Source organism: Psammomys obesus, unplaced genomic scaffold (genome assembly GCF_907164565.1).
Source record: "Psammomys obesus unplaced genomic scaffold, mPsaObe1.curated_primary_1811, whole genome shotgun sequence".
NCBI classification, from domain to species: Eukaryota; Metazoa; Chordata; class Mammalia; order Rodentia; family Muridae; genus Psammomys; species Psammomys obesus.
In genome coordinates this window covers 10268752-10340840 of record NW_026596046.1, presented here as the reverse complement: position 1 = coordinate 10340840, position 72089 = coordinate 10268752, and positions in this window count along the sequence as shown.

Below are 72089 nucleotides of genomic sequence, written 5' to 3'. Positions count from 1 at the left end.
TTTATAAATATGCATTTGTTCCCTTGAAAATGCATTGTTTTCTTAGGTGATTTAGAACTTCGCTGTATAGAAATCATATATGCAATGAGTAATTAGATTTATTTCCTCACAATTAAAATATAAGGTCATTTCATGTTGCTCGCCATATACAGCTATGTAATCATGTTTTCACTATTGTGCTCTGACTGAATAACATATTTACTGATTGTTCTTTATTGTATACCTATGTGTATTAGTTTCTATTTATATTAATATGGGATAGAAAAGCAATAGGAAAACTTTGAAATATGCTCGTGTGGCTTTCTTCCATGATGCCTAATTATTCACCAAAAAGGACTCTTCACTATACAGTGAGGATTTTATTTTGGGCATGTGTGTGTGTGTGTGTGTGTGTGTGTGTATTATGTTCTAGATACTGTTTGGTTTATATTTTATGTTTTAATTTTTACTAATTTGGTGTAAAAATGATCTTGTTGTCATTAAAATTTGCACCATCTCATTTGCCCTTGAGCTGTAACTAGGTTCCATGTGTATATTGACAACTCCCTTTACCTGGTTTGTAAAATGGAGTTTATCTGCTGGGTGGTTGATATTCAACTTTTTAATTAGAAATGTGTGTGCATTTGTGTGTTTGTGTGATTTCCACTTTGACATTTTCATATCTTTTGATAGATCTATGATTTTAATGTTAATTAGATTAAACCTTTCATCTTTTCTTGTGCATTTGTAGTTCCAAGATGTTTTTTAATTTAATTTTATTCATTTTTTGATTATTCAAATTTATTCACTTTGTAGCCCAGCTGTAGCTCTCTCCATCATCCCCTCACAATCCCACCCTCCTTCCCTTGTCTCCTCCAATGTCCCTCCCTCAGTCCACTGATAGGGGAGGTCCAAGATAATGTTTAAGTGCTGTATTTTATCCTGTAAATCTAACATTTTAACTTTTTCTCTTACGTTTGTGAAATGTTGTTTTTCGCTTACAGACAAATCTCTGACTCCTGCCACCTACGACTTAAGGAAGCAGTCTATTTCACTCTTTATTTGGTTAATCAATTTCCCAGAATCAGGTTTCGGAAAGTTTCCTTTCATATATGTATATATGCTTTACTATCTATACGCCAGGACACATTTGTTACTCATCACACAAACACAAATACACATACACCTACATAGACATATACATGGATACATATACCCATTCACAAACATGTGCACATACGTGAACTTATATATATTCACATACACAAAATACACATAAACACACATACACACACCTTTTAAAGTTTTCTCAATATTTAGTTTTGTTTATATATTCATATTTTCTTATTACAGTAAACATTGATAAATAGTTACATGTGATTATTATTTTTTTGAATTTTATTTTTTTCTTATCAGTTACATTTTATTAACTCTTTATCCCAGCCGTGTCCTGACCCCTCATTCCCTCCCAGGCCCTCCCTCCCTCATCTCCACCATGCCCCTTGCCAAGTCCACTAATAGGGGAGACCTCCTCCCCATTTATCTGATCCTGTTTTATCAGGTAATGATAGACGTTAGTGGTTCTTTCACGAACAGACTATGTATACAAAGATGGTTATAAATAACTAAAGACAAATGAAATCTGCCCTCTACCTCACATTATGAAAAAATAAATAAACTAAAAGTAAATAAAGACTTTAATTTAAGGCCAAAAACTGTGAAATTCTAGAAGATAACACAAGAGCTCATAATATGCCCTTAGTCAAAGCTTTCTTTATGTTCCCATGAGACAAACAGTCAAAGAAAGGGCATACACATTAGCCTTCATGAAGAGTTTTTGTGGCTAACATACTACTAAGAATGTGAAATGACAAATTAAAAATAAAAGATTCTTCAAAATAATATTGAACAATAGTTTTAGAATATTTAATAAGAAGCACAAAGAGCCTGAAGGTGAATCCTTCCGAAGAAGATACACAAATGCATTTTAATCATAGAAAAATGCTTGGAATAAGCAAGAAGACATAGGATCACACTCCACTTCATGCCTGGTAGAAAGGCTAAGGCCCCAATCTTAGCAGGAACACATGCTGGGCTGAGGTGAGACCCCCCACAAGGGTCACAAAATCTACAGACACCCAAATTTCTTTACAAATGTGTAGTATTTGTGTAACACCTATGCACCTCCTGATATATGATCTGAATAACCTCTACATTGCTTCTATTACCTAATAGAGGATAAATTCTAGGTAGTCAATTGTTATTAGGTATTGTTTAAAGAATAGGGACAAATAAACCTAAAGGATGCCCTAGATCCAACAGAGTCTATAGAAGGATTTGAACACAGGAGTTCAGGGCCATTTTGGACACGACAGCAGTTCAAATCTCTTAAGATAAAAATAATCATGGTACCACAGAAATTGTGGTACATTTACACAATGGAATACACTCAGCTATTAAAAACAAGAAATCATGAAATTTGCAGGCAAATGGTGGGAACAAGAAAAGATCATCTTTTCTTGTTGATCTTGTTGAGTGAGGTAACCCAGAAGCAGAAAGACACACATGGTCTATACTCACTCATAAGTGGATATCAGACATATAATACAGTATAAACATGCCAAAATCTATACTCCTAAAAAGCATAAACAACAAGGAAGATCCTAGGGAAGATGCTCAATCCTAATTCAGAAGGACAAATTTAATAGAGATTGGAAGCAAGAGAAGACAGGGAACAAGACAGGAGCCTACTACCGAGGGCCTCTAACCAGAGGCTGAGACTCATAGCCAAACTTTGGGCAGAGTGCAGGTAATCTTATATAGAAAGATCTGGAGGGGGCAGGAGCTCCAAAAGAAGACCAACAGAGCCACAAAAAAAAAAAAAAAAAAAAAAAAAATGAGCCCTGGGCGTTCTGCAGATACTGATACCCCAACCAAAGACAATGCATGGAGAGGACCTAAAACCCCGGCTCAGATGTAGCCCATAGACTCAGTCTCCAAGTGGGTTCCCTAATAAGGGGAACAGGGGCTTTCTCTGTCATTAGCTCAGAGACAGACTCTCTGACAACCTCCTCCTGGGGGGGGGGGTGCCACCTTGCCAGGCCACAGAGGAAGACAATGCAACCAGTCCAGATGAGACCTGATAGAATAGAGAGAATCAAAGAGAAAGGGAGGAAGACCTCATGTATCAGTGGACTGGAGGAGGGGCATTGGAGGAAAAGAGGGAGAGAGGGTGGGATTGGGAGGAGATGAGGGAGGAACACACAGCCAGGATACAAACTGAATAAATTCTAATAAATGGTAATAATAAAAAATTAAAAAAATAATTATGGTGGGATCAACATGTCTGCACATGTACAGTACCTGTATGATTATTGAAAGTGTTTCCACCTGTATTTTGTTGCATCAATGAAGGTGGAATTACAGATAAAAAGGGCTGCTGCACAAGATGCAAACAGTAGCATTATCTATAACACCTAGACATTAGACACAACCAAAATGTCCATTTGCTGATTACAAGATTAAGAAAAATGTGATATTGCCACCCTATAGAATATTATCAAGCCATGAAGAATGATGAAAAACAGACAATGGTGCAGATGATTCTGACTAAGAGGGACAATGCACAAAATGTTGTACAGTGAGTCTCTTTTTGGGTGGAAATGCTCTGAGTTGACAAATCCATAGATACAGATGGCAGATGTGTGTGCTCTGTAAGAGGCAAAAGGGTAATGCATGGAAACTACTCATGGAGGAGAGGTCCTCTGTGGCCTGGGCCAATTACACAGTGGAGAGGAGGGCAAAGCGTGGACACTGCACCAAGCAACAGTCTGAAGTGGGAAGTTCGCCGGCAGCACTGGCTATCAATCAGTCAAAATTCAGGGGCCAAGCAAGAGCTGACCACGTGTTCCTTAGGTTCACATTGCTTCCCTCCCTCCCAGGATTCTCTAGGTAGTAGGTATGTGGCCTTTTCATGACCATTGCTGCATTTTGATTTTTTGATCCATTTAAAATCATTTGATTTTATTTTGCTATTGGAAGTTTCAGTTAGACCAACTTTATTTTTTGGTGAATGCGGGTAGAATAGATGTCTCCCTAAATAGTTTTTCTAACACGTGATCTCTCTTTTTCAACTTACAGTGTCTGTGTTATGGTCTCACATTCTATACATTTATTGATAAACACGTGTTCAATATTTCCAAGGTTCTCTGTATTTTTGTTTTCTTTTGGCTGGCTTTTCCACAATATAAAACTGAGCAAAGCACATTTGAAGTGTGTGTATTGGCCTAGTGATCATGGCTATCAATTGGTTTGTGATTCTCACCAACTCTTTGCAGACCCCGAGTAATTGCAAGTTTTCATATGATGAAAAATGAGCCCCCCATATTCTTGATTTCAATTTTCTTAAGGTCACACTTGGTGGTACTGTGTTTCAATGCTGATTAGAAAGAGCGGTAGTAGGCATCTGAATTATACTTCACATATGAAATAATTTGTGCTTTCCCACTATGTACTACATTATTGTTCATGTCGCAAGGTGTATCCGTAAATATAAGGTAATTTCACCTGTTTCATCAGTTACTAAAAGAATCACTGAGTTTCTTCCTCCGTGAACATGGTCCATTTCTTTGTATTCTCCAATCTCTAATTTCCAATCTCCAATTTCTGTTTGTATTTCCTGGAAATCTGCCATGATAATGAAGGCAGTATGGTGTGGGGAAACAAAAGGACATTCTAAGATAACAAAGACAGGTTTTAACTTCAGTTCTAGTTTGTCCTGTGTTTAACAAGCTTTTGGGCAGGTGCAGCCAAGAGGGTGTGATGAGGTCTGGATGAAGTTGCCGCCCTTGGAAGTCACTGAAATCATTCTCGTGAGACATGAGTTAGTAGCCAGAAGAGGTGTCTTATAAAAGAATCACCCTAGGGCTGCAGAGTGGACTTATGGTTAAGAGCACTTGTTCTTGCAAAGAACCCGGATTTGATTCTCAGCACTCACATGGAGGCCCAGCAGCACCAGGCTTGAATGTGGCACAATTATATGTGCAAGCAAAGTACCCAAATACACAAAATAAAACAAATCTAGAAAAGAATATTCAAGGAAAGAATAACCCTAGCTCCCCCTGACCATTCTTCCTGTAAAGAGACATGATCTCCTCACACATGCTCCTGCGGTTATGTTATCATCTGCCATGAGTGCCTCACCAGAGCCAAACTGTGCTAGATTCACATTCTGAACTTTAACAGTGAGTTAAATAAATCTTTCTTTGCTTTAGAGCACCAGCCTTCAGTATTCCGTTATACAAACAAATGAACCAAGTCACTGACTTTGTTTATTTTTTCATTGTTATGACCAAATACAGGGCAAAACAACTTGAGGGAAAATGAATTATTTTGGATCACATTTATTTCAAGGGAAGCATTTCAGCACAATGGAGAAAGTGTGATGAGAGGATCTTGCGCTCATGTCAGTAAATCAGGAAGCAGAGGAGAATGTCCCTTTTATCCTATTCATTTTGGGGGGACCCTAGTGATGAGGATTATGGCAGTAACAGAGGGTAGTCCTTCTCCCATCTGTTAATCCCTTCTGGTGGTACTCCCATAGATACACCCAAAGAACCCTCTACCCACTGATGCCCTAGGTGTTCTTTAAGACATTCTAGTACACAAATCAAAGTTAACACCACACACACTGACAGCAGTAATTGGCAGCTGTCCTCTTCATCACTGTCATGGGCACTTGCTGACTCATATCAGCTTACCAGCTCAAAACTGTGTTTTCTGGATTTCCAAGTTTAAACATCTAATGTACCTGTATGGAACATTCAGAGAGACACATTGTATTTCTCTTTGCTAAACAGGAGAGTGCATAGAATAGACTTGAAGTAACTCCACAGAAGGAAAACATGTCTCTAATGGGGACTGAGGGACCCGGGGTTAACACTAACTACGTCCTATGTTTTGCTGTCAACATGTGCTATTTTCCAGTGGAGTTTTATGGAGCAGAATTGCCGTTTAATAAGAGGCTCATTTGCAGGTACGCTTCCCACCCACTGGAAATCTGCCTTGGCTTTCTAAGAGTCTGATGGGAGTCCTGTGGAGGCACAGCCCTCTGTTAGCAGCTTACCTTAATGGAAATGAATTGCATCCATTGCCACCCTGTTACTAGGCATTACTGTGTTAGTGTAAGCTGGATAAAGACTTACCTTTCTCACTGCCAGAAGCCTGCTTAGTTTTCGTTCTTTGAGCTAACGTATAAATTGTGCATTTGGGATGTTCCCTCCACTTTTAGTAGATAGAGACTGGGATGGTGATGAACGATAACTTGAAATTAGCTGTTTATATTTTATTTGATGTGAAATAAACCTTAACACATTCTGCTGTACATCCTGTTTTTTTTTATCTGTTCTCTCTTCGCTTCATCTTATATGGATTATGAAGTAAATACACACCCAAATCCACCTTCACACAGACATACACAAATACACACAAACCTACACGCACACACGTACATACACAAATACACCCGTACAACCACACATAAAGACAAACTAGTTTCCACTGAATATTTACCTACCTCATAGTGAAAATAAGTACTGTTGTTTTTTGGGGGGGGGTGTTTTCTTTTGTTTGTTATCAGACAAGGTTGCTGCTTGGGGCTAGTTATGTTGCCATCAGTCTTGTTTCTACTTGCAGACAACCCCATTGTGACTTTCCTCCAGATCTGATGGTGCAGGTACTTAAATGGACAACTAGAGGCAGAGGGGGCTGAGTGTGGTGAGTCCACCTCTGTGCTTTTTCTCATATCACATATGTAAAGTTTAAACACCTTATTTGTGTGTGGATTCATGGATTATCCAATTTCTCTTTGTGACTTTCTGTGTTTACGTGCATTTTTGTTAATTATGAGTCATGTGAAGTTCATCTGAGTTGAAACTCACAATGGGAAAAATAGCCTGTGAATGGAGGCACCAAAAATCACATTAGTGGTTTTCGTATTCTAAGTTGTATTTTTATATATTCAGTAGCATATTGTTTCCTCATGACTACGATAATACTGTTATATCAAACACAATTATTGAGTTTAGGCATAAAAACAGAAGAATAATCTGTGTACTGCCTAGGAAGGGGAATGTAAAGTAGTACATGGGAAGTTCTGAGTGAGCCCAGAATTCATCTTCTCACCCTCCAGCCCCAGGTTCTTCTGCATCTCTCTTTGGTCTTCAGGGTTTTTGCTCTTTTGTTCCTCTTTGCTCCTATAATTCTTCCATATGGATTATGAACCACACACTGTCCTCCTGAAGGGAAGATCTGAAAGGATCCACATTGATAGGGTTCATCAATGGCACTTAGAACAAACTGAAAATCTAATGAGTCATCCAAGCTGGAATAATTCAAATATTAACACGAATAGCCATCAAAATGTCAAGGTCATTGACTTAGTTGCTTTTCCTGTTTCTGTGATAAGTAGCCTGGCAAAGCAACTCAGGGGAGGAAGAATTTGTTTTGGTTACCACTAGAGGCTACAGTCCCCTGGTGGGAAAGTCGCTGCATCCTGTGCGTGGGGAGGCTGGTCACACTGCATCAGCAGCAGGGAATGAGAAGCAGCTTGGCCTCCACTGCCTTTCTCTTTCATGTATATCCATGATTCCAGCTAAGGAGATGGCACTGCATACCATGGGTAAATCTTTGGGCTTCAACTAAGCTAACCAAGAAAATACTCTCCAAACAGACCCATTTCCAATCTTTCATATTTCATTCTAGATCTCATCAAGTTGACAAACAGAGATTAACCATCACAGTCTTCAAAGACAAGTTAACTCTGAGATATGTTGCTAGGAGTTTATGTGATCTTGACCAAGGAAAATGAAGAGGATGTAGATCAAACAGACAAACAAACAAATAAAAAATCCACACAAAAAACACAAACAAAAACAAAGCAGCAATAAAAACCAAGAACAACAAAAAATCCAAATCAAATAAGTGAACAAAAACCCATAAGTCATAACAAGATCTGAATGAGAATGATACCTGAACACAAGCTATTGTGGATGGGGGAAGAAAACATGTGGCCCATTCCTACACAAAGAACCACAGAAATACAGAAATGTCGAGAGGTGGGGAAAATTGTCTTTCCCTGGATGAGCTCCTAAGTGGTAATCTAGTTCCACATGATTAGTTTTGAATTCTTATAGTCACAAGTAACACTAATGGACTGTGCTAGTTTTATTTGTGACACACACATACACACATATATGACCTCCATATATATATATATATATATATATATATATATACACACACATATATACATATATACATACAATTATATGTTGTATAACAATTTTAAAAAAGAGACTATGAATTTGAAAGGAAGTAAGAGGATGATGTAAGAGAAAGAATTAAGGATTGATAGAAATTGAGAAATGTCCATCCCATTTGTCTTTTTAAGTTCAGATTGATCATCTTACCCCGGGTCCTCTTTCTTAGGAGAAAACAAGTAACAGGACAGGAGCCTACCACAGAGGGCCTCTGAAAGACTCTACCTAGCAGTGTATCAAAGCAGATGCTGAGACTCATAACCAAACCTTCTGCAAAGTGCAGGGAATCATATGAAAGAAGGGGGAGTTACTATGACTTGGAGAGGACAGGAGCTCCACAAGGACCTAATATATATGTACACAGGGCTCTTTTCTGAAACTGTATCTCCAACCAAGGACCAAGTATGGATATAACCTAGAACCCCTGCTTAGATGTAGCCCTTGGTAGCTCAGTATCCAAGCGGGGACCCTAGTAAGGGGAACAGGGACTATTTCTGACATGAACTCTTTGACACCTTCCCCTCCCCCCGAGGGAGGGGCAGCCATGCTAGGCCACAGAGGTGGACATTGCAGCCAGTCCTGAAGAAACCTGATAAGCTAAGGTCAGATGGAAGAGGAGACCTCCCCTATCAGTGGACTTGGAAAGGGGCAGGGAGGAGATGAGGGAGGGAGGGTGGGATTGGTAGGGAATGACAGAGGGGGCTACAGCTGGGATACAAAGTGAATAAACTGTAACTAGTATTTGAAAAAAAAAAAAGATAATAGTGACCAAAAAAAGGAAATTGAGAAATGATGTTCTGATTTTGAAAAAAAACCAGGAAAAAAGAAACAAAAAGCAGAATTCAACTTGCTATCATAAAGTTTATTTTTCCATTTCTCTTGGATAATATATGAAAAGAATGATGAAATACATGGCCAAATTTTCTTTAGCTGAGCACAGCGGCTGTGATGGCTAATCTTGGTTGTTAAATTCATTGGACCTGGAATTAATTATGCTTCATGCTGATGGGTAAGTCTTCAGTGGTATTTCCTAGATATACCAGATAAAAGAGCAAGGACTTTGCCTCAGAGAAAGGATGCCTTCCGGTGGTCTAGAGAGGCCTGAAGTTAAAGCTGCTGCCCTTTGCCTGCTCACCTACACCCCTTGCTACTGAGTACACTTCAGGCTCCTGCCCCTGCTGTTGTCCCTCTTCAATGGCATTAGAGCCATGCCTTCCAACATGGCTGCGGGTTAGTGGTTGTTCATGAGTCCACCAACCTTTCAGCACCAACAAGCCTCTTCACCTCTTCACTTGAGGAGGGATCCAGCCCTGTGGGTTGAGCAGCTGCCTGGTGGGTTGCTTCTCCAGTATCCAAATCGATATCACTGGACTAGCAAGTCCGTGTCCTCTGAGCCAAACTAATAGAATCTTATTTGTTGTATATGTTAATTCTATCCGTTCTGTTTCTGTAATGAACCTTGACTAACACAGTGAACCACACTCATAATCTCAACACTCAGAAGATTCAGACCGAAAGATAGCAACATCAGTTTATACAATATGCAATGAAACTGTCCCCCAAAGCCTAAGAACAAAGCAAGACAGTATGAACTAGGAAAATCACTTTTATCTATAAAACCACATGAAATTTTCATCTTAACATTTACACGTTTTAACCCTTCTGGGCATCCTTTAAGGTCGAAATGCTCTATACTCTGATTCTGTTGTCAGACATAGGTCTGATTAAAAAGCCAAGCCCACAGCCAAGCCTTCTCTTGAGAGGAGAAGGCTCAGGATATGAAATGACTACTTCAGAATCGTGGGGATCCGAGTTCTGGTTCCCAGCACCCATATAAAAACCCAGGACTGGTGATGTATGCTGGTAACCCAAGAACCAGGGCACAAAGACAACAGGATCATTAGGGCTCTGTCAGGTCAGACAAGACAGGAAACCCCGGGTTTAGTGAGAGACTGTCTCAAAACGTAAGGTGAAGTGAAGAATAAAGACATGAGACGGTTGCTTCTACATAGACCATGGGTGAGTTCTACTGCACACATACATAAACACACACACACACACACAGAGAGAGAGAGAGAGAGAGAGAGAGAGAGAGAGAGAGAGAGAGCTTAGAAAAAAATAAACAAATCATGCTTGCCTGGTTTAAGTTGTGCCATGGCAAGCCAGGAAGAGAACACACAACTCACTAAAAGCTTCGTTTTTCAGGAAATCAAGCAGGTGGCAATCTACCCCACAGATTCCACCACGGAATTTAAAACTTGACTGTGATCTGTGTTTACAGAGAAAGAAGGGCAGGGTACAAGGTCATGGGAAATCTCCCCCACTCTCCTCTGTGTGTGTGGATGTGTGTCACTCTGTCTCTCTGAGTGTGCCTCTTTCTCTCTCTCTCTCTCACTCTCTTTCTCTCTGTCTGTTTGTGTGTGTGTGTGTGTGTGTGTGTGTGTGTGTGTCTTTTTGGCCTTCATTCTAATTAACCCGACCCCCACCGTTCCCCCTTCCCTTCATTTCTGTCATCTTCATTTCACAGTATCACTTGCCCAGAGAAAAGAGGCTGCGACACATTCTATTTAGAAAGTGAGTGTCTCACTAGGGGTGACAAGTCTTTTTTTGAGGTCATTTATCTAATTGCTCTTTGCAGATAAGAATTAATTAGCCCGATGATTTTTCTTCGTTTTTGGATGGATTCCCTACCTGAAGAGAAGAAATTCCTTGGTGTCAGTGATTAATTGCTCAGCCAGAAGCACACTGCCTCGCATTTGTAATAAATGCCGGCTGACTCCTCAGGTCATATTAAGAAGCAGGCAGGTTGTTCTGTAATGTACAGCATTATAAAGCACTTGTATAAATAGGGGCAGAAACATGAGATTGTGATTAAATATTTTAATACATCACAGGGTGAAAGCATTTCGGGATGCTGAAAGCAAAAGCCCCCACTTAGGGTAGCCTTTCTCTTTCCATCAGGAGCCACAAAACATCTCAGAATCAATGACAGAAGGTAGCGTTTCAAGGTAGGATTTGTCTGAAATGACTACAGTGAACTGTGGGGTTTGGTTTCCCGTTTCTAGCTGTCTTTTTCACTTTCTGAGCAAAGACAACCTACAAGTCTGAGCATAATCGCTTCCCACATCACGTCTGCTTTGAGAAAGGAAAGCAATAAGTTGCCATTTGGTTTACTTTCAAATGAGTTTCTTAGCTCTTGAGTAGAGTGATGTTTTGCAGTCGTGTGTGTAAGAGGCCCCTGGACCTCAAAATGCAGCACCTGTGTTCAAAAATGAGCAAAGGGAACATGTTAAGTCTCTTGAAATATGAAACACATCTACAGAGAACAAGCCTGTGAGAGAATTCAGAGGGTCAGTGTTACTCTGCAGAATTTAGCTGAAGACTGGTCAGGATTTGGGGGACCCATCTGAGATATTCACTTTAGTTTTCATGTTTACCACAACATTCTATAGGGAAAGTTTCTTTACAATTACTTTAAGGATAAAGATAGAAATCCCAGGGCCAATCAGTGTTTATAAAAGATCACACTTGGGCTGGACAGATGGCTCTACTATTAAGAGCACTGACTCTTCTTCTAGAAGACACGGGTTTAAGTCCCAGCACCCACTTGGCAGCTCACAACTGTCTTTAACTCTAGTTCCTTCCGGGGATCCAACACCATCACACAAACATACATGCAGGCAAAACAACAATAAAATTAACATAAAATTTAAAAAAAAATCACACTGAGCGATGAGTGGAGTAGGCAAAGGCAGAAAGAATACTTCTGACTCCCAAGGCAAGTTTTCTTTGCATAAACATATATATGTGTACATATATTCATAAATAACTGTATATGATGGTAAATAAGATAGCTGACAAAAACTTGCTGGGGTTATAAAGACAGTACTTCTTGAATAAAAATGATTTTCACAAAAGACAGTATTTTTTTTACTGAAAGGCTGATCTGTGGACTGGATTAATAAAAAATATCATTTTATTTTAAAAAAGGTGAATGGTAGAAATTTATTCTTACTTATCTGTTATTGCTTTAAAAAGCAAAATCTAATGAGGTTCTTGCACCCCAGGCAAGGTGACCCAAACATGACACTGAATAATTTTTTCTTTTATTTATTTATTATGTTAATTACAGTTTATTTACTTTGTATCCCAGCTGTAGCCCCTCCCTCTCCCCTCCCAATCCCACCCTTCCTCCCTCTTCTTCTCCTATGCCCCTCCCCCAGTCCAATGATAGGGGAGGTCCTCCTCCCCTGCCATCTGACCCTAGTCTATCAAGTCTCATCAGGACTGGCTTCTTTGGCTTCCTTTGTGGACTGGTAAGGCTGCTCACTCCTCAGGTAGAGGTGATCAAAGAGCCAGCCCATGAATTCATGTCAGAGATGGTCCCTGGTCCTATTATTAGGGAACCCTCTTGGATACTGAGCTGCCGTGGGTGACTTCTGTGCAGGGGTTCTAGGTTATCTCCATGAATGGTCCTTGGCTGGAGTATCAGTCTCAGTAAAGACCCCTGTGCCCAGATTTTTTGGTTCTGTTGCTCCCCTTCTGGAGCTCCTGTTCCCTCTAGGTCTATCTCCCCCTTCTTTCATAAGATTCCTTTCACTCTTCCCAAAGTTTGTCTATGCATCTCAGCATATGTTTTGATACCCTGCTGGGTGGAGTCTTTCAGAGGATGTCTGTGAGAGGCTCCTGTCCTGTTCCCTGTTTTCTCCCTCTTCTGATATCTGTTTCGTTTGCCTTTCTGAACACAGTGCCTTAGACCGCTCAGTCATTTGCCTTTCTGAATGAATATTAAGCATCTTACCCGGGGTCCTAATTCTTGCTTACCTTCCTTAGGTGTGCAAATTTTATTATGTTTATCCTGAATTATATAAGCACTTATAAGTGAGTATATATCATGTGACACTGAATCATTTTATATTCCTTTCTATGGTTTTATTTTTCACTCCACTTTCCCATGTTCTAAGACAAAAGGACACACACATAGTATGTTCTCAATAAGCATCTATTTAGTAAACAACAAATGACATAGGAATGTGAGGACAAGGTACCATAATTTTCCAGGCAGCCCTTTAGTAACTTGTCACCGTATCCATTTCTTGACTTTGTTTCTCCTAAACTGTTTATAGAAGGCACCATTGCTCTCCAGAGCTTCTAGCTCACCAGTTTTACTGACCACTCTGTTAGGGGCAATTGTATTTGATACTTGATGTCTCTCTTGTTTGGGAAAACAAAGCAAGAGATTTCTTCTGTGTCACAAAGTCTTAGACATTCTTCTCCGTGTGGCTGTGGCTCACTTGTGTCCAGGTAATCCAGCCACAATAGGAAGAGTTTCCAAGCCACTTGCTGGATGTCCAGTCTTCAAGAGCCTATGTTTCCTGCTGTATGAGTCTCTCTCCAACCACTGAGCTTCTGGATAGCAGTAAATGAAGGCACTTTCTTCTTCAGCCCACCTTCAGTTCCAGAGATTGTGATGTAGTGATATTGAAAGGGTTAGGCTAACTTTGTAACCTATATGTCTTCTAAAGCCCATAGTTTATGAGTTTTAGGTCCAGGTTAAGCTAAAGCCTCTTAGTACCTTTCCAGAGAATGGAGGAATGTGACCCTATCTGTGAGGACAGATATAAAAAAAGGCAAGCAAGCAATGACCTTCACTCAGCAAAAGAAGGACCAGACCCTTGTCTTTGAGATAGCGTTTCTTAGAAACGAACCTAGACTTCTTCTGAGTAGCTTTTGACCTCCAGCCAAAAGTCTGTAGCCCCTAATCTTCAAGGATGAGCTAACCACCCCCACCTTCATTTGCAGCTGCATCCACACTTGGCAGGACTGGCCAAGCTTGAGCACCTAAGACTAACCAATTATCTTACTTTATAGCTTCCTCATCCAATCCTAAATTGCCAAGACTGCAACTTCAAATTTCCCGCAATTTTTCTTTTAAAAACCAAAAGGCCTTTATCTCCCGGTGCCACTCTTTGCTGACTGGCAGGGGTGACCCCATTGCACAATGGTTAATAAACCTCTTGCTTTTGCAACGAGTCTTGGTCTGGGGGAGTTTCTGGGAAGGGCGGGATCTTGAACTCCTGAGCTGTGAGACCCCAGGTCTTACAATATCTCACTCTCGCATTTTCAGGGGAAACTTTTTGCGTTTAGGCAGACTTTCAGGCCATTATTTTTTAAATAGAAAAATGTAGTCAATCAGCTATCAGATACTAAGAACAAGCCCTCTTAGTGGGTAGAATTATAAAAAATATATATTTATTGTGTTACATAGATAAAATTATGTTTGTTAATATTCGTGAAATACTAAGACATTATGCAACAAAGTATAATACAATGCATATCATAATGCAAAATAATATCTAAAGTGTACTAATTATGTGCAAAATTTTATTACATATAATAGTTAATGCATATTTTACATGATTAAATATCATTCATATATTTATTCTTATATTAGGTATGCATGCTATATTTGTATAAATATTTGTGTTATAAACAAATACGTTATTTTTGAATACATACTATGATAATCATGTATGTAATGCATTTATTATTATGCATAAACATGCTGATAAATGGTATACATATTCCATGCATGTAATATATGTATGCATACATATTTGTAACAATATGTATACGTTCACTATCTATAGATAAATCACAATTTCTTTTATCTGTGCATTTATTTGTCAGAAAGCTAAATTGATACTGGTGTCCTCAATTTCAACTTAATGTAATAGCTCTTTCCAGTCATAATGTAATAGTTCTTTCTAGTCTTCCTTCTTTTCCGTTGTCATAAATCTTTTCTGATAGTAAGGAACTCTACTCCAGTGCTCTCAATATATTTACTTATTCGCCTAATCAGTACAAGAGTACAAGCTCTCATTTAACCAAACCGGTCTCTCATCTATGCCGGCCATTAAGTCTTATGATCACTGCTGTCCCTTGCATGGTTCTGTTTTTCTTAGCCATTGCATGCAACTGTCCACCATGCTGAATACCAAACTGGAGAGCATGAAGGGAAAACAAGAAAGAGCAGGGGATGAAAGGGAGGAGAGCAACAACGAGAGAAATATGTGAAGGCAAGAGAAAATGGAAAGAAGAGAGCAGTAGGAAAGGAATTTTCGGTTTTGTAAGATATCTTAAACGTGAATCACTGAAAACAAAGGGGAATGGCTGAAACAAGCAGATTACTTGCTTTGCTTACTAAATTCCATGGATGTAAAAACTGTTCTTTCAAATCACTGTAAAGTTTGCTAAATGTTTCCTTTCTGTTTTGGTATTTATTCCACTACAAATAGGTACTGGAAACAACACAGGAAACAGAGAGCTAAAATTGTTAAAATTACTTGTGTATTTCTAGATCCAAACAAACCTTTGTCTTTGTTACATTATTTTTCTGCCAGTCAAATTCACTCATTTTCCATGTGGGTGGTATTTGCAAAAAGAAAGTCTGAGTTATCATAACAGGAAAAGCCTTGTTATAATTGCACAGGAGAAAATGATGTATCTAATTATTTTATTTTTAGAAACGTATAAATTCGTATTTTATATAGTTAACCATGAATACAATATAAAATTTAATGCCTTTTCAAAGTAAGTATTTCTCATCTAATAATTCACATTTGACTTACGTGTATTTATTCCCCCATGCAGGGCTGGCTCATAACCTTTGATAACCTTTTGATTCGGATTTACTGTTATTATATTTATTTATAAGAATGGGAATGTCTCTGTGAGTATATGCCATATGCATGGGGATGTTCTTGAAGGCCAGAAGAAAGTATCAGCTCCCCTGAAGCTGGAAGTATGGGTTTCTCTGTGACATCCTGTGTTGTTTCTGAAAACTGACCTCTAGTCCTCTGGAAGAGCATAGCCAAAAGCCACCTAAGCCATCTCACTGACCCTAGTTTTGCTCTCATTTTTTGAAAAAGCTTTAAAATGTGGAGATGAGGGAGGAAGGGACTGGGAGGGAATGAGGGATCGGGACATGGCTGGGATACAGAGTTAATAAAATGTAACTGATAAGAAAAAAATAAAATTAAAAAAAATGTGACTGTTGTGAGACATAATTTCTCACTTGCAAAATATTTTATTGTTTATCGTTTGTCTTAAAACAGTGGTAGTTTTCTTGGCTAGTTGCTAGTTTTCAGCTCCCCCGCCCCCAGCTGTGTTTTTACTTTCCTATCTGACCTTTCTACCTCCCAATTCTGAGGTTGTTCTCTAAGTGGCCCCTTCTATTCAACCATCTATTCCCATCAGAGTATTTTTGCAGCTATATTTTTTGATGTTACTTCAGAGGCTTCAGGCTGCTCTTAATTTCATTTCTAAATGCCAAATCAATTGTTGAATAATCTATCTTTCCCTCTTCCTAGAAATGCAAGCTGTGTGGAATATATAGTCCATATACATGTGGGCAGATCTTTGGAGTTTCTATTATTTTCTAATGTTAGTTAATCCTCCCAACCAAAACATATTTTAATTACTTAGGGACTTACATTCAATTTTTATTTCTTGCAAAGCAATCTTCCTCCATTATTCTTACTCATAGTGTTTCTGCCTTTTTTCATGAATGTGTTCTTTTAGGTAAAAGTTATTATCAGGTTGTCAAGGTTTTTAAGAAACACATTAGGATTTTGATCTGAGTGGTATGGCACATAGAAGATGACTTGCAGGAAATTGATATCTTTATCATGTTTGGTTATTTGGTTCAAGAAGTTTCTTGCCTGTAATTCAGGTCATATTTTATTTCTCATAGGAAAATCTTATTGTTTTCCTATGTTTCATCTATTGCTTATTGAGATCACTTCTGAGTATTTTGAAGATTCAGTTGCGACTATAAGTATTCTCAATGCTAAATCTTGTAAAGTGGTCATTGGTTTTAAAAGGAATTAATTTGTATCACACATGGTTACCATACTTTCATGAATAATACTTGCAATAGCTTCATTAATCACCTGACCAATTTCACGTATGTGAATATAATAGCTTAAAACTATAATCCCTTCATATTCGTTTTCCTGCCTTATTTTATGAGCATGTGTACATGCATATGTCTGTGGAAGCAGATGCAAATGTGTGTGCAGGTGGGTACGGATGAACACGCAGCATCTGCTACAAAGCCGTTACTTCGCCAGTGCTTGGCTTTAATAATCATTTATTAATAATTGATTAATCAATATTAATAACAACCACCCCCTTGATTTATTCTGACAGCATCAAACCTTCCTTGTAGTTTACAGATCATTATGGTTTCTCCCATTCAATGGTCCATTTATGTGTTGTTTCTCTCCTCTTTAAGAACTTGTTTCTTTCCCAAGAACCCATCCCATTTCCTCTAAGATCCACAACACTCTATCTGTTTATACCATTACCTGGCAGAGTTTAAGGAACCAACATAGCCCTGTTCTTTAAAGTTTGCAACACTAGATATAACCAAAAAGAAGAAACGGGGTGGGCCTGAATGGAGAGACACTTATCATAGCAGAAATCTGAACGTAGTAGTTTTCATTTGCATGTCACTTAGTCATTGCAGTGCATCACAAAGCTTTGTGGCTAAGTTGATAACCATTTGGTCTAGCTCCTACTGCTGTTAAACAGTTGGTCAGTGTATAATGCTGCTGTGTTATACAGACGGTTGATTATATGAGGCTGAGTTTGCCACAGCATAGTTGGGTGTCTTTCATACACTGGCACATTGGTCCCCAAATTACAAATAGCACAAGAGAAGGAGTTCTCATATTCAGGTAATTTTTAAGCTTCTACCATGTATGTTAATATCCCATTAAAATGGTAAAGTCACATATTTCACCCACAGTCAACAAACAAGGGTACATTTGACTCTTGAAAAATGATAGAAAGACATGTATTGTTTTAGGAAATTTTTATGATGCTCCACAATTACAACGTAAGTTTTCTGAGTGAGAATTGATCATCTTATCCTTCTTGCTTAGCTTCTTTAGGTATACAGATTTTAATATGTTTATCCTATATTGTATGTCTAATATCCACTTATAAGTGAGTATATACCATGTGTGTCTTTCTGCTTCTGTCAGAAAGGCAAGCAGGATGGACATCAGAAGAGGGAGAAAACAGGCAACAGTCAGGACCCTACCACAGAGGGCCGTTGAAAGACTCTACCCAGCAAGATATTGAAGGAGATGCTGAGACTCATAGCCAAACTTTGGGCAAAGTGCAGGGAATCTTATGAAAGAAGGGGGAGATAGGAAAACCTGGAGGGGACAGGAGCTCCACAAGGAGAGCAACAGATCCAAAAGTTCTGGATCCAGGGGTCTTTTCTGAGACTGATACTCCAACCAAGGACTATGCATTAAGATAACCTAGAACCCCTGCACAGATGTAGCCCATGGCAGCTCAGTCTCCAAGTGGGTTCCCTAGTAATGGGAACAGGGACTGTCTGTGACATGAACTCACTGGCTGGCACTTTGATCACTTTCCCCTGATGGGGGAGCAGCCTTGCCAGGTCACAGAGGAGGACAATGCAGCCAGTCCTGATGAGACCTGACAGGCTAGGATCAGAAAGAAGGGGAGGAGGACCTCCCATCAGTGGACCTGGGCAGGGGCATGGGAGGAGATAAGGGAGGGAGGGTGGGATTGGGAGAGGATGAGGGAGGGGGCTACTACTGGGATACAAAGTGAGTAAATTGTAATTTATATAAAAAATTTAAAAATAAAGTAACTTTTTGTTTATTTCCTTCTTTTTTTCTCAAAACTGAAAAGGATTGCACCTCACAGTTAGTAAATACCTACAGTGTAATGGGTACTTTTCAAGGCAATAGATTATACACTCCTATTTTCATTCTTACAATGTTAACAGCAAATGAGAAAACTGAAGCTTGCTGGTGGCTTGCCCCTCATAACACAATCAGTATGCAATCAGAGCTCAGATGTTGATCTTCCTGACTTCAAATTCCTGGCCTTTCCTAGGAAAAAAACAAAGCAAAACAATAAAACAATGTGTGATGCCAGGCAGGTGTGTTCTTCACCCTTCTCTCATGGACAAAATACAAGTGATTACCAGATTTTGAGATGAAAAGTTTATCATAGCTTCTGTGTTTGTATGAGACATCACAGAGAAAGCACATGGTAGAAGAGACTGCTCTCTTTGCCATTTTGTGATGCTAAGAAGCAGAGAGGGAAGGGAGGAGGTGGGAGAAGGAAAGAGAGATGGGGAGGAAGAGAGGGAAGGGGAAGGAGAGGGAGAAAAAGAGGGAGAGGAATAGGTATTCTTTCTATGAGGCCCTACCTTCTGCACTCTGGCACTGAGGTCAAGTCAAAGATAATCTTTTTGAGTATGTGCCACTGTTTTCCAATTGGACCAGACTCACTAAAAATTTAGAATTACCATATGGTTATTTCCTTCTTGTTTAGTTCCAGAGATGAAGACTGAGCTGAAAGTTCAGAAATGTCTACAGTGACTAGAAATACATTAAGAGTTTATTGTAAATCAGACTGAGCAGAGATAATTTTGACCCAAGTTATAGATATGTGTTCCTCGGACCCCAAATTACAGGCAATTTGCTTACATTATAGCAACAAAGCTATGTGGTTGGTGAGCATACATGTCACTGATCATGCTGAGTAGAGCATGGTGTCTCCAAATAAAAGGGTGTTCTTCCATGACAGGCCTGACATCTTTCTATTGTTCACTGATTGGCCACCATCTTCAGGCAAGGGGAAATGAGGAAGACACAAAAATGGCATATCACTGAGAAATGAGAAATCGTTGATTTAAGAGACCAAAACATGAGATTAGAGAACACATGACTTTCTCAGTACTGTAATGGAAGAGGATTTCTTTAAAGCAATTGTTATTGACTTAAATGGCTTTTGTTCTGAACAATCTCTTGTACAGTCTGGAATCTGTTTAAGCTACAGGAATTCCACTCTCAATTTGGGGAGTGGGATGGTTTGTGAACGGGAACTGTTATACCTGCATGACAAGTATTTGAGAGACCAACAAAGGATAATAAATTATGGCCTTAGATACATTTAGCCAAGAAAACCACAGGTCTACACAAAAGTAGAGAGGACGGTGAAGGATCACAGATGCAGATAGATGGTAAGCTGTATGGAAAATCGCTCTTGGATCAGGAAGCAACAGTACCACGAAGACAGTAAGTGAATACTCTATCAGCTTATGTGTGTTATCTCTATTTTCAGTCAATGTCTCTGATTGGCAAAACCCATTTCTGAGGGTGAGAAATGTAGGGATCCCACTTGTGCAGAGCCTGTCAATCCAAAGTTGTGTGTATATGTTGCTAGTTGGGTCTGGAAGACAGGCTCAAAGGAGTTAGCCATGGGATTTCACTGCGCAATGGCAGTCACCTCCCAAAGCAGCATATTCTGATTGTACCATGCATTAAGTCGTTCTCTACAACAGAAATAGAGAGAGCATTTCTGTACGTCTTCCACTTAATTTTTTCTCTCCCATGACTGCATTATAACACATTGCATGCCTCTACAGTCCACCTGGCTACCTGTTGTTTACTCGGAGAACCTAACTTGCGCAAAGTGGCACTTGTCTGTCTCTGATTTCAAGTGTCATTGGTCCGTGGTCCTAGAGGTTGATCCCTCAGCAATCCTATCTGCCAAATCCAGTGATCTGAGAATTGAGTGTTTGACAGTCGATCACCATGAACAGCCAACAAAGCCCAGAAACTGGAGACATGTTCAGGAGGCCCACTTTCTAGTTTCCATAGGTCTGTTATTAATTGCTTTATGATTGTTGGGCATTGTTTTTCACTGAGAATATTTCAATTTTTTGTTTTACCTTTTGTTAGTTTCTTATATAATATGAATATTTATTACTACCTTGTTCCCCTGTGCAGAAGAAATTAATGGTTAGGTGTAACAGTACTTTCTCAACTACAGAAAAATACTAAAAATACAATGTAAAGCACAGATAGGTACCTTTAATAATTTTCACTTTTAAATCAAATAGTAGGGTGGGAGAAGGCTTTGCAAGTAAACCGTGTGTGTGTGTGTGTGTGTGTGTGTGTGTGTGTGTGTGTATTCTGTTGCTGTGATAAAACACTCTGACTCAAAGCAATTTAGGAAAGGAGAGGCTGACATAATCTGTCATTGAAAAACATCAGGGCAGGGACCTGAAACAGGAACCGTGGAAGAATGCTACTTGCAGCCTACCTCACAGGTTCATGCTTACCTTGTGTTTCTGTACAGCATGGAACAACCTGCTTGGGTATGGCACCACCCACAGGAGGCTGGATCTCTCCTCAATCAATTCCCAATCAAGCATTCCTCCCCAGATGTTCCCACCAGAAGATCTCATCTAGGCAATTCTTCAGTCAAGACTTTCTTCTTCCTTGGCTCTAATCTGTATCAAGTTGACAGTTAAAGCTAACTGTGATACATGGGGACCAGAATTTGATCCCTTGGCCTGGTGGCTTGTGTATGCACTTATAGTACAGGAAGACAGAGAAATAGGAACCACCCAGGTTTACTGACCACTGTGGCTAGCCTAATGATGGGCACACCCAGGCCCCTGTGAAAAACCTTGTCTCTAAAAATAAAACAGAAAAGTAAAGTGGAGAGCTCCTGAAGAGTGACTGAAGGGTGACCTCTGGCCTGCAAATGCGGGCAACCTCCCCTCCTCCCCACCACACACACACATGCAATCATGGCAAACCAGTTAGCACAGCTAATTTTTAAGGAAATAAAAATCCCTCTGTGAGTCTCTCAGTAAGTGCACCCATCTGTTGGTAAGCTCTTCTGGCCAGACGGTTGGAGTAATTTTTCTCCCCAATCATTCAACACTTTCTACTTAATGTAGACACTTTAAATGCTTCAACAATCTAACCAAATCTGCAAAAGCAGCTACTCTTCTCACCTTTATTTCCTGTCAGCCACGCAGAACTCCATGATATACATTGAGACATCGAGACGATGAGTTAAGATTACATAAAAATGTCCAGAAGTTTGAGACGTTTGGAATTTACATTTTCCCAAATATGCATGTTATATTTATTATCTCATCCCCTTCCCCTGCAGCTGAGAACTCCTCATAGAGAGACTCCAGCCACGAGAAGAAATAAATATTATCTTACAACTCCGGGTGTTTTATGCTTAGCATGGAATCATATAGACTCTGACCTCTGCTCTTCACTGAACTTCCCAGTCAAAGGAGCAGAGCCATCTTTGTTCCATATACCAACCACTGGACGCCATGCGTGCTGGGCTTCATACCCAGACCATCTTCATTTACTTGGTTGCATCTCTGCATGGCCAGCTCTGTGGGTTTGCACACACTGTCCTCCCCATTTGGCACATGCCCACCTCTGCATTTCAGGCAAATGTCTGTTCCTCTTACCCTGGTACTTTTCCCTCCAACCTTATCTTACCCGAATTAAGAATTAACTACATCTTTATGTGCCCTCCCCACAGCTGACATGCTTATAGGAAAAAAAAAACCAACAAAACAAAACAAACAAACAAACACCGATTAGGTATATTTGTGTTGCTCTTCTAAATCAGAGCATTAGCAGTTTGAAGGCAGTATTTATCTTATTTACCCTTTATTGGACAACTGCATGGTTTTCCCATTGTGTTGCATAAATGAACAATCCCAATATAGACATGACCAACAGATTTACTAAAAATAAAATGTACTGCATAAGTTGACTTTAACTCATTCTTTCATGCATGTTAGGTATCCTTCCACTTTCCTGGACAGCACCTGTAAAGATGTTATCATGAACTGGCACACAGACTTGGTGGTTTTATTTCACAATAGTCTTTCAGCTGTGGAACTGTGGTAGGGAAGTACATTGGTAGATGTGGGGTATTTATTTTATGAGAAAGAGAGAGAGAGAAGAGAGAGATATGGAGATAGATAGAATGTTCACAGCTATTTTGCACACACACATGTGTGTGGAGGGTCGAGGCTGATTTGTGAAGCTGTGTTCCCCAGTTGCTCACCACATTATTTTTTTGAAGCAGAATATCTTAACTGAACCCACAGCTCTACCCAGGCCTAATGTACACAGAAAGCTCACTCTGGAGATCCTCTGTCTCTGCCTTCTCAGTGCCAGGTTTACAGGCAGCCTTAATGCTTCCCTGGCATTTGTGTGATTTCTGGGAATCTCACTTACGATCCTTAACATGTTTGAGGCAATGCTTTCTTCACTGAGCCAACGTTCAGCCCAGTGTTGGTTCTTTCCTTGGTAACAGTTGCCTTTGTTAGTCAACTACCTGTTCAACCATTGCTCCTTCCAGGGGAGGATTCTGCTTACTGACCTCGGAGGTTATTTAAGGGTGACATATACAGTACAAAAATAGTTTCTCTCAATCAATGGCTTGACTACATTTTCTTTTTCTCTTTTATTTTACCAATAAAGATATTTTTAGTTATTGTTATTTACAGTTGAAACTCTGGGGATTCAAAATTAACATCTGTGAGCTTCCTAGACACACCAGAAACAGTCGGGCCATAGGATCCACATGGTTCCACTGTGCTCTTTCTACATGAACCAGTTGATGTCCAGTTTTTCATGGATCTGGATCCTCTGCGCCATAATATCACCTGGGAACATCACGTCCTCAAGGACAGCATCAAACACAGCAGTCAGGGTACAGGTTCTGGGCCCCTTTTGCTTTTTTTTTTTTTCAAATGACTTTTTTGAATAAGCTTAGTCAGAATTTTCCTCTTACTTAGCGCAGAAGGCCATACACTTCCCATGGAACTTTTTCTCCAATTTCACAGTCTGACTGGTGTTGTGTTTTCTGGAAAGAGTTTTGTTGAGGAACTGGCACAGAACCTATGATAGCTTTCTGAGCACTTCTAAACTCGATTTTTCCAGCTGCTGTGATGCTGAGTTCACCCAAATGCACCCCAAAGTGCAAGTTCATTTTAATCTCCTGGTTGATGCCCAGCTTAACTTGCCTGGCTTCTCTTTGGGCTTCATAATCTTGGTGCCTAAGCAAAATGTGGCTTTTTCCTTACAGAGTGCAGACTTGGAGAAGCGTGCCTGCATTTTCTAGGTATATTGTACTAAACAGGAGAAACGTTTTCTTCCTTTCATCAATCCCTCTCTTCAACCTCAATTCTCCGCCCTGTCTCTTTTCCCTGTTGTCATTCCTTCCCGCTCTTTGAAATTATTCGAGAGTTAGAAATACAAAGTCATATCATTACCTGAAAATAGAGTTTCTTTCTGTGACTTACAGAATCAGCAAAGATGTCCAGCACAACTCTGAATATGAGTGATGGGGACAAACATCTTTGGTCTCAGCTGAAGGGGAGAATGTTGCATCTTTTATCAGCTGGAAGGCAAGTGTGAGCCTCTATATGTTTGATCTGTGTTAAGTGCAGGAAGTTCTCCTGCTTTCTCTAAGATAATTGTATTTTCTCCTTTATTCTACTCCTAAGGAGAATTACACAGATTTATATTTAGCTGCTACTCCAAATTTGTAGACTTGGAATAAACCTCATTTAGAGTACTGATGTTACCATTGATCTGTTACTGGATTTGCCTTGCAAATATTTTGTTAAAGATTTAAAACATGTATTAATGAGGGGTGTTGCTCTCTGGTTGTCTTGTCTGATAATGTCTGTCCTTGTTAGTGCTCTACTTCTGAGTCCCTCTCCCCTTTGCCTGGGTTCAGAACAAGAAGAGTGGTGACATCAAAGAAGAAGCTCATTTTTGACATTTTATTTTCCTTCTGGAATTTGACTAATGAGTCAAATCAGGATTTTTTTTTAAGTCTTTTGAAACATCTTATTCATTTGCACCCAAGAAAACACAAAGATTCCTTTTCTACTATACTGTAGGATGACATTTCTTCCCCTGTATAGAAGCAGGGAAGCATTCCATTGTTTAAAGTAAAAATATGAACACTATCCCACGTGAAATGTCTTTGATCACCAGTAAAGGTGAATGTTATTTTATTTATTAATTTTGACCATTTACATTCTTGTATGTTTTTCCCCATGGGAATTCTTTTTTTTAATTCTAACTTGGAGGACCTCTTTATGAGATCTGAATCATATGTTGTGGAAATTACCCTCCTGTGTTACTTTCTCAGCATCTTGCACAAGCACAGTCAAAAGCTGTATGAAAATATGTGAAATGGTGATAAATTGTTTTTACAGGTAGTTCTTTAAAATTTGTCTTGAGAACTCTAACATCAACATTTATGTTCCAGGATATGGTTATAAATTGGAGAGTAATTCATTATCTTCGACAAAAATAGAAAGTAATGGATATACTTTGAGAAATGAGCTATAATATCCCCTTGATGGCTGTAGCCAAAGAAAAGGTAGTAAGGAGCCGGCTTGCCCTTGACAGCTTCTAGCTCCCCTGTGTAGCCTAGTCCTTTCCTTATGTCTCATGTCACTAGTACTGTCCACTTGCACCTTACTCCCCTACAAAGCTCACATAGGTTTCTCTGTCCAAACTTAGTAAGTGTAGCAACTTTCTCATTCTACTCCCTATCTTTTACTTGGATTTGCTGAAATCCCAAAATCCCCCAAAAAATGGGATTTCAGAGTGCTACCCAAACAAACACGGAGTCCCTGGCTCAGTTGAAGTCAATGTTGGTGTTTGCATGTAATTCTTGATGTCGATATGTAATATCATGTATATATTATCAGCACAACCCTCATGCTTACACTTGATCTCAGCTCACAGCTTAAGAAGCATTAGCTCTAATGCATGATGAAATCCTTTTCTTCGAATCGTTTTTCTACCTTTAAATTCCCTTACACTGGCTGTATATTTTTTCTACCAGTCCTGGTGTACAGCTGCTTCTGAGTTTCTGTTCTGGATAACACCTAAATGGGAATAAGCCCATGTAGTCACAATTCTGGGGGACAATTTGGGATGAGAGAGGGGACAAGTGGGAAAAGGGGAAAGAGAAAATCATACAGGCAAAAGTAAGTTATATACACTTATGAAAATGTAATAAAACTCAATACTTTCTGTTTTCTACAATTAATTTGTGATGTGTTTGTATGAGATGAGGGAACAACAGCCCTTCCAATGGTGGTATTGCTGATAAAATAATATTGTCTTATTCTGTCTATTTTTAAATGAATTATATACAAACAGAATGATAAAAGACATTGTATTTAACATTACGTTATTAAAACTTTACCACTGTTATAATAGTTCCACCCTAACATTAAAATTTATTTCATTTTCTGCCAGTATTATTATTTATATCTGGTTTGTTTAAGTTTTTGCTTTCTTATTATGTAGATAGCCTGTGCCATGTGGGAAAATTTCTCTGTGGAATCTCCTTTGAAGATGAATGGTTGAGTCTACCGGAGCTTGCTTTCTAATGAACTCATAAATGTTATCGTTCCCATCGAGAGTGTATTAGAACACGCTTGGTATTGGTAAATATATTCTTCACTTACCTATGTGTTTCTTGAAGGTTTTACTTTTTATACTATTTTTTTTCTTGGTTTCTTAGCATTTTTTAAAGCCTCTGTTTCCTTTCTCCACCCAATCCCTTCCAACATCCCAATACCAAGTAGGACAGAAAGGAGTTAGTGGGGAGAGGGGACAGAGTTCTCTTTAGCTACTTCCTACCAGTTAGGGTCCTTGGGTTCTTTTTAGTGAAAGTCCAGTCTTCCTTTCAGGATATCTGCAACTTCTCATGCAACTGTATCCACAGCAACCAGGACCAGCACCACCAGCAGCCTTCTTTCTTGGAACTCCCCAACACTCTCTCTGGCCTTTACTCCCTCTCAGAGTCCTCAGAATTAAACTATCTTCAGCTGGGAAAGAACCCCCCGTAAGAGCCCTCATGAGGCTCATAGTTTACTGCTGTGGACAATCTGAATCATTCCCATACCCTACATCAGGGATCAAAACAAAAACATGTTTACATCCACAACAGTTTCTGGTCACATTTTCTTAGCAGGTGCCTGTGGTTTTAGCTTTTGCTTCTGTGACTGCTGCTGACATTGAGTATGTCCTTACTCTACTCACTGCTACCTTGGGTTTTCTTTTGTGAGAATATGCCTGCTTAAGTCATTTTTCTCATGAGCACTGGCTTATTTCATCTTATTCTGTTAGCCTAAGATATGGCACCCCGGTATATCGAGTGCTTTTAACCTTAAGGAAGAAAACTGAGAGCAGGAAGATTCCCTTAACCTTATCTGTCCTTCTCTACTAAAGGGAATCAGAGAAACCTGAAATTTTCCCCGTGTCCTTTCTCCTTTGAAGTGGATTGTAAAACTTAGATGATCTTCTGCAGTAGCTCAAGCTACTCACAAACACCCCTTCAGTAGCCATCCTCTCTATAACCCCAGGGAAGGAGTGACCTTCTCACTGGACAGCGATCAGGGAGGGATATCAGTACCTGATCTTCCTTACTTAATTTCTCTTGCTGCCACCCTCACTCCCCCATGATTCCCTAGTTATTCTCTTTGAATCACAACTCTGCTGCCAGTCCTATGTCTCCACCTCTACCCACCTCATCAAACTTAACACGCATATTCTCAGCGGCCCCTTTCTTTGAACCTTCACTTTCTTACTATGATTTCCATGACAACATGAAAAGTCCATGTGCACATCTTCAGCCAGCCCTCTTCAGTAGTTTGTTTTTGTTTGTTTCTTTGCTTTCTCAGATCCAGCCAGGGACCCTATGTTGGTTGAGAAAAAAAATTTCTCCTCTACAGAGTCTTTTGGTATTGTTTTAGAAACATCAAATGTATTCTAGACATCCACGCTTCTGGTTTTTGCACAGGTGTGAGAAGCTGCCTGTTTGTAGCTTGACTTTGTACTCTTCTAATGAATCAAAGTTTTCGCTTCTGACTTGGGGAAGAATCTATTAAAATTTCATTTTACTGCTTTCTGTCTTATTTGAAATTCAGGATAAATGAGTTTTGAAAGCACCTGCAGCTAAGGAGCCTGGTTACATGAGCCCTAGTAGGAGGAATGTCACGTGGTTGTGATTCTAGCAGTGGTTTCTCCTCAGCTTCTCACAGGAACGCTTGTGTATTCCAAGGTCTGATGGCCGAGACAGCACTAACTCAGCTCATCGATATGACTCTGACTGTCCCCCTTCTTGTCAGCCCTTCCTGATCAAGAGCATGTATGCTGGTTAGTGTCTGTCAATTTGATACAAACCAGAGTCATTTGGGAGGACAGCTCAACTGCAATAAGCCTCCATTGGACTGGCCTCTAGGCACCTGTATGGCACTTTCTTAATTGTTAGTTGGCATAAGGCAACCCATCAAACTCTGGGTGGAGCCACTCCTCTGCTGATGATCATGGGAGGTCTTGGAAAGGAAGTTAAACTTGAGCCAGGAAGCAAGACAGTAAGCAATATCCTGCCTTGCTCTCTGCTTCAGTTTCTGCCTTGACCAGCCTCAGTGATAGGCTGTGGCTTAGAAGTGTGAAGAGGAATAAGACAACCCCTTTTCTTTTCCAGTTCCTTTTTAAATCAGTGCTTTATTACAGCAACAGAAGCAAAGGGATACACTTTCTGATGGTCTTTCACACAAATCTTCACATTATACTCGAAGGGTTTCCCTGGAGCTGGAGGACTGGCTGACAGCATCCTCTCCATATCATTTGCATTTTCGTCTCTCAACCCAATGGACTGCTATTGTCTCTGAGTTTGATGATACTGCAAGTCAACACATCTTTTCCCTCTCCTGGACTCGAAGATGCCTGATTTTTCTCTTCTTTTCAGCTGTGTTTGTACCGAGCTTTCCCACTAACCTAACGTTTAGTGATCTTTACCTCTCAGGGTTCCTTAACTTCTTTGGGAAGCCATTAATTGTCTCTCCCTGAAGAATTACTATATGTAAACACATACAATTAATTTTACATAAAACTGTAGAACACATGACTTTGTTAGCTCCCTAGTGTCTTATGAGGATTTGTTAGGTTATGCAGTATCATTTCCATTTCGCAAAAAGAATTAAGACTAAGGGACTTTGAAAGTGACTGAGTAGGCAGTTGATCTAGACTGAGGCAAGAAGTGATGATTCAGTTGCTGAATCTTTTGACTCTGACTCTATTTACAAAAGTGTTCAGGTGGCAAATTGGTCGACGAGACTTTGTTGTGATGATCTGTCCTGTCAATAAAGTAATTTAAACTGTGCTTCCGGGAACGGTAACATCAGCTTAAATACTGTGTTTCAGCATTGATCAGATCATCCCGTTATGTTAGCCATCAAGACATCACATAGTTATATGAACACAACATTAGCTGTATAAATAATCTGTTTAACTTCACTCCAATTATTTTATTTTATTGCTAACATCAGAGAAAGGTATGTTAGGGGAAGAATTTAGTCATATGCAGCTCATTCCTTCATTTGGGCATTTATTCATTCACAGCAACTTGCTTGTCTGGCTTGTCTATAAACTATATGGCATGTCTATACACTCTGTGACAATCTTATTAATTGACCATAATTTTAAAAGCCACATAACACAGTCATGTTGAATGCATGCAAAAGGGGTAAAAGAAGATTAAAGCAACATGTTTAATAAATGTCCTGAGATCTTATCTGGAGAGCCTAAAAGTGGAATTTCCCTTGGAAATCTGTGTAACAGCTTATAAATTAGCACCCATCTGCTTACTTTTCCTGTTGCTTGAGGCTTTCAGTTGGGTTCTACTGTGGACTCTCTCTGGGGATTTTGATGGACCGGTGTGGACAGACAGGAGACGCCTCTGGCAGAGCTACAAGGTTTTGATGATCCAAGTGAAGAGGGCTGGGTGCTCTGTGCTGAAATAGACTGTTAAGAACTTTGTCAAAGAATGAACTCTTCCTGTAACCCACACCTCATTTGTCACCTTGATGGGCTGAGGAAAAGTGACATTTACAAACGGAGAATGAAAGCACATCTATTTCCCCAGCCTGACACCCTGATATAATAACTATTTACCTTGAGAAAGATGCGCTGCGAGTTCCGATTCTTGTGAATCTTCTCAGTTTGGCACTTATTTTCTCACTCTGTCAAACAGCCACAGATTAATGGAACAATTTGTTCAACAAATCATATTAGTCGAATGCACACAGGGTAAAGAGAGAGAGGTGGGGGAGTAGAATTTTTTTTTTTTTTTACTCATTCATGGCAGTGGAGTCTCTGCAAATAAAAATGTAGTTATGTCTGACATTTACAGAGGGACGATATGAAGGGGAAGGGTGTAATGACTTTGGGCAGAAGAGAGCGCATTGGGTAAGAATGGCAGTATTCAAAGGGGAATATGATAAAATTACACATAACATCTAGACAGAGCTTCCTTCTAGAGCATATTTGTCAAGGAACAAGATTTGCCAGTGTCCAAGAGGAAAAGAATGAGTTTTCTGTTAAAATTAAGCACCAGCTGCTTTCTATGTTAACTGGGTGCCTTCCTTCCCAGCCTGTACCTAGGAAGTCTAAGAGAATTCCAGAAACATCATTTGACAAGATGATTCAATGAGCAGATCATGGGCACTGGGTGGAGCTCTGCGGTCACACGTGATACGGACCCAGCTGCTTAATTCTGATGTCATCCTGTTCCCTCTCTGAAGACAGATATAACAAACCAAACAACAGTAACTGGCGGGGCTGCAGGGCTTCAGCATTTCTTGGTTCTTGCCTCCATGAAGGAGTCTGGATGAATATTTAGACCTAACAAATGTCCCTTACCAAAAAAACATGCTCATTTCATGTACCTCCTCCAGCTCCCTTACACACATAGGCAATCTCACCTTTTCCCCACTAACTTTCAAGGGAGTCTACAATTTAGCAGCGGGGGTCATTTTTGGTGTGTGTTAGGGATGTCACTTGGCTGTTATAGCTTGCATCCGCTGCAGAAAACGATCCTCACTTATCCAGTTTCCATTCAGTTTAGCCTGCAGTATCAAGGGGAAATATAGACTCAGATTCTTGAATGCTTTAGGTTTTTCTTAGTATTTTATTTTTGTTATTTTCATTTTCCTGTCCCTCCACATTTAAATTTCTCTCTCTTTCCCCCCCCCCCCCCCAAATATCAAACAGCTCTAGAAACAGATCTTGATCCTGGAAACTCTTAAATCCTCCATTGCTGTTGGGAATGTAAACTTGTACAACCACTTTGGAAATCAATCTGGCGTTTTCTCAGACAATTAGGAACAGTGCTTCCTCAAGATCCAGCTATACCATTCCTAGGCATGTATCCAAAATATACTCAAGTACACAACAAGGACATTTGTTCAACCATGTTTGTAGTAGTTTTATTCATAATAGCCAGAACCTGGAAACAGCCCAGATGTCCCTCAATTGAGGAATGGATATAGAAACTGTGGTACTTTTACACAATGGAATACTACTCAGCAATTAAAAACAAGAAAATCATGAAATTAGTAAGACCTAGGGAGGACAGGAGCACCATAAGGACCAAATATATCTGGGCACAAGAGTCTTTTCTGAAACTGATTCTCCAACAAAGGACCATACATGGATATAACCTAGAACCCCTGCTCAGACATAGCCCATGGCAGCTCAGCATCCAAGTGGGTACCCTAGTAAGGGGAACAGGAGCTGTCTCTGACATGAACTCAGTGGTGGGCTCTTTGATCCCTCCCTCCCCGAGGGAGAAGCAGCCTTGCTAGGGCACAGAGAAGGACATTACAGCCAGTCCTGATGAGAACTGATAAACTAGGGTCAGATGGAAGGGGAGGAGACCTCCTCTATCAGTGGATTTAGAGAGGGGTAGCAAGAGATGAGAGAGAGAGGGTGGGAGTGGGAAGAAATGATGGAGGGGGCTTGTGCTGGGATACAAAGTAAATAACCTGTAATTAAAAATAAAAATTATAAAAAAATAAAAAATAAAAAGAATTTGAATTTTTTTTTCTCTTTAGGGTACTAGTTAATGTTCATTTTTTTTTTTTAATAAAAGAAAAATCTCAGTTGGTGTTTATGTGAGTGTTACCATGTAAAGTGGCCGACCTGTTTGAGTCATTGGGGAATAATGAGAGCTCAGGAGAAGATTAACTTTTCATAGTGCTTCAACCAATCAGAACACAGGAAACTTTACTGAGTACCACTGCTGTGATAGCCTCCAGGGACAGTACAAACCCACTTTAAGCAATTATTCTGGGAGAAAATATTGTGTTCCGGAAAGTGTAGGTCACTCTAACTATTTGTTTGCCCCACTTTCATCCAGGAAATGTTTTATGAAGGAGGATCAAGAAACTGAATTTTTGGCCCAGTGAGGTTTCTTAGCAAATAAAAGTGCTTGCCACCAAGGCTATACATTAGAATTGGTTACATGACTGGAATCCTTACAGGACAAGGTGAGAACCAGCTCCCATGCACACCCCCACCCCCACACACGCTGAATACATTTAAATTTAAAAAAAAAACTGAAATTTTATTTTAGGAAAGCTTATAATCTAATCTAACTAGGAAAATAGCTGCTAAACCATGTCTGTGGTTATTGCTTTTGTGTATGTGTACAGGCATACATAAATTTATTACAAAGAAAATATATCTATGTTAGAAAAGTTGAAATGGAGCGGAGGAGATAGTTCGGTTAGTAAATGCAACTTGCCATGCAACTATGAGAACCCGAGTTCAATCTGCAGCACTTACAGAAAAGCCACATACAGGAGCCCACTGGGCTGAGGAGGTGGAAAAAGGTAGCTAGAGGGTTTTTTTGTTTGTTTGTTTTTGTTTTTGTTTTTGTCAGCTAGTCTAGCAGAATTGGCTCTCCAAATTCACTGAGAGACCCTCACTCAAAAACTAACAGGAGAGTTACTGGAGAATCCTTGTTAACACACACACACACACACACACACACACACACACACACACACTACCTGCAACCATTTTACAGTTGGTCAAATAAAGCACTGAGGTCTTCTATGTTTGAGCCTGAGTACAATCAGAAGGAAGGAATATGTAATCCCAACACTCAGGGAGACAAAGGCAGGCAGATCTCTGTGAGTTCCAGGCCAGCCTGGTCTACACAGAGAACAGAGAAACCCTCTCTTGGAAAAAAAAACCAAAACCAAAAAAAAAAAAAAAAAAAAAGGAAAAGAGTCTCCACCACCTTGAGCCTCTCAGCTTCTCAGCCAGAGAGAATCTACCCACAACTTCCTTATGCAAAGGACCAGGAAATGTCCGGCTGTCTAGGCAGCTGTACTCTGAGATAGGATGCCCCCTTGTGAAAAGGAGGAACAAGCCAGTAGTTCCTGACAATCATCCTGACAACTCCCCAGTGACTTGTGTTTCTGTTTTTTGTGTTTTTGTTTCTAATTTTCCTCTATTACCCCTTCTGCTAAGCCATGATGCTTGCTGCTTCCAAACCTGGGTGGCTTATTACTCTTTGAGAATTGTTCTTGCCTCCTTTTGCTTCTCTATTGTCTCCATACCTTCATACTACTCTGAATGACTGCGATGTTTCTTTGTTTCTCTATCTGAATTCTGAATTACAAAAAGAGAACTGAGCTGTTTATCCTTTTCTCTCTCTCTTTCTCTCTCTCTCTCTCTCTCTCTCTCTCTCTTTGGTAACAGTTCATTTCGGCTGCCCCTGTTGTCTAATTTTCTGCTATACACATTCAATTTATCCAACTAGGAGTTTTGTTATCTGTGGGCTGGGAATGAGGGTGGGGGATGGGAGGTGGGTAGGGTAGAGAGAAGTGGGTCAGACTTCAGCTTTTCCTAGAAAAAAAAAAAAAAACTGTAGCCATATTGACAGTAATTGTCTATCACATGCAAAAAAAAAGTCTTAGAAGGAGAAACTTTGGTTTATTTTTATTTCTTTAAAAAGAAAAAAAAAACATTTTTTTTTCTCTTTTGCTTGCCTATGAAACCTGTCACAGAAAATTAAGAAAGTTTAGTCAGAATTAAAATGCAGTGATGTTGGTCGGCTGTATTGATTGGTACAGTTTAAGAGTGTGTTCTCTTTGCTGTTACTGCTTCAAGATAAACTCCACACACAGTTTGCATTCCCTATACTTTCTTAGGCACATTATGTATCTCTTTGTAATGCTGCAGAGACATAGAGAGCTTTACTTGTTCAAGGTCACACCATGGCAAGAGGACCTGCCAGTTATATTTAGGTGTATGCTTACATCCTGTTTCCACTGAGAGTGGCCCCCTCGGTTTGAATATCCACTACATATTGCTATTTCCTGTATCTTAACCTCAAATAACAAACAGAATGGACCAAAAGTCAATCAACATTTCCTGGACAGCAGGTGAAGTAGCCACAGGTTCTCAGAGACTCATTTATTCCTTCAACAACACTAGGAGGCAGATATCAAGAGTCTAATTTTAAACATAAAGAAACAGACACAGAAAACAGACATGGTCTACAGCTATACCACCCTAACTGTAGCTGGTATTCTCAGATTTTTGAAATGGAAGCATTGTTGTCCAGTTAGTACTTAGATAAGAGATGACTGAATAATTTGCTTGGGACACGACCCAGAAGTGGCACCAATGAGGATTTGAACAAAGGCTTGTCCCCAGTTCTTGAACTCTTCCTACCTCCCGTCAAGCTAGTTGAAAACATCTCTGAAAGACTGTAATTCCTGCCCATCGCTGTCCTCATGGAAAGCCTCAGACACTACTCCAAGCATGCAAAGACCTTCTGCACCTGACAGTGAACTTGAACACCCCGGTCTCCATGCCCTTCCTCATGGCCTTCCTTTCCACTGCAATGCTTTTAATTGTCAGGATGAAAAAATAAAGATAGGCAAAATCTTCTTCCTCCAAGTGTCAAGAAATGATGATTTTTCTGGAATTGCCATAGGCTACTTCAATTTGCAGAGTTAACAAATAGTTTAAAGACAACAAAGAAGGCTACAACTGGCCAGGAAGGCTTGTCCCAGATGATGAATCTTTATGTGTTGGAATAGTTTTTGTTTTCTCTCTAGCTGGTCTTTGGTGTAGCTCAGAGTTGCTCATTAAGGGCATTTGTGCAGTTGAAGACAGAGAAGAAGCTTGAACTAAGATTGAACAGTGCAATGAATGAGTAGTCTTGCTTTACAACAGTGTTTCTGAATGGAATTCTTTTCTCTTGACTTCCAGTGCTGAATGGCCAGTGATAAACACCCTCTAGGCAAGAACAGAGATGTCGATGGAATTGTGAGACAGAGAAGTAGAAAGGCAAACAGTATCCGCAGCCCTGGTTCAGGCCTACCTAATCCAGGATGGGCTAGGAGCCTGGCATCCATAAAAGGCCAAAATGACATCAAATCACTTTAAAAGTGTATTCTATATTCAAATAGTCACAAATCGCATGAAAGCTAGTTATAGCGGTGCACAGTACTATAGGCAGAGACTTGTGATCTCTGTGAGTTTGAAACCAGCATAGTCTACGTTGAGAGTTTTAGGACAGCCAGGGCTATGGAGAGGGACCCTGTCTCAAAACACTAATCAGCCAACGAACCAGCCAACCAACCAACCAAATAAATGAATAAATAAATAAATACATACGTAAATAAATAGATAAATAAGTTAATGCTTATTGAATTTTTCCTGTGGAGTTTCTATTTTTTGAAATCTTGTAATTACCTTATAAATAGTAAAATTATAGTGACATGTGTCCCTTCCATGTATAGATAGTAAACACATCAATTTTTACGTATATGTTACTTTTTTCTTTCAAAGCTTCATTAAAATAATAAATGTACTTCATTAGCCAGAACATTCATGAATGCCTTTAGGGCTTCCAAATAGCTTGTGGCCCAATGTTCAAAGATGAGCCCATGGGAGGCCTTGATCTCCTAGTCTAGAAAGGGCACACCCTGGATGAAGCAAGCTTGAGGGAGGCGAACTGTTGATCATCCATGGTGTATCTCCCAAGAATGACACAAGATTCTAAGAGCCAGACAGAAGAGTGCTACGAAAAGCTACCTTCTTAGTATGACATGGCAATTTCAACCAGGAACAATGGCAACTGTGACTACCCACCCAAGGACAAACACTCAGACAGATGGACAGACAGGCACAACCACACTCACAGGAAGATATGAAAATAGGGGAGGGGGGCCTACATGAAAGTCGACAGGAGTGAGATTGAGAACAGGGGGAGAATGTACACTATTGCAGTACTTCATATAAATGCAGGCAATTATTTTTAAAACAATTTGCTCCAGCACTCAAATACGTTGGATTCTGGAGTGTGAGCAGACTGGGTCCCACGGGGGCATAGTCTGGCTGAAGACAGAGTGGTCAGTGTGGGGGTGACCAACCCAGACACCAGGTGTGTAGGGTAACAGAACCTGATTATGGGCAGCTGGGTGTGAGCAGGCATGGTTTGGGATGGATAAGGTGGAGGGCTGGGTGGGTCCGGGGTATGCAGAGGTGGGTGACCATTGTGGGCGGCGATGCCTGCTGTCCGGGCCTGCAAGGCTGCTCACAGACAATGGCCCCCCATCCTTATCGCTGCACGCAGGCCTCCCCTGAGCCCAGCGGGCGGCGGCTCTCCCTCCGTCCGGGCTGCCGCCCCGCCGCCCGGCCGCTTCCTCTCGGCGACCTCGCGGCCCCGGGCGCGGCGCGGCAGGGCGGAAACGCTTGGTGGGGCGGCGCGTCGGCGACACGCGCGGCCGGGCGGGGAAACAAAGGCGGGATGTGTGCGGCCGGGAGTCCGGAAACCGGGCGCCGGCGGCGCGGCCCCCGCTCCCCGCCCATTGTTCGCTGCGAGCGGCCACACGCGCCGAAGGCGAGCGCATCCTGTCCGGACCTTGCCCGAGAGGCCCGCCCGCGCTGGCGGCGCTGAGCAGGTGACATTCCGAAGCCATCGGGCGGGCCTTGTCGCTTTAGAGCTGTGGGTATCAGAGCGCTCCACATGGATGAGTTCTTCCGCCCACCGCACTGAGAACTGAGTGGTGCTTTCACTCACGTTTTCTACAGGAGAAGAAAAATAATCCAAGTGAGAAGAAACTCGGGTGGAAGTTAACAGGCTAGGTCTACACTTGCTAATACCACAGTTCCAGAAGAAACCAGCTCACAAATGACTCCGCCTCTGAGGTCCCATGCATTCGACTGTAGTTTTAAGTCAAGCGCTGACATAAAGGATGTATCTCTAGGCTGGATTTACAGGGAGGGTTATCTAGAAAGCCCAGTAGGGACCCAGTATTTCCGAGCTGGGATTTACTAATGACTTCCTGACGTTTTTCGGGATTGTGCTTTCCCTATTGTTTTGGTTTCTGGCTGACCCATTGAAGAAGAATGTGTCACTAATATGAAAACTAAGTGTTGTCTGTGGCAAGTGTTCAAGTAGAAGGTGGACCTGGACTTTCAGAGCCAACAGGTTACTCAATCTGCAGTTTCCGTGTTTCCACTCATCCAAGCTGGCATCTCCCTAGTTAATCCATGGATGCAAGTCTTTGTGTTGCTTTGTGTCAACCTGGGCTCCCTGGGCTCAATTCTGGAAGGTCATTAACCTGTTCTCCCTTTGTTGCTTAAGGCAGGCAGTCTTTCATAGCACCTGAGATGACCCTAACCTGGGCTGAGGTCGGTAAGGACCAGATTGCTTTCTTGTGGCAAAGGATATGTAAAGAAACGGGATTGTCTTCATGCGTGGCTAACCTGGAGAGGTTTTGAGGACCAGTGGTCAAAATTCTACTCGATGAGCCTCATAGAATATGATTTAAGAGCATGGACACAGAGGAGAGACTAGTACTTTCACTTGGGGTCAGACTGCTACAGAGAGGTACAAGTGCTTCTAAGCATCCTCTAGGAGGGGCTGAGAAGTCATTGGAAAAATACTTAGCAAGTCTTATTGTGGGAGATTCTGGCGGAAAAAAAAATAAACAGAAAAAAAAGTCTTAGATCTTAATTTCCTGAAGTTTGTAATTGATGTCTTTGATGCCATTATGCAAATAGTGTGATGGCTGGTATGCAAGACAGCACAAGCAAGATGGTGTTAAAGGTATATTGCAGAAAGAAGGTGTTAACTTGTCAAGGAAGTGGCTTTTAGAAGCGTGTTCTAGGCATGGGGAAGAGTATTTCAGAATCGGCTTTGTGGCGGTTGGAGCGTGGTTTGTTAGAAGGGGACAAAAAAAAAAAAGCCTAGTGTGCCTACAGCTTCTGGATCTTTCATTGAAATAGTACTCGGCTGGCTGAGAAGCTAGTGTGTCGATGCTGATCACAGAGAGCAACTTGACTGGAGGAGAGTAATGAGATGGCAAGGGAGAGAAGAGGCAGCTGGAAGAGATGGGTGTGAGGAAGGTTGGTTCGCAGAGTGTGATGAAAGGTAGGAGGGAAAGAGGTTCAACAAAATAATGGCCTGAATTTCTGGCTGAACCATGCCTTTGGTGCAGTAATATAAAAGAAAAGGTCAGGTGAGGTGGTTACCCATTATATCCTGGACATATAAGGTCTGAGGTGGTTTGGAGTTACTAAGATATTATCAGATAAACAAGAGTGAGCTGAGTGAGATTCAGGTAGATCTGTGTATTTGGTAACGAGGAGACATAGAAATGGGTGGCTGAAGGATAGAAGACCTGGAATAATTGATAAGGAATAAAGACCAGTACATATTAAAGGCTCATTTATTATGTTATTTTCATTTATTGACCTGAATGTCCATTGGTACAAAGAGAGTTTGGTGACAAAGGAAATGCTAGCAACCTAAGATAACCAGGAGGTAAAAAATGAAGAGGCAGCATCACAAAATAGAGGAAGACAAATGGAGGCCAAGACTAGAATGCAAGAGATGGCGAAAGAGAATAGGACTCGTGCATTGATGATGGGCTGAACAGTGGCGTGACCAGGATCAAGAGTGAATACGATGGAGTCATTGGAAGTATTAGAGATGGACTGATTAGAAAGTGAAGCACCTGAAGTTGTGAATATTCATCTTCACACAGATTAAAGTGCCTAAGGTGACAGTAGGGCTTGGGTTGTAAAGAAGGAGATTTCCAGCTGGGGCCTCTCATGTTTAATGACAGATGGGAGGGTAAGAGAGAAGCAGAGACAGAGAGAGGAAGAAAGGAGAGTCAGAAGCAGGAGCAAACAGGTGCTGAGGAAGCACTGTGAGCAGGCAGAACAGGCCAGGCAGGATGAAAGAGAAACTGGAAACCTCTTCACTCATCTGCCTGCTTCCTGCACCTACCAGTATCCCTTTCTAAGAACAATTAGAACTGAAAGCACTTGTATCTCTGAAGTGTCTCTGGAAAAAAACAACTTTCCCATGTTGCATTTTTGAAAACCACCAGAAGCCACTGAATAGGTTAGCTGTCAAGAGAATCTCATGGAACCTGTAAACCTCAGAGCCAGAGGAAGAGCACTTTGCACATCGCATGGCCTTTGGCTATTATGCTAAGCTAAAATTTGTAAGCAGACCATTTCACTCAGAATGCATCATGCTTCTGATTTGCACGTACAACTCTTTATTTTAATTTAAAATTGGCTGCAATTCTTTAGTGTTCTTATCTGGTTCTCAACTTCCTCGATTATCTGTGCATACACGGTCAGTCTCGTGACCCATGTTTTGCTCTTGTGTCTTACCTTTTATATAAACTTTTTAGGATAGGTTCAAGTGAAAAGAATGTGTTCACACTGCAGCAAAAGATTTGACCAACGATTAATAAACAAAGAGTAAAGTGGGCACTAATAGAGCAGTGACTGCTACAATCAGGAAGGCATCAAAACTCTGTCTCACAACAATAATCTTATGCCAAGCAAGGTCTCTGTCATGTCGGCATCTGAGATAAGAGTGGGTTGGTTGATATGATATGATAACATATCTCCAATATGCTATCTGCTCCTGTCTAGGTCATTAATTCATTCTTCATCTCTCCTACATACTGTGCTGTGTTGCTGAGAAATAGTGAACCACAGCCCTCACCAGGACCCAGACAAGTTTCTATGTGCATGCTCAGTGCTGGTACTTATTTTTGTGTTCTTTGTGTTTCTCTGTTTCGCTCTCCCTGTCTCCCCTTTTCTTCCCTGCCCTCCCCTGACTGTGCGTGGTGTGTACAGAAGGAACAGAAAGATCCTCCCCTTTTCTTGGAACATTCCTTCAGGTAAGGATACATACACTGGGAGGATAAAGCAGCTTCCTCCCGACCTTATTTTTGTGTCTGATTGTTCTTCTTCCTCAAGGGTTCATCTTTGACTAGACCTGCTGGGAACTAGAATCCTTCCTTGAGCTCTGCATTGCCTTTTGCAGGGCTTGAGGACTTCTATAGGAATTGTGGAAAATCAGGTTTTATTGTTTTCTCCTTTCCTACTCAACACCAGATCTTGATACCAAAAAAAAAAAAAAAAAAAAAAGCCATTTTCCATCATCTGTAGAATCAGTAGGAAACCTAAAAGTCATCTGCCCCAATTTCAAGCTTGAAAATATCCTAAGCAGAAGAGCTCAGTGCATCACAGGGCAGTCACAGCAGCAGCAGAGGCTCAGTTCTCATCTAATAATGGGAGGGATTAGAAGAAATGAAGAAATGTCACTGGTCTTCATTAGGACCAACACTTTTCACAAGATTGTTGACACTCATCATGAATTACATTTGAATTTTTTCAGTAACAGGACTCTTCCTAATGGTGAGATGAGCTTGTTTCCTTTACTGAGCCTCTCAGGGGCCTTGGCAAACTGTTCTTGGAAACTCCTGTTTCACATGGAAAATTAGAAGTCTCCTCAACACAGACTTCACGTTAAAAATCTCAGCAACCATCCTCTTGCAGTATAATGTTAGGGTTTCTCATTATTTAAATTGCCATTCTCTGAATAATTTGTGAAAGAAATAGGAAAATGAATCTGGTATAATTTCTCAGGTGTGATGGACAAATACCACATAAAGATGTAGAGTGGAGAGCCTTGGCTCGTCCACTTACCCGGTTTACTCTTTCCAAGCCATCTCACTTAAGTGCGAATTGCCTGAGTGTGGAGAAAAATACGTGTAGTGATTCAAAACTGAAACGTTTTACATCTCTGTTCAGCATCCTGATTTGCATAGTCAACTTTTTAAAAAGCACAGCCCAAATGCCTATCATTAATTTATTTACCTATTGCTGTTCTGTCTCTGTCTTCATTTTGTACCTATGAGAACTGTGCACCAACATGATGGTACTTCTTATTACAAGTTTTGGTGTGTGTGTGTGTGTGTGTGTGTGTGTGTGTGTGTGTGTGTGTGCGCAAAGGTGCATGTGCTCATGCATACATATCTGTATGGGGTCCACAGGCCAACCTCAGGTATCATTCCTCAGAAGAAGCCACCTACCTTGCTCTTTGAGGTAGGGTCTATCACTGGACCTGGAGTCTGCCCAGAAGGTTTGATTGATGCCCCAAGGATCTTCCTGTTTCTACCTCTTCAGTGTTGGGACCATGAGCAAGTACCACCAGGCTCATGTTTTGTATAGGGTACTGATGGTCAAAGCCAGGTCCTCACACGAGTACAGCAAGCGCTTTACCAACTGAGCTGTCTCAACAGCCTTGCATCTTTTAAAACATTACTTTTGCCGATTGACAAAATTTCACTGTTTCTGAGGAATAGTTTCATGCTTGTCACAGTTGTCTATAGTCATCTACAGACATAATGAAATACAGTATAATCAACACGTGAAACAGTAAATCATCATCAGTATTTCCCATTGCTACTTCAGAGTGAACGGTCAGGCTCCTAACCCCCAAGGAGTTCCTGGAAAACACTGATGTTTTCTTTTCCTAAAATTTGCTGTTTCCAAGAACATGCTATGAATAGAATCACACAGCATGCAGTTTATGTCCATTTCCTTGTAACTATAGATAAAGCTGCAATAAATATTATATATAGCAGTAGTGAAAGCATACATTTTTATTTCTCTAATGTAAATACCATAGGTCAGGGAGGGGTGGCTGGATTCTATGGTAAGCACAGGTTTCCCGGAAGAACAAACTGCCAAACCATTTTCTGCTGTGACAGAACCATTTTGCAATTCTGCCAGGCCATATGGAGATTTGTTTATACCTCTCGTTAGCTATTGTCTTCCTGACACCTGTGGGGTGAGGAGTTGCGCTTCACTTTTGGATGTCTCTAATTTCCAGGCTGTCTTCACTCTATTTGTTTGATTACATTGGCTAGAAGTTAGTACCTTTTCTTGACATTTCCAAGGAATTGCTTTGGAATTTGTTGGTCTCTATATATTCAATTTCATTTTCTTTTCTTTTCTTTCTTTCTTTTTTTTTTTTTACTTCTTTCCTTTTGTTTGCTTTCAATTTGACTAAATTTTCTTTTACTAATTTCCAAAAGTAAATGTTTATGTAACATACCTGGATATTTCATGCTGTGTGTTTCTAACCATTTCTGTCTCTGTATCCACTATTTTTAATGGGGTGTATTTTTGCTTTAAGATGTTTAGAAGTACCTTGCTGACCTTATTTGACTGACAGATTATTTAGATGTCTGACTAATATCCAAACATATTTTACAGACATCCTCTGTTACTAATAACTTGGTCTGAGGTGATGTCTTCTCCTTCCATTTTTAAAAATTTTGTTATTGTATGCTTTATGGCCAAGGGTGTGGTCTACGTTAGTAAATTGCCCATGTTCATTTTAGAGTACTATGTATGGTCTTGTCACAAAATGTAATATTCTATAACTTTTGAATAGATCAACTTGACTTATATTTCTTCTATATTCTTATTAATTTTCTACTTGGTTAATCTACTGATTACTGTGAGAGTTAAAGTCTCAAAAAAACAAATGTTGATTTTTCTGTTTTATTACTCTCCAAATAAAAATGTTGATTTCTCTATTTTATTTTTAAGTTATGCTATTTTTTTTTTTGCTTTTTGTATTTTGATGAAATATTGTAAAGTGCATGCATTTTTAAGGTTACTATAACTTCAAATAAAATTTACCATTTTATTATATAATTATATCTTTAACACTGATTATTTTGCTTGTTCTAACGTCATATTCATCTGGAATTAATACAACCTAGCTGTTTCTGTTTGCCTTTGGTTCGTGTTAACATGGCATTCTCTTTTATGTTCCTTTACTGTTAACCTGAGGCTTTTTATTAAGACTTCATTTCTTCCAGATATTACATTAGTTGGGTCTTGTTTGTCTTCTTTGTTTTGTTTGGCTCCAGCGGCATACTCTCTGTTGATTTGTTTCCATGCTTCTACACTGAAAATGATTATTGATAAATTTATGGGAAAGTTTGTCCTATTCTCATTGTATTCTTTTACTTTATTTTCTTTCTCATGCTTTCATCAGCTAATGTTTTATTATTTTAATCATGAATTAAATTAATTTATTATTCCAATTAATCTCATCTAATCATTTGTATTCATTTAAAATTTTTTTGAAGTTATTCTTCTATGGATTTTAATGCACATATTTGTGTAAGTACACTCTTTTCTTTTCAGTTCACATGTAGAGCAGGTTCATGCAGAAAAGGCCTGTGATAAATTTCTACACTCTTTCTTGATGACATTTGCTATTTCACTTGTAAGTATCTGAATGAATTGTTGCTATTATTGCTTTACGAAGTTGCCCTTTATTCCAAATAAGAAATAAAAACACAAATATGTTTACTTTGCCTTCATAATTTTTTTTCTAGAAAACCTTTATTTTTTGTGTAGATATTTTCTGATCAATATCATTATTTTGCTATCAGAACTATTATGTTTCTATTTTCTATAGGGTACATTTACTGCTCCCCCTCCCCCCTTAGTCAGAATGGTTTTATAATGAGCTGATGTCTTCTTTACCTTTGTTTGCAATTAATTTCTTAATTACACTCACAGTCTGACTTGATGAGGACAGCCTGACAGCAAACTACTTGAACAGCCTTGCCTAGAATTCATCCTTCCTTCTTTTTTCCTCAAGCTTAAGGACACAGGGGCGACTGATGTGAACTCCATACCAACTACCTTCTTCGTTGTTTAAGGGAATGTTGATGTACAGAGTTCTAAGTTTGGAAAAATAAAAAGCCCTAGCATAATGCTGGCAACACTATTTTACAAGCAATACAGGGTCAGAGGCAGGGCAGGACAGGTGTCCAACCACAAGGTATCTGCGGTTGGGCGCCTGAAACAATCGGGACACCTAAGATAAGAGCCGGGAGTCTTTCCCGCCTTCTCTAAACCGGCTACGTGACTTAGCCCACATCCGCTTTCCCGCCTTCCCTGCTCCAAATACGTAACCTAACTATGGCTTTGTTCAAATCCCCCAATCAGATCCCCGTAACTATGCTTCTCGCTTCTGTAAATGTGCTTCTTGCTCCCTAACCCTATAAAAACCCGTCACCCCAACCGAGGGGCGCGCAGGTCTTCCGAAAGGCTTTGTCGCCCCGGGTACCCGTGTATCGAAATAAACCTCTTGCGGCTTGCATCCGAAGGCTGGTCTCGCTGATTCTTGGGAAGTGGGGTCTCCCCGTCTAGAGAGGCTCTAGCCAGAGTCTTTCAAGTTGGTGATATTTTTGGTTTATATTTTCTGTCAATATTTTAGCAAATTGACTGTATTGTCTGTCTTTCTGCAAGGGAGGTCACTGGCCGTCAGCTGCTTCAGTTTTTTTTTTTTTTTTTATTCTGTTCTGTTTTGCTTGTTTGTTTCATTTTGTGTTTTTCTTTAATGTCGTATAGCTGGATTTGCAGTTTGGGAGTGATTTTGTATTCATTTGTCTTGTTACTTTTAAGAATATGTTTTTCTTGACATTCTCTGTGTTGGAGCTGCTTTTTGGTGTCTATCATTAGTTTCTTTTTTTTTTTTTTTGCAAAAAGTTCTTAGGTATTTTTTTAAAAACCCTTTTCTGCTCTCTCCCATGTTTTTTTGGGATCTTCAATTGTGTGTGTGTGTGTGTGTGTGTGTGTGTGTGCAATACCTCTTGCTGTTGTTCTAAGGCAGTCTGAGCTGCCTCTTCCATCCAACCCGGCCCATGCCCAAGTTTACATTTTAACTTAGGGAGTTTCTAACCTATATCCTATCTTTGCATCTCTGATCCTTCAATGAATAAGTCAATTGCACCAATGAACTGACTTATGACACTCCATGTTTCGGCATATCTTACTGTCTAGCATTCATTTTGATTCCATCTTACAGTTGTCATCTGATTTTTTTATTTTACTCATTCGAACCTAGTTTTTCCACTAGATATTTAAACACATCCTGAAATGTGAATGTTCATCTCCTCCAAAACTTTCTCAAGCTGAATTACATTTTAACAGCATAAAGTTCTCCCCGTGGTGACACACACCTGTAATCTCAGCAGAGGGAAGGCAGAGGCACAAGGATCTCTATGAGTTCAAGGCTAGAATGGTCTACATGGAGAGTACCAGGCCAGCCAGAAGTATAAAGGTGAGTCTCTGTCTCAAAAAAATGGGTAGGGGTGGATATAGGAAATAATTTTGGACACACGTTCTTCAGGCAAAGAGCTATTTTTGCCCCACCCCCACCCCCATCCCTTCATCTTCTGCTATGTGAGGAGGCTGTGTTCCAACTCTCAAAAGTGACAATATTGAGGCACTCAAAAGAAAATGGCTTTCCCAGACATGGCACCTACTATTAATTTGTCCTTGGGTTTCTGAGCTCCAGAACCAAACTAATTCAGTTCTGTTTATCCAGGTTTAGTCTTACCTTGTATTTACATTTGTTTTAGAACTTCTATTGGAGTCTGTGCTCGTTTGAATAAGAATGCCCCCCTCCCCCCACTGGCTCACCTATTTGAATGCTTAGTCAGGAGGAAGTAGCCCTCTTTGAAAGGATCAGAAGAATTACAAAGTGTGGCCTTGTTGGAGGAAGTATGCCACTGTGGATGGGCTTTGAGGCATTGAAAGCCTATGCCAGAAGCAGTCTCTTTGTCTTTTTGATGACTGTGCGTCAGAATGCAGAACTCTCAAGTGGTTCTCCAGCACCATGTCTGCCTGTGTGTGCTGCCATGCCCTCTCCCAGGATGATCTGAGCTAACTTCGGCAACTCTTAAGGAAACCACATTTAAGTGCTTTTAAATTTTTTTTTCGTTAATTTTGTTTTTTAATTAATTAATTAACTCTAGATTCCAATCTTAGCACCCTCATTCCTTTCTTTGGTTGAGGGACATCTAGGTTGTTTGCAGATTCTGGCTTGCTTTGATCATGGTGTCTCTTTGAAGCAATGGGACAGTGACTATGATAAGATCTAAAAATAATGGGTGCTCAGATCACTTCATAAAGTGCAATAGTAATGGCAAAAAAAATTGCAAATAATAATTGCAAAAATAACTCACATACTTTTTGATAGTTCACATCCAATTCTTTGTTACTTAAGTGCTTAACACAGTACAAAAGGGTGCTGGATTATGTTGTTCAGAGAGTGATGACAAGAAGAAAAGTCTGTTGAGACAGTTTTACGCTCATTGTACCAGTTAAAATGAAGGTGGAGGCAAGAGAAGGTAGGAACAGCCTGGGAAATATCTTGAATGAAACATTGTGTAAACTTTCTGTACAGAGGAGGTTTTCAAATATATTTTGATGTGCTGATATGCTATTATTTAACCCATGGATAAAGCTGGAACCTCCATACATGGAGCTCACATCCCCTGCTTTCTGTCATAAGAGTATGAAACAGAATGACACTACTACCTATTTTTCAGGGATATTTTAAATATTAAGTTGTTAATATTGAATATATATATGATATCTCAATCCTTTGCTGAAGATTACTTTATCTCAGTGAGGTATATTTATCATTTGTTTTTGCCACGACTTGTAAGTTTTCCTGTTGAAATTTATGGGGTGATAGTCCCTTAGTGTGATGTTTCAGTAGTCTGGCTATGTAGTGGGTTATGCTAAATGTTCGTTGTACCTTCATTCCCAAGTGCTTGGTGCCTCGCTATCATTGTCATCCTCTCCTTGTGGCTTTCTGACATCTTTTACTGTTCCCTAGGGAGGGTCTTCGTCTTGCAGCACTCTCTGTTAAAACATTCCTCTGCCACAACTGGCAATGTTTGGATGCAGTGTTTGTAGAGTGTAGAAAGGAAAGCCTGTTCTCCAATATTTGTGCTAAGCTAATATTCCAGGTAGGTGTGTTTCTAAGAAATGTTTTCTCTTCTGTTGGAGTAGAGGTTTTCCTCTTGTATTGCTTCCTTTCTCCTCACGGCTTCTCAGGTTATAGACTGCACACATTTTCCTTTGGTGATGCTATTCTGTATTTCTTTATTTTTAGGTGTTCCACCTCACAATCCTTGGTTCTGGGACCCTGACCAAAGTTATCATGGAATGAAGAAAGGGCAGAAATACACAAGAAAGCTGGGGTCAGGTGTGCTATGCACACTCTGTTGTAATTGTACAAACTAACTCAACAATCCGGAACTTCAGTGTGTTTATTATGTATAGCACAAGAGAAAGAGTTATCTTGGCTTGGTAGAAGGTGTCTGTAGGAGAGTATTCTCAGACATTAAATATCTGGAAGAAGAAAGTCTGCGAGTGTGTGTGTGTGTGTGTGTGTATATATATATGTACATACTATATATATAGTGTGTGTGCATGCATATCTATACATACACATATATATATACATATATACATACACAAATATACATGCATTAATATATACATACATATAGGCATATATTCATATATATATATATATAGTCATAAACAAACACTCATACTTGGACAGAGGAATTGTGGGGAAATACTTTGTCAATTATTTATGGGATTAATTTCTTTGTCCTTGACATGGCTGACTACTGTTAAACAATACACATCCATTCAGGACTTCACTTGCTTTTTACATTTAGGTGTAAGAAGGAATGTTGGTTTATGAGTTCTCCATATAGGAAGTTCTTAGACTATTACATGAAACTTCCTGATGAGTGTGAATGATCTTTTCATGGCAGAAGATTCCATGCTGAGGTTTGTGTGATAAAAGTATGTCTACCACTGTGATTTCTAAGAACCACACAAATACATACCCATCTTCAAACATCCAATAATACTTGGTCACTTAGTGTACCTATAAGTGTATGTTCTGCTCTGGGCAAGCTGAACACTCTGGATATTCAGTGTAGCAGCTTTCTTGTTGAGTCTGGAAGTTTTTCTATTGACCCTAGATATTTAAGTTCCCTGAGCATGTTAAGGACAGCCAATATTTGGATATGGTTTTTATATATCTCCTAAATTATTATCACTTTTAGACAAAAGTAATATTTCATAGTCTCCATGTAATTCTTCAACTTCACCCTCACTTTTTTGTGTGTGGTACTAAGGATTGAACATAAGGCCTTAAGGAAGCTAGATAAGTGTTTTATTAAACTGCATCCCTAGCATTTTACATTATTTTACCCAGCTTGCTCTTGAATTTGTGTGAGAGGGTCCCTGCCAGTGTCATACAGGGATGCAAACTGCTTGAAGATATAGTAAAAACCCAGTGTAGTTTGACTTTGTCAATCTGGGTCAGACTTCAGGGCTCTAATGCAGTTTCTTGTCGGCATATTTAAAACACAGTACAATATAGGGAAAGGTTTCCAGGGAACAATCTGTCCAACCATTCCAATTTGCCTGCAAACTTCATGATTTCCTTCTTTTTAATGGCTGAGTAATATTCTAGTGTGTAAATGTACCACAGTTCCATTCTTTAGTTGAAGGACATCTATGTTGTTTCCAGTTTCTGAGTATTTTGACTAAAGCTTCTATGAACATGGTTGAGCAAATGTCTTTGTTCTATGATTGAGCATCTTTCGGGTGTATATCCAGGAGAGGTATAGCTGGGTCTTGAGTAATGACTAGTCCTAGTTTTGTGAGAACATGCCAGATTGATTTCCAAAGTGGTTGTACAAGTTTGCACTCACCAGTACTGGAGGAGGGTTCTCTTTTTCCACATCCTCACTACCATGTGTTGTCACTTTAGTTTTGATCTTAGCCATTCTGATGGGTGTAAGATGGAATCTCAGAGTGGTTTTGATTTGCATTTCCCTGACTAAGGATGTTGGGCATTTCTTTAAGTGCTTCTCTACCATTTCAGATTCCATTGTTGAGAATTCTCTGTTTACCTCTGCATCCCATTTTTTAAATTGGATTATTTGGTTTGTTGGTGTTTAATTTCTTGAGTTCTTGCACAAAACTCAAGTCCAAGTGGATTAAAGTCCTCAACATAAAATCAGATACACTAAATCTGCTAGAGGAGAAAGTGGGTAAGAGCCTTGAACTTATTGGCACAGGAGACAACTTCCTGAACAGAACACCAACAGCTCAGGCTCTAAGATCTATAATTTATAAGTGGGACCTCTTGAAACATAAAAGCTTCTGTAAAGCAAAGGACACTATCAATAAAACGAAATGACAGTCCACAGATTGGGAAAAGATCTTTACCAATCCTACATCTGTCAAAGGGCCAATATCCAGAATATGTAGTTTAATTTCTAAGTACATTGTTAAAAAGCACTTTGAATCCCAGCAGACCTGTTCAATTATGTAATTTATATAACTACATCAATTCTATAATAACAAACATACAGTAACTTAGAATTTACAGGAAGTGAAAAGAACTTCGGGACATGAAATAATGAGGTTTCTTTCTTGACTTTGCAGATTTTGAATAATAAATATGTGCTTTTGAGGAGCTCCATTCTATATTTCTGAAATCACCAGAAATCCTTGGCTCAGAATCCTTGATAAATACCTCAGCTCATTGGATAACAGATCCAAAGACACGGTGAAGGCTTGGAAGCCCTCCAGAACCTCACGTGTTCTCAATGCCCAACACATCTTCCTTGTTATCCCTGGTTTGTTCTGATATAGAGAGACTTCTCTTGTTCCTTCCCCAACTCATTCTTTTTATGTTTTTTTTTCACAATTTATTCATTTTATAGCCCAATTGTAGGCTCCTCTCTCAACTCCTTCTGATCCCACCTTCCCTTCCCTTTTCCCGTATCCCTTTCCCCTAGTCCGCTGAAAGGGGGAGTTCTCCTCCCCTGCTATCTGCCCCTAGCTTATCAAGTCTCTTCAGGACTGCCTGGATCCTCTTCCTCTGTGGCCTTGCAAGGCCAAACCGCCAGGGGGAAGTAATCAAAAAGAAGGCAACCGAGTTCATGAGAGAGGCTGCCCCTGCTACCCTTAACTCGGGCACTCAGTAGAGACTCAGCTGCCAATCAGCTACATCTGAGCTGAGGGTCTAGGCCCTCTCCATCCATGTTCCTTGGTTGGTGCATCAGTTTCTGCAGGAGCCCTTGAAATTAGATTTTGTTTAGCTTTCTTGATTTCCTTGTCGATCTCCTGTCCCCTCCACGTACTTCTACCCCAGCCTTCTTCCATAAGACTCCCTGCTAAGGGTCTGACCTCCGGTTGCTCAGCTAACCCCCAGAAAAGTTCCCGGTTTCCTGCAGGCCCTCTAAGTCATTCTTTAAACGTTCTTTTTTTCTGGATTTTTTTCGCACCCATCCATATAACTGTTTTCACAATTTATACTGATAGTCAATGAATACCGTAACAGAGAACTTTCCTATTAAAAAAAATTAATATAAAATAAGTCTTATGCCCAACTACCATTCACCATTCCCATTATTAAAACGATTGTTTACAAAGGTTGAAATTTTCTGCAGTAAAAATCTTAGTTTATATTTTTATTTTGTAGGCTTTTTTTCTTAAACTAAAATTTAAATTTCTTAAGGTAATGCCCCTGTTCTCTTGCTCATTGATCTTTATCCAGTACCTAAATTATCGTATGGAGTATTGTGTCTTAGTAAGTATTTCTGTTAAAACAGTCTTTAATGCTATTAATAATATTGTAAATAATTAAGTTGCTTTTTCAGAGCTATGCTCATTATGCAAAAATAAATTGCTCACCGAAGCAAAATTAAAACTTTTGTCAAATTGCCCCCTTTTGTCCCTGTGAAATATGAGAAATGTAAAGGTAGAGAGCAAGTTAATGCAGGTTATAAACTCCCACAAGGCTGAGAGTGTGTCTTTTACATTTGGTATAGGAAATAGCCTATTATGAGCGCTGCATTAATATGCACCGGGACTGATTTAAAATGCATGGTGTTTTGCACTGGTATTCAGCCAACATCTATATTCAATTAAATAATCATTACAGTTGCCTGCGTTTGTGCATTACACTAATGGCGGGGGCGCTCCTACTTGTCAGGACTGGATTTTATTCTGGGAGATTATAGGTGACATCCCAAGTCTGTGTGAAATTGGAGAAATTTGAAATTCTGTCCTCATAGGGCAGTATGTTGAAAGGGTAAAGGCAACTCATTTGAGTACCCAATTTAAAAATCTTGTGCACACAAAAAGAAAACAAAGGAATCCATTGCTGCTATTGAGCTCTGGGGCTGAGCAGGAGAACAGGTTTGCATTGAGTCTAACTACAAAATGTGTCATTTTCCCCCATAGTTGAATCTTCTGGGAACATTTTATTCTGAAGCTAATTCACCTGCTCTGCCAGGTGTCCTCACCCACCATATGTATAAATATTTGTCTCAGTTCTTCCCTTTTTAACTCTCTGTTTTGGTGTATATTAGGAGAACCAGAGCCAGTTTGCCAAGGAACAATGAAATCTCTGGGTGTCTCTTGGCTGCTGATGACTTAAGTCTCTCTGAAAGGTCCCTCTTATACTTGGCTGGTGTAAGACAGATTTCCCTGCACTAAATACAGTCCCAATGCAGTAAACAGTAAAAGGAAATCTAACCTATTATCTTTCCAGGAGTCTCAAGTTGCATGTGTGTGTGAGCATCTTTTCCATATGCCTCCGCCTATGGGAATCACTTCATGCTCACATTAAAAAAAAAATGTTATGACAGGTTTATTAGCCTTACGGTCAGACAAACTTGGGCTTGAATTTCACCCTTTTCACTCCATACCCCTGCCACCTTGAGCAAATTTCTTGATCTTTTCAGACCTCTGCTGCTCCATGGAACATACGAAACTGCAGGGAATAGGCATCCTGAAATTCTTAGTCTGCCTTTCTTCTCCAAAAGACTTTCCCTGGCTACGTATCAAAAGTGATATGAGGTCCATAATGGCGGTTCAGTTGATAAATCTACTCTCACCTTGGCAAAGTTAGCAAAGTTAGTCCTGGGACTCCAGACCATGTAAGTCTGTTGCTTCTCTGTATGAATGAAATGTGCTCAGTGGATCCAATATAGACACATATGCTTTGGAAAATACAAGAGAGAGTTGCCCACTGTCCTGCAAGAGGACCCTCCAAAAAACTCCTTAAAAGAAAGCAAAGAAATAGTAAACAAACAAACAAAGAAAAAGTAAAGAAAATTAAAAAGTGTGGCCTCAATAAAAAACAGTACTTAGAGTACTGAAACTCATCAACCTATATTTGAATTAAATACTCCATGTTTACTGATTTGTTTTTATTTCATGGAAGAAAGCCTCTTCTGTACTCCATTACTGACCTTTTCTCATTTTATGCTTTTTATGTAAAGTTTATCTAGAAGCAGGTGGGCAGAATGGTACAAAACTCAAAACAAAACAAAACAAAACAAAAAAACACCAGGTCATTTTTTTTCTTGTATTGCTAATTAGTCAGCTGAAATTAGGAGATTTGATATGTAGTATCCTTTAAAAGTAATCTTGCTTCATTTCATTTGTAATCATTATTATCTGAAAACAATAGTGAGATGGTCAGGCTGTTGTATCATTTAGGGCCCTGGCAAAGTTTAACTTCCATGCTGATTTTCTTTTTTAAATTTTTATTTTAATTAATTACAGTTTATTCACTTTGTATCCCCCTGTAGCTCTGTCCCTCCTCCCCTCCCAACCTCACCCTCCCTCCCCCTTCTCCACCCATGTCCCTCCCCCAGTCCACTGATGGGGGAGGTCTTCCTCTCCTTCCTTCTAATCCTAGTCTATCAGGTCTCATCAGGACTGGCTGCATTGTCTTCCTCTGTGGCCTGGTGAGGCTGTTCCTCCCTCAGGGGGAGGTGATCAAAGAGCAGGTCAATCATATTATGTCAGAAACAGTCCCTGTTCCCATTACTATGGAACCCACTTGGACACTGAACTACCATGGGCTATATCTTTGCAGGGGGTCTAGGTTATCTCCATGAATGGACCTTGGTTGGAGTATCAGTCTCAGAAAAGACCCCTGTGCCCAGATTCTTTTAGTTGTGTTACTCTCTTTGTGAAACTCCTGTCCTCTCCAGGTCTTACTATATCCCCCTTCTTTTATAAGATTCCCTGCACTGTGCCCAAAGTTTGGCTATAAATCTCAGCATCTGCTCTGGCACCCTGCAGAATAGAGCCTTTCAGAGGCCCTCTGTGGCAGGCTCCTGTCCTGTTTCCTGTGTTCTCCCTCTTCTGATGTCCATCCTCTTTGCCTTTCTGAATGGGGGTTGAGCAACTTAGCCAGAGTCCTCCTTCTTGATTTGGGTGTACAGATTTTAGTATGATTATCCTATATTATATGTCTAATATCCACTTACGAGTGAGTATGTACCCTTTGTGTCTTTCTGCCTCTGGGATACCTCACTCAGGATGATCTTTTCCAGTTCCCACCATTTGCCTGCAAATTTCATGATTTCCTAGGTTTTTTTATTTTATTTTATTTTATTTTTTTATTGCTGAATAGTATTCCATTGTGTAGATGTACCGTAATATCTGTATCCATTCCTCAACTGAGGGGCATCTGGGTTGCTTCTAGCTTCTGGCTATTACAAATAAAGCTGCTACAAACATGATTGAGCAAATGTCCTTGTTGCGTACTTGAGCATCTTTTGGACATATGCCTAGGAGTGGTATAGCTGGATCTTGAGGAAGTGCTATTGCTAATTGTCAGAGAAAGCACCAGATTGATTTCCAGAGTGGTTGTACAAGTTTACATTCCCACTAGCAATGTAGTAGGGTTCCCCTTTCTCCACATCCTCTCCAGCATGTGTTGTCACTTGAAATTTTCATCTTAGCCATTCTGATGGGTGGAAATCTCAGGGTTACTTTGATTTGCATTTTCCTGATAACTAAGGACGTGGAAGATTTCTTTAAGTGTTTCTCTGCCATTCAATATTCCTCTATTGAGAATTCTGTTTAGCTAGCTCTGTACCCGATTTTTAAATTAGATTACTTGATTTTTTGCTGTTTAACTTCTTGAGTTCTTTATATAAACTGGATATTAGCTCTCTGTCAGATATAGGGTTGGTGAAGATCCTTTCCCAATCTGTAGGCAGTCTTTTTGTTCTGAGGACAGGGTCCTTTGCTTTAAAGAAGCTTTTCAGTTTCATGAGGTCCCATATATTGACTGTTGCTCTTAGAGCCTGTGCTGTTGTTGTTCTGTTCAGGAAGTTGTCTCCTGTGCCAATGAGTTCCAGGCTCTTCCCCACTTTTTCTTCTAACAGGTTTAATGTGTCTTTTTTATATTGAAGTCTTTGATCCTCTTGGATTTTTTTTAGTTTTGTTCAGGGTGATAAGTATGGATCTATTTGCATTTTTCTACATGTAGACATCCAGTTAGACCAGGACCAGTTGTTGAAGACACTATCTTTTTCGATTGAATGCTTTTGACATATTTGTCAAAAACCAGGTTTCCATAAGTGTGTGGATTTATGTCAGGGTCTTCTATTCGTTCCATTGATCCACCAGTTGGTTTCTATGCCAGTACCATGCAGTTTTTATAGTACAGCTTGAGATCAGGGAGGGAGATACCTCCAGAAGATCTTTTGTTGTAGAGGATTGTTTTGGCAATTCTGGGTTTTTGTTATTCATATGAAGTGAGAATTTTTCTTTCAAGGTCTGTAAAGAATTGTGTTGGTAATTTGATGGGAATTGCATTGAATCTGTAGATTGCTTTTGGTAAAGTGGCCATTTTTACTATGTTAATTCTGCTGATTTTCATTCCAAAACACTGGAAAGAATTCAGAAGAGGGTGTGTGGATGACCATAGGCCAGCCTGGCTCAACCCGTGTGCGCATGGCAGACATGTTCAGAGGTATTTACATTTACAGCCTAGTGCTAAGTCATTATGAATATTTTAAAAATACTATTTTAAAAACTATTGACTTTGAAGCATACTCACAAGTAAAATGAAAGTAAAGGGATGCAGAGATATTTTTGTTTAAATGATGGCTATGCTTTTCATCATTTTATGAATTTGGGAATGATTTAACATTTCTATGTCTTAATGGTTTCACCTGTAAAATAGGCACAATAATATGTACCTTTCAGAGATACAGCTGAAATAATATTAACTAGTATCTCAATATAGCCCCAAGATATGTGGGTTGCTTTGTATTAGAACTATAAGAAATATCATAGGTTTTCTGTAGAATTTAGGTACTTGCTCTCATGCAAGATCCAACTTTTTTACGTTATTGTACTCTTATACCAAAGCATAACTTCTTGTGTCCTTAAGTCCTAAAAGTTTTATACTAAATGAAAGTAACAAAGCTACGGGCCAGCTCAGACACTACAATAAAGCTTTTTCACCACCTACTGTCTAAGGCTATCAGCTTATTGTTTTGTAAGGAGAATTACTTAAACATGCTAATACTTATATGTAGAATTTCCTTTCATTTCTTTATTCTAGTGTTCTCTAGCTCAGCATGCATGAGGATTTCTCTGTATAAAATTTGGAGGTCTTTTTCTGCTATGGTGTTTATAATAGCTGTTTTTCAATCTCTGTAGGTTGTGGAGTTTGATGCTTTTGTGAGATGCAAAGAATCACAGCAGATGATTTGAGGTACATGAACACCATTGTTACACAGTGAGGCATTTAGCAATCTCTTAAAGAGCACTCATTTTGCCTCTGCCTTTTTTGAATGAATGGAAGCCCTTTTGACTTTCTGTTTTCCCGACTGACTATTTCTGATTTTAACTCATTCATAAATGTTTTCCAGCATTAGATCACAGTTCTAATATACAGTTCCCTTTCCTTTCTTCATCCTGCTTAGCTATGTTCACAACTTTTCCAGAGTAGTAAACTCTTTTTGATTATCTTTCCACTCAGCCATCTAAAGATCACTTCAGCAGCTTCTTCCCATGAACCCTGCGTTTCCCATTTGGTTGTAAGCCTTTCTGGGACTCTGCACCTTCCTGCCTTTATATTCCCATTTGCCTCTGTTAGTTTTGCTGATATATCTGTGAGGCCATGTCAATGTTCTGTGGTCCCACATATACTCATCTTATTCCAGAAAGGGAGGGAAAGGGAGAGCTGTAGAGTGTGTTTTAATTCCAACAATAGGTTCACCTTTTAGGTACTTCTCCTTGTAAGTGAACAAGAAAGCCCTTGTGCAGAGCTATGCAAAAGAATAAGCATCTGGAAGCTACAGTAATTCAACGCTCCCTGTGATGGTAACAAACGTTACTTATATAGCCACATTCTGAAAGGGAATCTATTTGAGTCTTGTAAACCCATCTGTTCAAACTGGCTGGAATACAGCTAACTCCACGCCTTTTTACATTGGTGAACATTAGGACATATAGGCTTTATGGATAGAATTCAGGATGTAATTAATGAAAGAAATTATTCAATTCTCCGATTTCCTCTGTGATACAGCACTTCGGGATTAGTGGCAAATTAAATTTTGGGCTAGAAATCAAACACTCATCCACTTCCAGTTGTCAAAACTTTTTAACAGAAAATGTGCCGGCCTTTACTTTTACTCTGACTTACTAAGATGCATTAACTTCAAGTGTTTCCTTTCTGTTTTCAGATTTAGATGTCCTCCACTGCCACTTTTAAAATGGAGGAATAGTAAATCAGTCCTCTGGCACCGAAACAGAAACATTTGGTCTTCTGTAATGCTCAGTTCATAACCTAATGTGGCAGCTCCCAGAGAAGCTGTCAGATCTGCAATCCTAATTGCTCCAAGTTGCCTCCCGTGTGTCCAGATGAAATGGTCAGGATTCGGAGCATCGACAACTCATCCTCCCTGTTCTGTGATTCCGCACAGACTCAACATGTGCAGGATTTATACCTCCGACTCTAGGATAGGTTATATAGCGGGATCTATTAGTTCTGGTCAGAATAGAAGCTGATCTAATCTGAGGATATCCCAATGGATATAGAGATAAGCATGAAATTATGTCTGGCATTAGTGTTTATTGAACCACGTGGTGGCATGAATTCAAAAAATATTGCTCACAAATGCCAAATTCACTGAGAATGCCAATCACAAAAAAAGAGGACCCCACTACACATCTTATGTATAAAGATGAGCTGAAAGACAAAGAAAAAGAACAACAAGGGATATTCTCACTAAAAATTACCCCAATGCTTGTTAAGTATGGAATCTTATTCTGCTTTGTAAAATTTTTAATGTGTTTGTATATGTCTATATATACATGTATGCACACACATGCATGTAGAGCTATTGTTAAATACAGATATGCAGATTGAAACTATCAAAACAGGCTTGATGAGTTGAAATTGTTCCACTTGCAACAGGTCTTCTGTAATAAATATTTTATAACTTTATTTAGCCATAATCAGTAAATTTTCATATAATTGGTATGAGTACTGAGAGAAGAAAAATTCTCAAATCTATTTGTAATTGATTACACATTTAAAATTTACTGCCAAAAGTTAGGGTTTAATAAAAAATTATACCTTTAAAAAATCTGCTCAGATGTCAGTCACATTTCATTTTCTAGCCAGTGGCTGATCATTTCTTGACACAAACAGAGTTAGTGGCTATACTTCATAAGAGGATAAGGGGTTAATAGACTCACCATTTTTTGCTGTTTTTTATTGTCAAGTAGAATAGACAGTACCTTGACAACACTGTCATCTCCTCCCAAGCTGTCTCCTATTTTTGGATATTATGCTTACCAAATAAAGTGAATTTGTTCTCAGAAGGAAGAATTTTAATCAATTTCTTGTTCAAGAAATTGAGGACAGGGAAAATCAAGAGCAATCAAAACTAAGTCTGTGGCTCATGTACTGGGATCTCATCACAGCATAGGTACATGATGGAACATCGTTGTCTTCCACACCAGCCATAAGTTTCCTCCTCATAACCTCAGTAAACTCCATTTCTTGAGGTGAACCCCTCTATTCCAGTGGCACAAAATGGTACAAATCATATTGTAACTCTGGAGATTAATCATTAAGAATTCTGTATCCCATAAGAAGAAAGGTGCACACTTGTCTTTTATCGCTGCCTTCCAGAATCTGGCCTTAGTGGATGTTCAATAGCCATTTGTAGTTAAGTGGATCAATGGAGTAACATTTTTGGCTGCTTTTCATATATACAGGTGCAAGAATCCAGCTCAAAAGTCTGGGAGTACTAAAGATTCCATGACTCTAACTTAGCTTACCACTATCCTTCTGCAGGGTAGAGAGAAGCTGATCTATAGTATCATATACATTGTAGGTGTTTACTGAGAACAGGTACGTGGGTACTGTGGCTTCTCTGACCTTGGTGGAAAGAGAAGAACCTGAGATGGTTGAGGGTACATATTTATTATCATCATTATTATCAAAACTCAGCATCAATTTATAGCGGATTAACTAGATCTTCTAAGCGCCAAGAAACAGACAACCCTGACTAGGAAAGAGATGGGTATCTAAAAACATTTCAAGGATCTGCTGTCATACATAGACTTTAGACTTATCTAAGATCTGTGAGGAACATCAGACATCATACGTGGCCTCTGAAAAAAGTCTTAAATGCTGTGACATTAGCCACTTGCTTATAATTAGAGTATGTTGCCATTTCGCCAAGCTTTCATTTACAGGAGAAAGTGCAAATTCCATTTCCCTTGAACTTTAGCTACTTCCAACTTTTTTCTTTGTTCTTTTCTTTAAAGCTTTGCTACAAATGCATCCCCATATGCTTATATTAGTTAATCTAGTATTAAACATATTGGCTGTGCAAAACGTTGGCACCCACTAATAAATGTTTTCATTTTTTCATTCTCCCCCTCTCTCTTTTTAACTTTCGATTCTTCCTTTGACTACACAAGCAACAGCTGTCTCGCTGCCTGCAGAAGACTGGATCTACTGCCTCTACAGAAATCTAGGTCAAAACACTTGGAATGCATGAATATCAAACAGAGTTTTCAAAACAGCAAATGAATACATCTTTAACTGGTGACATTTTCCTGGAGCATATGGCTGAAGCTCGGGGGACCGAATGCTTTTTTGATGAATATGTTCCATCAGAAACTAAGGGACGGCAGTAGGCTCCCGCCACCTTCTGTTTTGCCTTATGAAATGATAATGCAAGCTCATGGATAGATACAGCGATCACAGGGCTTTTACCTCCAACAGCCGAAAGAAGTCTTTTCCCTTTTGAACGAGTTTCTTTGTCTTTAGTAGGATTTATTTGTGTACGTAGCTATCAAGTCAATGGGACAGAACATTTTTCCCCCTAGGGTTAAATGTGATTGGTTGAAAACCTAAAAGTATTGAACTGAAAAGGAAGCAGTAAGTATCTGAGATTGATACCTGAGTGAGTGAGTTATGCCACAGCTTTGAAATGCTGTTCTAAATCCTTTCTCAGTGTCAGTATCGAGGGACTAGATAATCATTTACCAAGGTGTAGCAGCAACAACAGCCTTGAGACAATTGGAGGCTGCCTCCTGAATCACAGACCCACCACCAATGATTCCAATGTGCCTCTGACATGTTCTGCTACCACTGTGACGTCATTGTCAAATGAGACCACAGGTTGCAATTATTTTAAGGCCATTTCCTGGTTCTGAAGTTCCAGGTTTGCATGAGCTCATGAAGCCAGTTTATTCTCAGTTGTACCCATGATGCTTAGAATCACACAACTGGGAACGAAAAGAGTGCATTGTTGGATGGCTTGAGTGGCTTCATGTTCATCCATTTCTTTAAACAAAAATTCTGGAGTATTTGTTCTTTCACACTTTAGAAAGCAAAGAACTAGTGGGTGGGACGGCTCTTTTCCATTAGAGGGAAGAAGGTAGGTCATCTCTTCGGCTTCTCCTGCAAGCTCAGTCTAGTAATCACTGGCTTAGGGGACAGTCACACACCACTAGGCTGGGTTATGGTAGACAGAAGCCTTGAAAACTAACTACATTTCTGTTCATATCCAGCTAACGAACTCTATCAAACTGAGGGCATTTCAGTGCCAGGCTGCTCTTCACACCTGCCTTTCTGTGTTTGCATGTTGTTTGGAAAGTAACTAGTAGAATTTGTGACAGTCACAGTCATCCACCAACACAACATTTTGACAGGAACTTGCGGTCCTCTGCCTTGACTTAAATAGTTCCTCGAAATTATGTCTAGAAAATGCATCCACTTTTGTTGGAAATGCTCCTTCCTAACAGTGTTGTTCTCTTCTGTAGATTTTTCTCCTCAGAAGCCACCGTTGTTACCAGGTGCGTGAGGAGCCTGAAAAGTACCGTGATCAGAAATGTGGACATGAATTACTGTTGGTATGTAGATGTGTGCCCATTCTTTCCCATTCCAGGGAGGTGGCTGAGTACAGTACACCCACATCATGTTTGCTTTTTCAATATACTAAGTCTCCTATAACTTTATGGGTATGAGAAATGTAGAAAGTTATGTTTCTTGTGCTGTGAATTGAATCTAGAACCTTGTACATGCTAAGCATGTGGTCTACTCTATTACTCATGATTTTTCCTTTTATTTTTGAGATTATAATTACCTAATCCTACTTCCCCCCCCCCAAAAAAAAACCCCACCCTTTCCAATGGAGTCATCTTGCTCACTTTCAAATTTATGAACTCTTTTTTGGTAAATGTTATTACACTTATTGTCAACCTTTGAAAGAAGACTCACGGTATCTTATGCAACTACCTGGGAATCTAGTCATCTGAAAAGACATTTATTTGTATTTACTTTTTCTGCCCCTTTTTACAGACCAGTTAGAAATGAACGTTCATATATCTATGCATTGATGAACATATAAAGACATAGAAATGTAAATATCCTACACAAAAAAATTGATAGATATATATTTAATTTGATCCTTTAAAAATAATGTTTAACTATAGTTACTATTTGAAGTTTTAAAAAAGTATAACTGTAGTTGAACATCATTTCATATATTTAAAAAATGTCTTTTATGCATAAATTCTGTTCATATCCTTTGTCCATAAATAGAGCTGGGACAACTTAGTAGCCATCTGGAAAATAAAACAAAATTATATTTTACTTTATTTCCAACACCAAAATAAACTCCAGATGGACTAAAGATTTTGTGCTAAAAATAAGTATATTTGAGTACTATTAGAAAACATGAGCAGAAATTATTTTTGTAAGGAATCCAGAACCAAAGAGGATCTCGGTAAACAAAATACAAAACTTAGGTTGTGAGATGTTCAAGGTGCATATGTGAACAGCCCAGGGTATAATTAAAGTGAGTGATACATCTAGAGGAATGAAAATGACACATTTGAAGAGAGTTGATTGCTTTGACTGCTTTATGGCAGATGCTGATTCATGCTCAGTCTGTTGAAATTTAACGGGCTAGCTACTGATCTCACCCCAGCTACCATAATCCCCCAAAGCCACACACAAAGAAGCTGAATGAAATCAATTCTACGAAGAGAAGATCCTGTCTCTGGTCAGAGTGGGAGCAGAGATGCTAGGAAGGAGAACACAGATGACAAATGGGAATGAAGAGAATCCTGCTTAACTTTTCCCGATCTGCTGCAGACTCCGTGTATTAGCATGACCCAGCAGAAGTCCACAGTAGTCAATTGGTCCATGTTCCTTATCATCCCCATGTCTCTACTGTCTGGCTGCTTGGCTGCTTAGGGGTGGTTACTGATAACAATGTAACTCTGATGATCAGAACAGAAATCTATAGTTCACTTACATGCAACCCTTCCCCAAAGAAGGCATCCACGGCACAAAGAGAGACACAAAACTGTCTCAGGGAATAATGTTCCTAGCACCGTCCTTGTTCTGAACTTTATATAGGGTTTATCTTTCTGCATGTAGTCTTCTAAACCTTCATTTTTCATCTGAATTATATTGATAATCATTCATAGTGATAAGTGTGACTGTGTTTCATTTTTTTTCTTTTCATTTTTTTCTCACTTCAATTCTTTGTCTGACTGTAACTCAATTCTCTTTTCCTCTGGTGTAAGAATGCTTGTACCATTTTCAAGTGACTAAAGACCTAACATGTGAATTTTTGTGCACGTCTTCTGAGAAGTAGGTGTAAAGTTTCCATTGTACATTTGTGTACATTGAAGAGATGTTTCAAGGTGTTCAAAAATTTTAATTTACAAGATGATGCAGAATGATATATTACATGATACATAGATAGATGATAGATAGGTAGGTAGGTAGGTAGGTAGATAGATAGATAGATAGATAGATAGATAGATAGATAGATGATACCAAAGTGGAAAAATGGGTTCTGGCAATTTACACTAGCAACATCAAAGGGAAACAGCTCTTGTAAAGCCCTGATCTTTTTTAACTCTTTATCAAAACCCTCAAACTTTTAAGGAATTAATAATTTTTAGGAGGTGTCTCGATGTTGTCTGGATTTTCAGTTTTATAGTGACCAATGACGTGTAGTGGATGAATATGACTCTGTAGTCAGTGAACTGGGAAAACAACTCAGTCCTGAGTGAGGGAACTTAGGTTAGCTCACTTCTGTAGGAGAAGGAGCAGAGAATGAAATAAAAGGCCAACTAAGTCCTTAACCAGGTGAACACACAACAAAAATACTCCGGATGTGGAAAGACAGAACACTGTGTGAGGACCTTGATCTTCAACTTCATTTGACTTGGACTTCCATTTACTGAAAATTAAGGTAGCACCATGGTGGTAGAAAGCACGATACTTTTGGAGTGACCAACTTGCTGAGGATTTCTAGGTCCTTTGCAGGTAAATCATTGTGATGAGCATAGTGGGTTTTCTGTGTTCTCTTTTGTATACACGGATTGACTACCACTTAGGGAAGGTCATTTAGTACTCTTAAGCACTAAACAGGTAGAATCAGAGTATGTGTCTGCGTAGGTAGAAAAAGCCAACCACACGTTATTACACTTGATTGCTCATTGGCTATGTGGTTGATGATCATCTTCCCAGGGCCTTCCATTATAAGGATTTCCTAGTAAAAATGCATACACTTCCTGACCTCATTTTTGAACTTTCTTTTGACTCTTGACATTTCCTCTTCAATGAGTTGTTTAGGTCTTATTCCAATGAGGTCTTATTCTAAAACTTGCTTTTCTTTATTCTTTCCCCTTATTGCAGCTTCTTTTTCCAGTATCCACACAAATATTTATTATGCAAAGAATGTCTACAGAATATAATTTTCTGTTTTATTTTGATGGTCCACTTCCCTTCCTACTAAGACCATAGTGTATAAATTACTAGAACTCTAGCCTATGTCTTCTTATCTTTTCTAGGAGGGATTTTCATCCTTTCCTCATCAGAAGTATGTAACAGCGAACAATTCTTTGTTTACTTTTCTTATATAGACTATTGAAACCCTTGTGCAATTAGCTTTTGAGGGAGATTTGATCTCTGCAAGGTTTATTTATTTTCATGAATATGTATCATTCCTGTATTTATAGCTTTAATAACCACTAATAAAATATAAACGAAAAAATTTCAAATACACCTTTTTCACACATTGGTTAGATTTATGATAGTAGTTACGGGTTGCAGCCATAAATAGTGTTGTTGTTTTTTAATACTTCCTGATTGTTCCAGTCAACACTCAACTGGCTATTGAAATACAGACATTTTGTCTGGTTCTTCATAATTTGGTGATAGTTTAAAATAACAATAGAGACTATCACATGAACTGCAAAGTACCCTGTCTTAGGCCTCATTTCTTCTATCAGTGTAGATAAGGTGAAAGTATTAAGATGATGCAAATCTAACTTGAAAGGGCAAGAGGATGGAAGAGAGGAAAGATTTGGAGAGGCTAATTAGTATCAAGCACATGACCATTTTACATTATTGAATCTGTGTCAAACCTTAATCCCATCTTAGCTTCCTGAATGTCATCCCATTCTTTCTGCATCTCTGGCCCATCCAGGGATAGCCAACAATTGCTTCTATTTGTGGACCACTCTCCATTCCCTGGGCTTTCCTGGAGCCCTGAAATGTTACCTATCTCATGTCTTTCTCAGATTTTCGTTCCAAAGTCTCTTTCCTTTAAGTACCCAAACTGTCCCAGCATTTAGCATTGCTGAAATTTTCCCTACAGATACCTAGCAACACTGAACACTGGGAGGGTTTGGGTATTTCTCCAGGATGTGCTCTTTATAGCTAGTGATACCAGCTAAGACTCCACACATGGATATTAATCAATAAGGTATTCTAAAGTTGATTTTCAGGAAAGATCTCAAAAATCTAATCAAGGACACCATATTGATTACTTGTCTTGTTGTTTCAACAAAATAGCTCACAAAAGCAAATTAAAGAAGGAGGGCTTGTTAGGGACTATAGTCTGTATAGGGGATATATTCTATATAGTTTCTATATTACAGGGGATATAGTCTGTCATGGCAGGGAAGACAAGGCAGAAAAATAGGGAGAAAGCTGGACACATTCATTGAGAATCAGAAGATGGTGAGAGATGGTACCCCACTCCTTTCTCCTTTGTGTGAATACAAATACAACCCATAAAACAGTGCTGCTCACCTTTAAAAGGCTCTTCCCACCTCAAGTTATCCATTCTAGAAAGCTATCACATGCCTCACCAGAGGCTTGCCTCTTCAGAGATTTTACATCTTGTCAGATTGACAGTCAGCATCAGCCATCACAGAACCAGCTTTTCAAGAGAATACATGCCAAAAAGATGTCTGCTTGTCTCTAAAACGACTGTGGGTGAGAGGAACTTCTGGTAAGAATGTGTATGAGTGCACGAATCTCTGTCTTTCTCTCTACTCTTCTCTCTCTCATATTCTCTTTGTGTGTTTGTGTTTGTGTGTGTGTGCATGTGTGTGTGTGTGTGTGTGTGTGCATACAAATGCACATGAGTATGTGTAGCCCAAAGTCGCCTGGTGAACACTTTGCCTTAAACTCTGACTTCTGCCTACAAAAACCTTCACTCTTCTCACTCTTCTTCACGCTTCTTGACTGGATAGTCAAGAAGCAACTTCTCCCTTCTCTTACCTTGTCACCAATAGGTTGGAATGACAAATTTAAGTTTACCTTCTGGGACCTTGAAGGCTTTTCCAAAAAACAAAACAAAACAAAACAAAACAAAACAAAACAAAACAAACCAACCAAACAAACAAACTTTATTTTAGAACAATCCTGCTGTTACAGTCTCTACACTTATTCCAGTTCAGCCACGAACATTTACTTGCCATCACTCAGATCTGTACTGGCTCAATAAGCTATTTCTTCAGTCTGTCTTTTTATTTATGTTCAACAAAGACCTCATTTTCTACAATTTATTTATTATGTTAGTGTCTCAAAAATTTTGTTGAAGAGAAATAATAACATTGGATGTTTCCCCACATTAGGGAATATTCTCAGTAGTTCTCCACTTAGGTAGATTTTGACCTTATTAAAGATAAAAGTAAATCTATTGTTTTATTCAAGAGACAAAATATATTGCCTATTTTCTCAACATTTTTAGTAATCTTGCCTCTGTTGCATACCGCATTTCTTACTGCATTGGCAAAAATAACAATGAATAATAGTGGTGACATTCAAACTTGCTCTAATACAGAACTTTAATTTGTGTTGGTGGTTATTGCCAGGAATATAACTATTAATTCCTTTTCTTTTTAAGAAGTTAGGGGGGTTTACTAAATCAAGCTAGAACTGTGAAAACTAATATTCACATTTCGATTCTCTATTTTTTGTAGCACACTATTTAACTTTTTAAAAAAAAATTTAAGAAAATTCACTATGAATAATTAATATTTATTCCCCAGTTTTTTTAGTAATTAGAAAGCAATTATTTTGTCTTAAAATGTTTTATACCAGCTTTACATGTTTTTTTTTTAATATGAGTAAATAGTCTTGTTTCACAGATAATTTTGTGGATTTTGTCATAGAATTAAATAAATTTTCTTATGTTCCCAACATCTTTGTATCATTCATATTTGTGTTGGTTGGCTTTTTTATTCTTTATTATGCCTAGAAATAGGAATATTTTTCTCTCAAGAGGTCAGCTACAGTTTCTGATGGTAAGAGTAAGCTGTCCACATCTGTTTCACTTTTCACTGTTGCACTAGCTGAAGGGATTTTCATTAGTTTCTTTTTTGCTTAATGTTATACTTGATCTTTATACTTTAATACAGTGACCTTCCTATGAGTGTCTGTCTTCATTCTTATATATTGGTGGCGTTACATTTAGAGGCATTTAAAAACTATGAATTAATCCCAAGACTAGTACCTTTTGGCCAGATGTTTATTTGATAATGTTTAAGGATCATTTCAACTGTTATGACCTGCAGCGCCCATGGGGGTTGGAGAATATTACAGGCACAGTAGATATGGATCATTGACGATAATATTATGTCACTGAAAAAAATTATTGTGCACATGACTGATTTATACAATAAACAATTGCCCAAGTCAAAATATCAGCAACACCTCTGGTTGAAGACCTAGAGTTCTTCAGTTATACAGATGTTGAGATAAGAGTTGATTAATAAGATAAGCCACAATAAATCACCTAAACTTTCTCCTCTGTTTTCCTATCCATCATTTACAAGAAATCCCAAACACCTAGCAATCTCCTGTGCTTTGTTTTGCTAAGGACACACTCTTAAACATAATGAAATCCTGTTATAGCTTGTATATCCTGTTATATCCTGCATAGGATATACAATCTGGTTAGAAGGCATCCATTACATTATAGAAATATTTGCCAGAATTATAAACAGTGTACTTACATGTTTTTGAAATTTCATTCATGGTTATAGATATGTATCAGAAGAAATTAAAGTTTCCCTTCATGAAAATCTGAATTAAGTTTGTACATGAATTATGGACTATCTGCTTTTCCTTCTTTACCAGTTGTTCTGTTATGAATGTAGCTAATGTTACAGTTATGTTATTAGCACATAGATCTGAAATTCAGAGAGTGCAATTGGCATTGAGAAGTGAAATATAATATTTTCAGACAAGGAGAACTGATACTGGGAACTTTCACTTTGCACTTCATAGTTCGGCACATTGAGTAATAAATATTGAATATACTAAGAAAATATTATATTGTTTCTTGGGACAAAGCTGAATCATTGGTTCTAAGATCTGAGAATTTTTGAAGTTTTTATCTTTAGATCACTGGGCACACTTTTCATTTCTGTACAAATGAGTAAATGATTTTGTTATGCATGCCAGGAAGAACAGAAGATTCATGAATTAATTAGGAAATTCTGTCTATTGTTTACCTTCTCTTCCTTACCTTGTAATAGGTGTCCTTATTTATGCCTTTTGGCTTATTGAGGAAGGCGGGGGGGGGGGTTGCGGAAGTACTTGCTTCCAAAGAACAAATACATTCACTTAGTGTCTACTACATAACTGAAAGGCTATTTTGTTTTTTTTTTTGAGTTGAAAATTGAATTAAGTTCCCAAACTTTAATAAAAGGAACAACTTGAATATTAAACACAGAATGAGATAGTAGGATTTCTTTTTAAATTTCACTTTTCTTTTTTCTAACGTTTCTTTTCCTATTTTTTTCCTTCTTCATTGCTATTTGTTTAATGTTTGAACTAGAAACTGTGGAAAAAAAGGGCAATTATGATAACCTACTTGACCAGCATGTGAAATGCAAAACTATTTTTTTCTTCTGCAGGGAGCTGAGGAAGGACTGTATGCAAACCTTCTGAATTTGTGAGTCATTAAGTGCTGTCTGCTTTAAAAAGGACCTCAGAATTCGCTGTTCCGCAAATGAAGGTGCAAAGTCCTCGGAATCACACAAAAATGAGCACAGCTGTAAGTGTAGTCACGTCTTGGTATTCAATTTAGTGGTCTCCTTTTGTGCAGTATATAATGTTTGATTAGTGAGAAAGTTGATTATAATACCTAAATTATGAATAACACTCATGACACTATTTTCTTAGTAAGTCTGAGACATTTTGCACCATTAAATGGTTGCTACAATGAAAGCAAAACTAAATTTTGCAGATTTTTGTTGTTGTTATTTTCTTTTTCTTTTTCTTTTGTTTTGTGAGTAGCAGAAAGGAGAATGCTGAAATTTTAGTTTGGCACATGGAAAATTCTTTTGTGAAGTTCAAAGAATTAACAGCATGGTGGAGATTTTCTGTTTGTTTATGGAAACAACAACAACAAAAAAAAAACAAAGCAAATAACAACAGGCTTCAGTGAATTAATGGATTACAAATAAACCAATGGTATGCAGTGATTAAAGAAAGGTGATACAGGTGACAGTAGTAGTGTCAGGGCGTCAAATTTCATTCTCACTAATTATGTTGATTCTGCGATGACAGTCTCAAATATGTCCCTATGAGCTCTGGATTCAGGTAGGTATTTTGAATATACTAGAACTAATTATATCTCCCCAAGATAAAATGCTTCATTGTAGAAAGTTGGAGGTCATGGTTTTGCCCACGATCACTTGACTCATTAATGGTGAGGTTTCCCTTGCTCCCAACAATTCCTGAGCCTCAAACAACTGACTGATCAGAAGTTTCCTGGTAGAGGGCTCTTGTCTGCCATTCCCAGGACCTCAAGGACCTTCCTCAGAAACCGCAAAACAAAAGAAAACCAACCAAACAAACAAACAAACATTTCTTTAAGTTTTTCTCCGCCATTCAATATTCTTCTGTTGAGAATTCTGTTGAGCTCTGAACCCCAGTTTTTAACTGAATTATTTGGTATGTTGGTGTTTAATTTCTTGAGTTCTTCATATATTTTGGATATTAGCCCTCTGTTGGATATAGGGTTGATGAAAATCTTTCCCAGTCTATAGGCTGTCATTTCATTCAGTGTCCTTTGCTTTACAGAAGCTTTTCAGTTTCATGAGGTCCCATTTATTGATTGTTGATGTTAGAGCCTGTGTTTTTTGTGTTCTGTTCAGGAAGTTGACTTCTGAGCCAATGAGGTAACCCACAACCAGAAAGACATGCATGGTATATACTCATTTACAAGTGAATATTAGCCATATGATATAGGATATCCACACTACAATCTACAGACCTAAAGAAGCTAAACAACATGGAGGCCCCTCAGGAGGGTACTTAATTCTCCTTAAGAATAGCATATGGAATAACAAGAAAAGCCAGAATTGCTAAAATAATCCTCTACAATAAAAGATCATCTGGAGGTATCTCCTTCCCTGATCTTAAACTGTACTATAGAACAACAGTTATAAAAACTGCATGATACTGGCATAGAAACAGAATGGTGGATCAATGGAACCAAACAGAAGACCCAGAAATAAACCCACACACTTATGGACACCTGAACTTTGACAAAGATGCCAAAACCATACAATGGAAAAAAAGATAGCATCTTCAACATATGATGCTGGTCTAACTGGATGCCTACATGTAGAAAAATACAAATAGATCCATAGTTATCACCCTGCACAAAACTAAAGTCCAAGTGGATCAAAGATCTCAACATAAAACCAGACACATTAAATAGGTTAGAAGAAAAAGTGGGGGAAACCCTAGAACTCATAGGTACAGGAGACTACTTCTTGAATAGAACAACAACAGCACAGGCTCTAAGAGCAACAATCAATAAATGGGACCTCATGAAACTGAAAAGCTTCTGTAAAGCAAAGGACACCATCATCAAAACAAAACGACTGTCTACAGATTGGGAAAGAATCTTCACCAACCCTTTATCTGACAGAGGGCTAATATCCAGTATATATAAAGAACTAAAGAAGCTGAAAAGAAGCAAACCAAGTAATCCAATTAAAAAATGGGGAACAGAGCTAAACAGAGAATTCTCGACAGAGGAATATCGAATGGCAGAGAAACACTTAAAGAAATGCTCATCCTCATTAGCCATCAGGGAAATGCAAATCAAAATGACCCTGAGATTCCACCTTACACCCATCAGAATGGCCAAGATCAAAAACTCAAGTGACAACACATGCTGGAGAGGTTGTGGAGAAAGGGGAACTCTCCTCCACTGCTGGTGGGAATGTAAACTTGTACAACCACTCTGGAAATCAATCTGGTGCTTTCTCAGACAACTAGGAATAGTGCTTCCTCAAAATCCAGTCATACCACTCCTAGGCATATATCCAAAAGAGGCTCAAGTACACAATAAGGACATTTGTTCAACCATGTTCGTAGCAGCTTTATTTGTAATAGCCAGAAGCTGGAAACAACCCAGATGTCCCTCAACGGAGGAATGGATACAGAAATTGTGGTACATCTACACAATGGAATATTACTCTGCAATGAAAAATAAAGAAATCATGAAATTTGCAGGTAAATGGTGGGACCTGGAAAGGATCATCCTGAGTGAGCTGTCCCAGAAGCAGAAAGACACATGGTATATACTCACTCATAAAGACATATAACATAGGATAAACCTACTAAAATTTGTACATCTAAAGAAACTAATCAAGAGAGAGGACCCTGACTAATATGCTCAATCCCCATCCCGAAAGGCAAAGAGAATGGACATCAGAAGAAGAGGAAAACAGGAAACAACCTAGAAACCTGCCACAGAGGGCCTCTGAAAGGCTCTGCCCTGCAGACTATCAAAGCAGACGCTGAGACTTATGACCAACATTTGGGCAGAGTGCATGGAATCTTATGTAAGAAGTGGGAAATAGTAAGATCTGGAGAGTACAGGAATCCCATAAGGAGAGCAACAGAACCAGAAAATTTGAACACAGGGGTCTTCCCAGAGACTCATACTACAACCAAGTACCAGGCATGGAAATAACCTAGAACCCCTGCACAGATGTACCCCATGGCTGTTTAGTGTCCAAGAGGGTTCCATAGTAATGGCAACACATCCACTCCTGATGTGATGTGATAAACTAAGATCAGAAGGAAGGAGAGGAGGACCTTCCTTATCAGTGGAATTGGGGAGGGGCATGCGTGAAGAATGGGGAGGGAAGGGTGGAGGGGTTTATGGGGGGATACAAAGTGAATAAAGTGTAATTAATAAAATAAAATTAAGTTAAAAAAGAATAACAAATAGGATAGATACCTGAAGCAATGGAAGAGAGGGAACAGGATAGGGGCCTACCATAGATGTCCTTTGAAAGGCTACATCCATCAAGGGATCAAGGCAGATGCAGAGACTCACAGCCAAATTTTGGGCAGAGCACAGGGTGTCTTATGGAAGAGTCACAGGGATAGAAAGACCTGGTGTGTACAGGAGCTACATAAGGAGACCAGCAAAACCAAAAAATCTGGGCCAGGGAGCCTGCAGAGACTGATGCACCATCCAAGGACCGTGCTTGGAGAGGACCTAGACCACTTGCTCAGATGTAGTTGATAAGCAGCTCAGTCTTCATGTCTTCTCAGGCTTCTCTGAGTAAGGGGAGCAGGGACTGTCTCTGACATGAACTCAATTGTCTGCTCTTTGATCACTTCCCCTTGGTGGTTTGGCTTTGCCAGGCCACAGAGGAAGAGGATCCAGGTAGTCCTGATAAGACTTCATAGGCGAGGGTCATGTAGCAAAGAGGAGGATTCCCCCTTTCAATGGACTAGGGGAGAGGTATGGGTGAAAGTGGGAGGGAGGTTGGCACCAGGAGGAGATGGGGGAGGGGTTACAATTGGGATATTAAAATAATAAATTGTAAAAATTAAAAACAAACAAACAAACAAACAAACAAACAAACAAAAACCAAAACAACAAAAACCCAATCAACCAACCAAAAAAACCAAAAAATACTACCCTTATTCCACTGGGCACCTCTGGCTGTGATTGGATGTTGACTCTCAAGGGGAATATTTTTAATATTGAGTATGTCCAGAGTAATCAGAGTAATCTGTAAATCACATAGCATGGGAAACAGGAGAGGGCACAGTGAGAAAACTTTGCCAGGTAGGAGGGAGAATGGTAAACAGGAGAACAGTGTTCTTGAGAAACCCCTGCTGGGTTCAGAGGTTATATTCAATTTCTGGTTTGTGGCA